The 70,333-nt window shown below is 52.3% G+C and overlaps 4 protein-coding genes across 4 annotated transcripts; 1 reads left to right on the top strand and 3 right to left on the bottom strand.

Annotated features, from left to right (window-relative positions):
* The first annotated feature begins 4,113 nt into the window (after positions 1-4,113).
* On the top strand, positions 4,114-9,143 carry LYPD3 (LY6/PLAUR domain containing 3). Its single transcript, XM_030970081.1, has 5 exons — positions 4,114-4,162; positions 6,572-6,706; positions 7,640-7,813; positions 8,485-8,622; positions 8,706-9,143. The coding sequence occupies exons 1-5, from the start codon at positions 4,114-4,116 to the stop codon at positions 9,014-9,016; spliced, it is 807 nt and encodes a 268-aa protein (XP_030825941.1). The 3' UTR covers positions 9,017-9,143.
* A 2,489-nt stretch (positions 9,144-11,632) lies between these two features.
* On the bottom strand, positions 11,633-19,713 carry PHLDB3 (pleckstrin homology like domain family B member 3). The gene is made up of 11 exons (XM_030970098.1): positions 19,587-19,713; positions 19,185-19,223; positions 18,876-19,031; positions 17,370-17,462; positions 16,342-16,465; positions 15,874-15,910; positions 14,207-14,285; positions 13,458-13,574; positions 12,517-12,694; positions 11,974-12,059; positions 11,633-11,869 (listed from the first exon to the last, which is right to left on the bottom strand). The coding sequence occupies exons 1-11, from the start codon at positions 19,635-19,637 to the stop codon at positions 11,735-11,737; spliced, it is 1,095 nt and encodes a 364-aa protein (XP_030825958.1). The 5' UTR covers positions 19,638-19,713; the 3' UTR covers positions 11,633-11,734.
* Positions 19,714-19,926: 213 nt separating this feature from the next.
* On the bottom strand, positions 19,927-29,363 carry ETHE1 (ETHE1 persulfide dioxygenase). The gene is given in 10 exon segments (XM_030970080.1): positions 19,927-20,132; positions 20,737-20,853; positions 21,517-21,606; positions 22,538-22,667; positions 24,409-24,554; positions 25,743-25,842; positions 25,844-25,888; positions 27,153-27,291; positions 27,655-27,709; positions 29,099-29,363. Coding segments are annotated over 10 exon segments (1,137 nt in total). The 3' UTR covers positions 19,927-20,082.
* A 4,606-nt stretch (positions 29,364-33,969) lies between these two features.
* Positions 33,970-55,534, bottom strand: POU2F2 (POU class 2 homeobox 2). The gene is given in 15 exon segments (XM_030970079.1): positions 33,970-34,031; positions 34,815-34,867; positions 34,977-35,055; positions 35,712-35,754; positions 36,861-37,157; positions 38,846-38,985; positions 39,974-40,072; positions 40,420-40,447; positions 41,510-41,668; positions 44,531-44,622; positions 45,036-45,150; positions 49,242-49,328; positions 52,711-52,761; positions 52,852-52,886; positions 55,507-55,534. Coding segments are annotated over 15 exon segments (1,368 nt in total).
* Positions 55,535-70,333: the final 14,799 nt, after the last annotated feature.

The raw sequence follows: 70,333 nt of genomic DNA, 5'->3' as shown, positions 1-70,333 counted from the left end.
CGAGCTGCGGCGGGAGGAGAGCGGCTGTGACGTCACGGGGCCGCCCGATGTCGTCATCACGTTCCGTTCCCGCGGCGAGCTCGTGACGCTGCGCGAGGAGCGCTGGGGGGCGGGGCCGGACGGGAGCCACGCCCCCGGCCCCGCCCCTACCCCGCCCACCAATGGGAGCGGTGAGCCGGGGGGGAGGGGCGGGGTTGGACTGGTCCGTACTGGTCCATACTGGTTTGTACTGGTTTGTACTGGTTTGTACTGGTTTGTACTGGTTTGTACTGGTTTATTCTGGTTCATTCTGGTCCAGGCCCCGCCCCCCGGCTCTGCCCCACCTGTGACGGTTTCTGCCCCTCCCCCCTCCCGGCCCTGCCCTGCCCCCGCCCCCAGGATCGCTGCATTGACGTCATCAGCAGGGGACCGGATGGAGTGGGGGAGGGGCCGGGGGGGGAAGGGTGGGGGAGGGGCAGGAGAAAGGGCGGGGCTAAGGTGGGGGAGGGGCATTGGATGGGGGCGGGGCTTTGAAGGGGAGGGGCCACAATGGGGGGGAGGGGTCCTGAGTGGGGGAGGTGCTTTGAGGGGGGAGGGGCCTTGGAAGGGAAAATGGTTTCTGGGTTTGGGGGGGAGGGGCAGCAAAAGGAGGCGGGGCCACAGTGGGGGGAGGGGTCCTAAAGCGGGGGGGGTTTTGTGGGGGAGGGGCAGGGAAAATGGGCGGGGCCACAGTGGGGGGGGAGGAGTTTTCAGGATGGGGGCGGGGTTTTTGGGGAAAGGGGCGGGGTTTCCGCCGCGTGGGCGTGACCAGCGTGTTCAACGTGGGCGTGGCCACTCCCCCGCGGACCCCCCCGCAGAGGGGGAGGGGCAGCGGCTCCGGGGGTGTGGCCAGGCCGGGCCCTGCCGGGGCCTCCTCGCGTTCGATTCCGGGCGCGGCCGCCGGGCGGCGCTGCGGTGCTGCGGGAGCGCGCGGTGCGAGCCGGGTGAGGCCGCGGAAGGGTTAACGGGGGCTGGGGGGGCTGGGGGGGCTGGGATGCGGTAAAAAGGGAATTTGGGGTTACTGGGTTATACTGGGAGGGACTGGGAGGGGATTGGGGGGTTTGGGGTTACTGGTTTGTACTGGGATGGACTGGGATGGAACTGGGATAAACTGGGAGGGGTTTGGGGGGGCTGGGATGGGGTAAAAATGGGGATTTTGGGGTTACTGGTTTATACTGGGAGGGACTGGGAGGGGTTTCGGAGTGACAGGGGGCACTGGTTATACTGGTCCGTGCTGGTTTAAACTGGTTTATTCTGGTTTATTCTGGTCCGTACTGGTTTTTACTGGTCCTTACTGGTCCGTACTGGTTTTTACTGGTTTTTACTGCTCCGTACTGGTTTTTACTGGTCTATACTGGTCCATACTGGTTTTTACTGGTTTATTCTGGTCCATACTGGTCCATACTGGTCCTTACTGGTCCGTACTGGTCCGTACTGGTTTTTACTGGTCTATACTGGTCCGTACTGGTCCGTACTGGTTTTTACTGGTTTATTCTGGTCTATACTGGTCCATACTGGTCCTTACTGGTCGTTACTGGTTTTTGCTGGCGCAGAGGCCGGGCCGCCCTCGGGGCTGCATTGCTGGGGCTATGACGGCCCCGCCCCCTCCGGAGACTCCGCCCCCATCGAAGGCCCCGCCCCCCTGCGCTGCGGTGGGGGGAGGGGCCGCTGCTTCACCGCCTGGGGCCGAGGTGGGGGAGGGGCCGAGGTGGGGGAGGGGCCCAGGGGGAGGTGGGGGGATGGGCTCTGTGGGGTGGGGGATGGGCGCTATGGGGTGGGGGATGGGGTCCCTGTGGGGCCAGGGGGTGTCTCTATAGGGTGGGGGTCCCTATGGGGTCTCTATGGGGTGGGGGTCCCTATGGGGTCTCTATGGGGTTTCTATGGGGCAGGGGGGTCCCTGTGGGGTCTCTATGGGGTTTCTATGGGGGGGGGTCTCTATGGGGCACGACCCCCATTTCCCCCCTCATTTTCCCCCCCCAGGTCTCTATGGGGTCTCTATGGGGCTGGGGGTCTCTGTGGGGTCTCTGTGGGGTCTCTATGGGGCTGGGGGGTCCCTGTGGGGTCTCTATGGGGTGGGGGTCTCTCTGGGGTCTCTATGGGGTCTCTATGGGGCACGACCCCCATTTCCCCATTGGGGGCCCCCGGTCTATGGGGTCCTTGGGGTCCCTGTGGGGGCTGGGGCACACCCCCATTTCGCTCACCCGCCAGCCCCGAGTGGTGCCGGAGCCCCGTGGGGCTGGGGGGGCTGTGGGGCGGATCTGTGGGGCGGGGGGATCCTGTGGGGGATCCTGTGGGGGAATCTATGGGGGAATCTATGGGGGATCCTATATGGGGATCTGTGGGGCAGAGAGGCTCTATAGGGGATTCTATGGGGCAGGGGGCTGTGGGGGGATCTGTGGGGCCGGGGGCTCTGTGGGGATTCTATGGGGCAGAAGGATCTATGGGGGATTCTATGGGGCAGGAAGGATCTATGGGGGATTCTATGGGGCCGGGGGCTCTCTGGGGGATTCTATGGGGCAGGAAGGATCTATGGGGGATTCTGTGGGGCCGGGGGGCTCTCTGGTGGATTCTATGGGGCAGGAAGGATCTATGGGGGATTCTATGGGGCAGGAAGGATCTATGGGGGATTCTATGGGGCAGGAAGGATCTATAGGGGATTCTATGGGGCAGGAAGGATCTATGGGGGATTCTATGGGGCTGCGCTGCTGCCGCGGCCATTTCTGCAACGCCCTCCCCGGTGACCCCTCCCCCCCCCCGCCCAGCGCCGCCCCTCCCCCCCTCGGGCCCCTCCCCCCCCTGCTCTTCCTCCCCCTCCCCCTCCTCCCTCGCTGCCCCACAGGTTTAGGGTGGGGCCGGCCCCGCCCCATTGATTGATTGGGGGGGGGGCAGGAAGGGGTTAAACCCCCGGTGTGGGGGAGGGGCGATTGGGGGAGGGGTCTGGGGGGGTTTGGGGTGGGTTATGGGGCAGAGCTGTGGGATATCTATGGGGTTTCTATGGGGCAGAGACCATTTAGGACCCGCTATGGGGCTGAGCTATGGGGCTGAGCTATGAGGTTTTCTATGGGGTTCCCTATGGGGTTTTCTATGGGGTTTTCTATGGGGCAGAGCTATGGGGTTTTTTAGGGGGTTTTCTATGGGGCAGAGACCATTTAGGACCCCGCTTTGGGGTTTTCTATGGGGCAGAGTTTTGGGACTCTGCTATGGGATTTTCTATAGGGTTTTCTATGGGGTAGAGCTTTAGGATCCCGCTATGGGGCAGAGCTTTGGGGTTTCGATGGGGTTTGCTGGGAGACTTTCTATGGGGTTTTCTATGGGGCAGAGCTCTGGGACTCTGCTATAGGGCGGAGCTTTGGGATTTTCTATGGGGTTTCTATGGGTTTTCTATGAGGATTTCCTATGGGATTTTCTATGGGGCAGAGCTATGGGGGCTGTGCTGTGGGGTTCCTATGGGGCAGAGCTCTGGAATTTTCTATGGGATTTTCTATGGGGCAGAGCTTTGAGACCCTGCTATGGGGCAGAACCACGGAGTTTCTATGGGATTTTTTGGTGGGATTTTCTGTGGGATTTTCTGTGGGGTTTTCTGTGGGGTTTCTATGGAATTTCTATGGGGTTTCCTATGGGGTTTCTATGGGGTTTCTATGGGTTTTCTATGTGCTTTTCTATGGGGTTTTCTATGGGGCCGAGCTCTCGGATTTTCTATGTGGTTTCCTATGGGGGTTTCTATGGAATTTCTCTGGGGTTTCCTATGGGGTTTTCTGTGGGATTTTCTTGGGGTTTTCTATGGGTTTTCTATGGAATTTATATGGAATTTCTATGGGTTTCCTATGGGGTTTCCTGTGGGGTTTCCTATGGGGTTTCCTGTGGGATTTTCTCTGGGGTTTCTCCTTTCCCCGCACCCTCCGTGGCCCGTGGGGCCCGTGGGGCTCCCTGAACGCTCTTTGTGGGGCCCGTGGGGCTCCCTTGGCCTCTCCGTGGGGCGGGGAGCCCCGAGGGGACCCCACCCGGCCCCACCCGGCCCCACCCCGGCCCCGCTGCCATAAATGGGGGCGGTTCTGCCCCACGGGCCGGGGCCGGGCCGGGATGTGGGGCCGGGCCATGGGGGGGGCGCGGCCGCTGCTGCTGCTGCTGCTGCTGCTGCTGCCAGGTACGGGGGGATTTGGGGGGCACACGGGGGGATCTGGGGGGATTTGGGGGGATTTGGGGGGCACACGGGGGGATCTGGGGGATTTGGTGTCAAGACTTGTGGGGCGGGTGAATGTCAGGGCTGAGACCTGTGGGGCAGGAGGATGTGGGGCAGAAAAGGGGAGTTTAGGGTCGGATCTGTGTGGTGGGGGGGGGGATGTTTGCGGTCGGATCTGTGGGGCAGGGGGGTTCAGGGCTGAGCTCCATGGGGCAGGGGTTGTTTGGGGTCGGATCTGTGGGGCTGGTGAATGTCAGGGCTGAGATCTATGGGGCAGGGGGGTTGTCAGGATCAGATCTATGGGGCAGGGGGAGTTTAGGGTCAGATCTATGGGGCAGGGGGGTTCAGGGGTCAGGATTTGTGGGGCGGGAGGGGTGTCAGGGCTGAGCTCTGTGGGGCAGGGACTCTTGGTGATCAGAGCTATGGGGCAAGGGGTGTTTGGGGTCAGATTTATGGGGCAGGGGCGTTCAGGGGTCAGGATCTATGGGGCAGGGTCGGATCTGTGGGACAGGGTGGGTGTCAGGATCAGATCTATAGGGCAGGGGTGGTTTCTATGGGGCACGGTCAGGATTTGTGGGTCAGGGAGGTTCACGGCTGAGCTCTATGGGGCAGGGGGTGTCAGGATCAGATCTATGGGGCAGAGGGAGTTTCCTATGGGGCAGGGGAGTTCAGGGCTGATCTCTATGGGGCAGGATCAGATCTCTGGGGCAGGGGAGTTGTCAGGATCAGATCTATGGGATCTATGGGGCAGGGGGGGTGTCAGGATCCGATCTATGGGGCAAGGGAGTTGTCAGGATCAGATCTATGGGATCTATGGGGCAGGGGGGGTGTCAGGATCCGATCTATGGGGCAGGGGAGTTGTCAGGATCAGATCTATGGGATCTATGGGGCAGGGGGGTGTCAGAATCAGATCCATGGGGCAGGAGGATGTCAGGGCTGTGCTCTATGGGGCAGGATCCGATCTATGGGGCAGGGGGAGTATAGGGCTGTGCTCTATGGCGCAGGATCAGATCTATGGGGCAGGGGAGTTGTCAGGATCCAATCTATGGGGCAGGGGGGGTGTCAGGATCCGATCTATGGGGCAGGGGGGGTTCAGGGCGTGCCGTGGGTCGGGCAGGACAGGCCGGGGCACGTCCGGGCCCGCGGGGAGGGCGCGGTGACATTTGGGGCATTCGGGGCCGGTGACGCGCGGGGTGGGGACGGCGGGTGTGGGGTGGGGGGGTGGGGGGTGGGGATCTATGGGGTGGGAATCTGTAGGGCACTGATCTATGGGGCACTGATCTATGGGGCAGTTTATGGGGTCACTGATCTATAGGACAGTGATCTATGGGGTGGATCTATGGGGTCAGGGCTCTGTGGGGCACTGATCTATGGGGCACTGATCTAAGGGGCACAGATCTATGGGGTCAGGGCTCTATGGGGTGGATCTATGGGATGGGATGTATAGGGCACTGATCTATGGGGTAGGATTTGTGGGGTGCCTGATCTATGGGGCAGTTTAGGGGCAGTTTCTGGGGTCAGGGCTCTATGGGGCACTGATCTATAGGGCAGACCTATGGAGTGGATCTATGGGGCAGTTTATGGGGTGAATCTATGGGTCACTGATCTCTGGGACAGGATCTCTGGGTCCCTGATCTATGGGGTGATCTATGGGGCAGTTTAGGGGCAGTTTCTGGGGTCAGGGCTCTATGGGGCACGGATCTATAGGACAGTGATCTATGGAGTGGATCTATGGGGCAGTTTATGGGGTCAGGGATCTATGGGGTGATCTATGGGGCAGGATCTCTGGGTCCCTGATCTATGGGGTCAGGGATCTGTGGGGCAGGGGTCTATAGGACACTGATCCATGGGGCAGTTGATGGGGTCAGGGCTCTATGGGGCAGTTTTTGGGGTGGATCTGTGGGGCAGTTTATGGTGTCCCTGATCTATGGGGTGAATCTATGGGGTGATCTATGGGGCAGTTTATGGTGTCCCTGATCTATGGGGTGAATCTATGGGGTGATCTATGGGGCAGTTTATGGTGTCCCTGATCTCTGGGTCCCTGATCTATGGGGTGATCTATGGGGTAGGATCCATGGGGCAGGGCTCTATAGGGTGAATCTATGGGTCCCTGATCTATGGGGCAGTTTATGGGGTCAGGGCTCTATGGGGTGGATCTGTGGGGCAGTTTATGGGGTCAGGGTTCTATGGGGTGGATCTGTGGGGCAGTTTATGGTGTCCCTGATCTATGGGGCAGTTTATGGGGTCAGGGCTCTATGGGGTGGATCTATGGGGCAGTTTATGGGGTCAGGGCTCTATGGGGCAGTTTTTGGGGTGGATCTGTGGGGCAGTTTTTGCTGTCCCTGATCTCTGGGTCCCTGATCTGTGGGGCAGGATCTCTGGGGCTGCGCTGCCTCGGCTGCCGTGAGGATGATGATGGCGGCGATGGCGGCTCCTGCGGTGACGTCACCGATGTCACCTGTCCCGACAGCGACGTCTGCGGGGAGGCCCTGGCGGCCGTGACCTGGAGTGAGTGCGGGGACCAGTGCAGACCAGTATAGACCAGTATAGACTGGTATAGACCAGTACGGACCAGTATGGACCAGTACGGACCAGTATAGACCAGTATAGACCAGTATGGACCAGTATGGACCAGTATAGACCAGTATGGACCAGTATGGACCAGTATGGACCAGTATGGACCAGTATAGACCAGTATAGACCAGTATGGACTGGTATAGACCAGTATGGACCAGTATAGACCAGTATGGACCAGTATGGACCGGTATGGACCGGTATAGACCAGTATGGACCAGTATGGACTGGTATAGACCAGTACGGACCAGTATGGACCAGTATAGACCAGTATGGACCAGTACGGACCAGTATGGACCAGTACGGACCAGTATAAACCAGTATGGACCAGTACGGACCAGTACGGACCAGTATAGACTGCTATAGACCAGTATGGACCAGTATGGACCAGTACGGACCAGTATGGACCGGTATGGACCAGTATGGACCAGTACGGACCAGTATAGACCAGTATAGACCAGTATGGACCGGTATGGACTGGTATGGACCGGTATGGACCAGTATAGACCAGTATAGACCAGTATAGACCAGTATAGACCACTAACCCCGAATCACCCCCGAAACCCTTTCCCAGGCCCTCCCAGTCCCTCCCAGTACAAACCAGTAACCCCAAATCCCCCTTTAACCCTTTCCCAGCCCCTCCTAGTCCCCCCAATCCCCCCAGTTCCCTCCCAGTATAAACCAGTATAAACCAGTAACCCCAAAACTCCTCCCAGTCCCTCCCAATCCCCTCCCAGTTTATCCCAGCACAAACCAGTAACCCCAGATCCCCCTTTAACCCTTTCCCAGTCTCCTCCCAATGCCCCCCAATGACCACACTGACCCTTCCCTTTGACCCCACTGACCCCATGACCTCTGACCCCCCAGGCCACGGCCAGCTGACCCTGGGCTGGCGTGGGTGTGGCCGGGGTGAGCCGGGCTCGCTGGCCCGGGCGCTGACCCTGCCCGGCCTCGTGGCCTTCGTGCGGCGCCGCAACTGCCGGGGGGAGGCGTGCAACGAGGAACTGCCCCTGGGGGGGCCACAGGAACCGCCCCCGACCGGTAATGGGGCACTGGGGGCACTGGGAGGGACTGGGGAAGGGTTAAAGGGGATTTGGGGTCACTGGGATAAACTGGGATCAAACTGGGATCAACTGGGAGGGCGCTGCAGTTCCCAAAGGCGCCACCAGGGGGAGCTGTGAGTTCATTGAGGGAACTGGGAGGGGCTGGGAAAGGGTTAAAGGGGGATTTGGGGTTACTGGTTTGTACTGGGAGGGACTGGGAGGGGATTGGGAGGAACTGGGATAAACTGGGAGGGACTGGGGGGGGTTTGGGGGGATTTGGGCTTACTGGGAGGGACTTGGAGTGACTGGGAGGGGATTGGGAGGAACTGGGATAAACTGGGAGGGGCTGGGAAAGAATTAAAGGGGGATTTGGGGTTACTGGTTTGTACTGGGAGGGACTGGGAAGGGATTGGGATAAACTGGGATAAACTGGGAGGGGACTGGGATGGTCTGGGAGGGGATTGGGAGGGACTGGGAAAGGGTTAAAGGGGGGTTTGGGGTCACTGGTTTGTACTGGGTTATACTGGGAGGGGCTTGGCGGGCACTGGGACAAACTGGTTTATACTGGGATATGCTGGGAAGGCGCCGGGCGGCCCCTCCCAGTGCGCAGGTTTGGGGGAGGGGTCTGCGGGGTGGCCCCTCCCCCTGACTCCCGGCCCCTCCCCCCAGCCAACAGCTCCGCCCCCTCCCCCAACGGCGTGCGCTGCTACGGGTGCCCGGCGGCCGGGCCCTGCCCCCCCACCGCCATCGTCCATTGCTACGGCGACCTCCGCGCCTGTTTCCATGGCAACGTCACCCTGCGCGCAGGTCAGCCCCCCCGGAACCCCGCCCCGCCCCGAGCCCCGCCCCCACCCCGCGCTAAACCACGCCCCCCTTGCCTGCCTCCCCAGGTAACGTCACCTTGTGGCGGGAGCTGCGCGGCTGCGTCCCCGAGGGCGACTGCGCCCCCGAGCGCCAGCGGCGACGCCGACGCCGCCCTGGCCGGCTCCTGCTGCCGCGGCGACCTCTGCAACGACAAGATGGCCGACAGGAGCTTGTTCTCGCCCGATCTGCCCCGGCTGGAGCTGCTGCCGCACGGCCACGCCCCCACGGCCCCGCCCGACAACGCCACGGCGGACGGGGGCGGGAAAAACGGCACCCGCGGCAAGATGGCCGCCACTGCCGCCGGTGGTGGTGGTGGTGGCAATATGGCCGCCGGTGATCACGTGGGCGCGGGTGATGGGAAAACGGCAGCACCCGAGCGGGACGTGGGCAGCGGGGGCAAGAGGGCCGCTGGGGGCAAGATGGCCGCTGGGGGCAAGATGGCTGACGGGGGCAAGATGGCCGCGGGGGCAAGATGGCTGACGGGGGCAAGATGGCTGACAGGGGCACAATGGCTGCCGGGGGCAAAATGGCTGATGGGGACAGAATGGATGATGGGGACAAAATGGCTGACGGGGACAAGATGGCCGCCGGTGGCAGGATGGTCACCAGGGGCAAGATGGCTGACGGAAACAAGATGGCTGACAGAAACAAGATGGCTGATGGTGACAAAATGGCCGACGGAAACAAGATGGCCGACGGAAACAAGATGGCTGATGGTGACAAAATGGCCGACGGAAACAAGATGGTGGATGGAGACAAGATGGCCGCCGGTCACGTGGCCCCCGGGCGGCCAATGGGGCGCAAGGACGGGATCAAGGGCCCAGTGGGGCGGGGCCAATCGCTGGGCGGGCCCGGGTGGCTCCTCCCCTTCCTGCTGTTGCCCCTCCTCCGCTGAGGGCGGGGCTTGTTCTGCAATAAATGGGTGTGGCTTGAGCGCCGCTGCCGGAGTCGTTTTTTGGGGGAAAATTGGGATTTTTTTGAAGGGAATTTGGTGGTTTAAAAATTGTTAAATTTTGGGTTAATTACATGGTGGTTTTTAATTGGGTTTGAATTATTTTTCACTGTGGTTTTTGTTGTGTTTTTTTTGGGTTTTTTCATTATTTTTCATAATATTTTCCTATTATTATTAGAAATAATAATAATTATTATTAATAATAATATTATTAATAATATTATTCCCTTAAGTCATAATTACCAATATAATTACTTACTATTAATATTATTTTAATAATATTAAATTTTATTCACTCCAATCGGTGATTATAATTAAGAATAATACTATTATTATTATTATCAGTATTAATGTTGCTATTAGTATTCTTTTACCCTCAAGTAATGATTATTATTAAAATTAATTAATTATTATTATTATGACAATTATAATATTATAATTTAATAAGAATCATTATATAATAGTAATTATTATTAGTACTATTATAAGTAATTATAATTTAATACTAATAATTCAATAATAATTATTGTTATAATTATCATTATATTACATTTACATCCTAATTACCAATATAATTACCTGCTAATAATATAATTTTAATAACATTCCATTTTATTCACTGTAATTAATAAACATAATTAGCAAAGCCTCATTAGGGCTCAGCCAGCCCCTCCCCCACAAGCCTTCCTACCCCAAAAATGACCAAAAAAGGAGATTTTGTCCCAAAAAGCCTTTAATAAATACAAAAGGGGGCGGAGCTCCCAGTACGGGAGAGGGGGGTCCCAGTTTGGGGGGATTTTGAGGGGAAAAAGGCGGGAAAATGAGGGGGAAATGGCGGGAAAATAAATGAGTGGAAAATGGGAAATATGAGTGGAAAAAATGAGGGGGAAAAAGGGTGGGAAATATGAAGAGAAAAGGGAAATATGAGGGGAAAAAGGCCAGAAAATGTGAGGGGAAAAAGGGAAACATGGGGGAAAAGAGAAATACGAAGAGAAAAGGGAAATATGAAGAGAAAAGGGAAATATGAGGGGAAAAAAGGCGGGAAAATGTGAGGGGAAAAAAGGCGGGAAAATGTGAGGGGAGAAAATGGAGGGAAACCTGAGGGGAAAACGTGAGGGGAAAGGTGAGGGAACTATGAGGGGAAAAAAAGGCGGGAAAATGTGAGGGAAAAAGAGAAATGCGAAGAGAAAAGAGAAATATGAAGAGAAAAGGGAAATATGAGGGGAAAAAAGGCGGGAAAATGTGTGGGGAGAAAATGGAGGGAAACATGAGGGAAATATGAGGGGAAAAAAGGCGGGAAAATGTGAGGGAAAAAGAGAAATATGAAGAGAAAAGGGAAATATGAAGAGAAAAGAGAAATATGAGGGGAAAAGGGAAATATGAAGAGAAAAGAGAAATATGAGGGGAAAAGGGAAATATGAAGAGAAAAGAGTAATATGAAGAGAAAAGTGAAATATGAGGGGAAAAAAGGCGGGAAAATGTGAGGGGAAAAAGGGAAACATGGGGGAAAAGGGAAATATGAAGAGAAAAGGGAAATATGAAGAGAAAAGTGAAATATGAGGGGAAAAAAGGCGGGAAAATGTGAGGGGAAAAAGGGAAACATGGGGGAAAAGGGAAATATGAAGAGAAAAGGGAAATATGAAGAGAAAAGTGAAATATGAGGGGAAAAAAGGCGGGAAAATGTGAGGGAAAAAAGGCGGGAAAATGTGAGGGGAAAAAGGCGGGAAAATGTGAGGGGGAGAAAATGGAGGGAAACCTGAGGGAAATATGAGGGGAAAAAAGGCGGGAAAATGTGAGGGGGAAAAAGGGAAACATGGGGGAAAAGGGAAATAAGAGAAAAGGGAAATATGAAGAGAAAAGAGAAATATGAGGGGAAAAAAAGGCGGAGGGGAAAAATGAGAAACATGAGGGAAATATGAGGGGAAAAGGGGGAAAAATGGAGGGGAAAAAAAATAAAGAAGGAAATATGAAAAAAAAAAAAAAGTGAAATATGAGGGGAAAAAAGGTGGGAAAATGTGAGGGGAAAAAGGGAAACATGGGGAAAAAGGGAAATATGAAGAGAAGGGAAATATGAAGAGAAAAGGGAAATTTGAGGGGAAAGGGTCAGAAGGCGGCGCTGCCGCGGGTGAGGGTGAGCACGGCGTCCATCCAGATCCTCAGGGCCTCGGCGCTGGGCGCCACCAGCCAGAAGAGGCGCTCGTAGGTCTTGAGGCAGAAGGTGAGGCGAGGGTTGGGGCTCTGCGGAGGCCATTTTGGGGGTCGGCCATGACGGTTCCGCCCTTCGCCGTCCCCCTCAAGACCCAAAAATCCCCAAAGTTCACAGGTTTTTTGGTTTTTTTCACCTTTCCGGCCACGCGGCCCGGGTCGTACCAAACCTCCTCGATGGCTTGGAAGTAGATGACGCCCTTGAGTTTGGTTTGGGCTTGGTCTTGGGGGACGTGAAAAATGGTGAGGGGACCCCAAAAATATTCCCACTTATTTTCCCTTAAAAACCCCCAGAACCCCAAATATTCACCCCAAACCCCCCAAATCCCACCCCCTTTTAGTGACCCCAATTTCCCCCCTCCCCAAAACGCCCCCAGACCCACCCTGGACCCCCATACTGGGCCCTAAAAACCCCCAATTTTTCCCTACAGCCCCCAGACCCCAAATATTCACCCCAAAACCCCTTTAATGACCCCAATTTCCCCCGAAACCTCCCCAAAATGCCCCAAACCCACCCTGGACCCCCATATTGGGCTCCCCCAACCCCAAATATTTCCCCTATAGCCCCCAGACCCCAAATATTCACCCCAAACTCCCCCAAATCCCCACAGCCCACCCCCAATATCCCCCCAAAAACTCCCCAAAATGCCCCAAAACGCCCCAAAATCCTCTCCCAGTACCCCCATAATAGGCCAGGACCCTCCTCTGGGGGTCCAGGTGGAACCAGCGGCGCCTCCAGGTCTTGATTCGTCCCCCCATTTTGGTGAGGGGACCCCTCAGGGACCCCCCCAAAATCCTCAGGCCCCCGACGGCCTCGGGGCGGTGCCCGCGGGCCCGGAGGGCGCAGAGGAGGTCGGGCTGGAAAACCCAAAAAAAAAATTTAAAAAAATTGGAGTTACTGGATGGAAAAATGGGGTAGGAAAACCCAAAATATTCCACGAAATGATTGACATATGAGTGGTCCTAAAATTCCCACAAAATCTCCACAAAATCTCTGAAAAAATCCACCCCGAAATCTGCATAAGGTCCACCCATGAATTCCCCCAAAATCCCCTAAAAATTAAAATTAAAAAAAACTCCTCAAAAATCCTCAAAAAATTCCCTCAAAATCCACCCAAAATCTCCCCAAAATCCAATCAAAATCTGCATAAAATCCAATCAAAATCTGCATAAAATCCAGCCATAAATTCCCCCCAAATCCCCTGAAAATAATTTTTTAAATCTACCCAAAAATCCCTAAAAATTCCTCCAAAATTTCCGCAAAATCTCCCCAAAATCCACCCAAAATTTCCCCTGTGAATCCCCTTAAAATCAAAAAAACATCTCCCCAAAATCCCGCCAAATTCTCCCCCAAAATTCCCCCAAGGGTCTCGACAAAATCCACCCAAAATCTTCATAGAATCCCCCCATAAATCCCCCTAAAAATCCCAAAAACCCCAAAATCCCCCCGAAACCACCCAAAACCCCCAAAAATCCCGAAAAATCCCCAAAAAATCCACCCAAAATCTCCACAAAATCCACCCAAGATCTCGACAAAATCCACTCAAAAATCTTCCCCCAAATTCCCCCCAAAATTCCCCCAAAATCCCCCCAAATCCAATCCGTAAGGGGGCGGAGTCACCTCAGGAGGGGGCGTGGCCTGAGCCGAAGGGGGCGTGGGTTGCACTGGAGTGGGCGTTGTCTCATCAGAAATGGGCGTGTCCGTGGTGGGCGGGGCCTTGGCAGCTTTTCGAGCCTCCTGCAGTTTGGGGGGCAGTGAAGCCACGCCCCCTTTGGCCACACCCACAAAGCCACGCCCACTTCATTGGGACACACCCACGAACCATTTAAACCACACCCCCATAATGAATACATCACCAGAACCTCCCTTTAGGCCACACCCCCAGACCACACCCTCTGGGACCACGCCCACCCAAGCCACGCCCACTACAATCACACCCAAGTAAGCCACGCCCACAAATCACTCAAGTAATGCCCCCCAATGCATGACATAATTAGAAACTCCCTTTTTAGGCCCCGCCCACACCCACCAGGGCCACACCCACCCAAGCCACGCCCACCACAGACCACACCTCATCAAACTACGCCCACAAACCATTAGAACCACATTGCCACGCCCAAAAATTACACCATAACCCCTCCATTTTAAGCCACGCCCACCCAAAGGCCTCACCCACCCAAGCCACGCCCACCGCGGCCAAACCCCACCAAGCCACGCCCCCAAACAAATTAAACCGCGCCCCCAGAAAGCATTACATCATTGAAAACTCCCGTTTTAGGCCACACCCACACAGGCCACGCCCACCGGGGACCACACCCACAGAGGCCACGCCCATCCAAAGCCACGCCCAGCGAGGCCACGCCCCCTACCCTGGCGCGCAGGAGCCGCTCGCGCTCGGCCAAGGCCTCCCGGACCCTCAGCTCCAGTTGGGCCAGCTGGAGACACGCGCTGGGCAAACCGGGACAAACCGGGACAAACCGGGACAAACTGGGACAAACTGGGACAAACTGGGACAAACTGGGCGGGATTTTGGGGCATTTTTGGGGCACTCCTGGGGGCAGTTTTGGGGCCGTTTTTTGGTTCCGTTTTGGAGTAAATTTTGGGTCAGTTTTGGGCCAATTCTGGGGTGGTTTAGGGTCAGTTCTGGGTCAGTTTTGGGCCAGTTTAGGGTCAGTTTAGGGTCAGTTTTGGGGTCAGTTTTGGGGTCCAGTTTAGGGTGAGTTTTGGGGTCAGTTTTGGGCCAATTTGGGGTGGTTTAGGGGCATTTTTGGGTCAGTTTTGGGTAAATTTTGGGTCCGTTTTGGGCCAGTTTTGGGTCAGTTTTGGGCCAGTTCGGGTAGTTTTAGGGTCAGTTTTGGGGTCAGTTTTGGGCCAATTCTGGGGTGGTTTAAGGTCAGTTCTGGGTCAGTTTTCAGGTCAGTTTTGGGGTCAGTTCTGGTTCAGTTTTGGGGTCCAGTTTACGGTCAGTTTTGGGGTCAGTTTTGGGGTCATTTCAGGGTCGGTTTGGGGCATTTTTTGTTCCGTTTTGGAGTAAATTTGGGGTCAGTTTTGGGCCAATTTTGGGGTGGTTTAGGGTCAGTTCTGGGTCAGTTTGGGGTCATTTTTGGGGTCAGTTTAGGGTCACTTTTGGGCCAATTTTAGGATCAGGTTTTGGATGTTTTAGGGTCAGTTTGGGGTCAGCTTTGGTCCAGTTTAGGGTCAGATTTGGGTCAGTTTTCAGGTCAGTTTTGGGGTCAGTTTTGGGGTCAATTTGGGGTTGGTTTGGGGCATTTTTTGTTCCGTTTTGGAGTAAATTTTGGGTCCGTTTTGGGCCAGTTCTGGGGTGGTTTAGGGTCAGTTCTGGGTCAGTTTTCAGGTCAGTTTTAGGGTCAGTTCTGGGTCAGTTTTGGGCCAGTTTAGGGTCAGTTTAGGGTCAGTTTTGGGGTCAGTTTTGGGCCAATTCTGGGGTGTTTTAGGGTCAGTTCTGGGTCAGTTTTCAGGTCAGGTTTTGGTTCAGTTTTGGAGTAAATTTGGGGTCAGTTTTGGGCCAATTTTGGGGTGGTTTGGGGTCAGTTCTGGGTCAGTTTGGGGTCAGTTTTGGGGTCACTTTTAGGGTCACTTTTGGGCCAATTTTAGGATCAGATTTTGGGTGTTTTAGGGTCAGTTTGAGGTCAGTTTTAGGGTAATTTTGGGGTCAGTTTTGGCCCAGTTTAGGGTCAATTTTGGGCTAACTTTTGGGGTGTTTAGGGTAAGTTTTGGCCCAGTTTAAGCCAGTTCTGGGGTCAGTTTTAGGTCAGTTTTGGGATCAAATCTGGGGTCAGTTTTGGGCCAATTTTGGGATCTTTTAGGGTCAGTTTTGGGTCCGTTTAGGCCCAGCTTAGGGTCAGTCTTGGGGTCAGTTTAGGGCCAATTTTAGGGTCACTTTTGGGGTATTTTGGGGTCAGATTTAGGTCAATTCTGGGTCAGTTTGGAACCATGTTGAGTCGGTTTTGGGCCCAGATTAGGGTCAGTTTTGGGGTCAGTTTTGGGGTCAGTTTTGGGGTCACCCCCAGCTCACCTGTACGATTCGGGGTCCAGCGGCAGCGCCAGCGCACCTGGGGGGGGCAAATCAGCACCAAAAAACCCCCAAAATTCCAGCCAAAAACCCAGCCAAAAAACCCCAAAATTCCAGCCAAAAACCCACCCAAAAAACCCCACAATTCCAGCCAAAAATCCCCAAAATTCCACCACCAAAAATCCCCAAAATTCCAGCCAAAAATCTCCCCCCCAAAAAAAACCAAAATCCACCCCCCAAAAAAACCCCAAAATCTCCCCAAAAATCCTGCACATCCCCCACCCCAAACCTCCCGCCCTTCCCCCCACCCAAAACCCCCCCCAAATCCGCCCCTCCCCCACCCCGAATTCCCCCCTCGAATCTCTCCCCTCCCCCCACTACCAAACCCACCAAATCTCCCCCAAATTTCGCCCCTCCCCCACCCCAAATCCTGCCCCTCCCCCACCCCAAAGCCCCCCCCCCCCCCCTCACCGGGGCCGTGCTGGGAGCGGGGGCGGGGCGGGGGCGGGTGGGGGAGGGGCCCCGGTCCCGGCCTCTCCCCTCCCCCACCCCGGCGCCGGGGGAGGCTCTCGGATCTCTGGAGGCCAATGGAGCCCTGGGGGGAGGGGCCAGAGGGGTCACGCAGGGGTCACGCGGGGGTCACGCAGGGGTCACGCGGGGGTCACTCAGTGGTCACCCATTGGTCACTCACTGGTCACTCAATGGTCACTCATTGGTCACTCAGAGGTCACTCATTGGTCACTCATTGGTCACTCAGTGGTCACTCAGTGGTCACTCATTGGTCACTCAGTGGTCACTCAGTGGTCAGTGGTCAATGGTCAGTGGTCACCATTTGTCACTCAGTGGTCAGTGGTCATTTAGTGGTCACTCAGTGGTCAGTGGTCACTCATTGGTCACTCATTGGTCACTCAATGGTCACTCATTGGTCACCCATTGGTCACTCAGTGGTCACTCTGGTGACTCAATGGTCACTCAATGGTCAGTGGTCACTCAGTGGTCACCCACTGGTCACTCAGTGGTCACTCTGGTCACTCATTGGTCACTCAGGGGTCACTCTGGTCACTCAGTGGTCACTCTGGTCACTCATTGGTCACTCATTGGTCACTCAGTGGTCACTCAGTGGTCACTCATTGGTCACCCATTGGTCACTCAGTGGTCACTCATTGGTCACTCAGGGGTCCCTCATTGGTCACTCAGTGGTCAGCGGTCACTCTGGTCACTCAGTGGTCACCCATTGGTCACCCATTGGTCACTCAGTGGTCAGTGGTCACTCAGTGGGCACTGCGGTCACTCATTGGTCAGTCAATGGTCACTCATTGGTCACTCATTGGTCACCCATTGGTCACTCATTGGTCACTCATTGGTCAGTGGTCACTCTGTGGTCACTCAGTGGTCACTCAGTGGTCACTCAGTGGTCAGTGGTCACTCAGTGGTCACTCATTGGTCACTCAGTGGTCAGCGGTCACTCTGGTCACTCAGCGGTCACTCTGGTCACTCACCCGGACCGAGGAGCGCAGCGCCAGCACCCGGGGGGCGTCGCTGGGGGGGCCCAGGAGGATCCAACTGCGATCGGTGCGGTGCGAGAACATGAGCTGGGAACGGGGCAAAACCGGCCGGAATCGGGAAAATTCATCAAAAATCGGGAAAATTCATCAAAAATCGGGAAAATTCCACCCAAAATCGGCCAAAATCGGCCAAAATCCCCCCAAATCACCGATCGGTGCGGTGCGAGAACATGAGCTGGGAACGGGGCAAAACCGGCCGGAATCGGGAAAATTCATCAAAAATCGGGGAAAATCATCAAAAATCGGGAAAATTCCACCCAAAATCGGGAAAATTCCACCCAAAATCGGCCAAAATCGGCCAAAATCTCCCCCCAAATCACCGATCGGTGCGGTGCGAGAACATGAGCTGGGAACGGGGCAAAACCGCCGAAACGGGAAAATTCATCAAAAATCGGGAAAATCATCAAAAATCGGGAAAATTCCACCCAAAATTGGAAATTCACCCCCAAAATGGCCAAAATATCCCCGAAATCACCCGAAAAAACATGAGCGACGGCAAAACGGAACGAAAATTCAGCAAAATGGAAATTATCAAAAATGGGAAAAATTACCAAAAATGGGAAAATTCATCAAAATGGGGAATCCACCAAAATGGGAAATACCAAAAATGGAAAATGACCCAAAATTGGGAAAATTCAACCCAAAAGAGCTGGGAAGGGAAAACAAAATGGGAAAAAAAATTAAAAATACCAAATGTAACCCAAAATTGTGAAAAATTAACCTAAAATCATCAAAATTCACTCGAATTCACCCAAAATCGGTCAAAATTGGGAAAAATCAAGCCAAAATCAGTGAAAATTGGGAAAAATCACCAAAATTGGCGAAATCAACCCAAAATCGGGAAAATTCTCCCCGAAATCAGGCAAAATTGGGAGAATTCACCTCCGAATGGGCCAAAATCGGGAAAAATCAACCCAAATTATTTCAAAATCATTGAAATCATCAAAAATCAACATGAAATCAGGAAAATTGGGAAGTACCAACCCAAAATTGGCCAAAATCAGGAAAATTCAACCCAAATTAACCCAAAATTGGCCACAATCAACCCTGGGGAAAATCAACCCAAACGCGGGAAAATTCACCCCAAATAAGCCAAAATCAGGAAAAATCAATCCAAAATCGGCCAAGTTCAACCCAAAATCAAACCAACCCCAAATCAGCCAAAATTGGACAAATTCACCCCAAAATCCCCCTGAAATCACCCAAAACGATCCCAGAATCAATGAGAACGACGCCAAAAATCATCGAACTTGTCCCAAATCCATCAAATTCACCCCCAAATTGGCCAAAATCAGCCCCAAATTCCCCAAATTTCCCCCCAAATTTTCCCCAACATTTTCCCAAAATCCCCCGAATTCCCCTCCCCCCTCCCCGAATTTCCCCCTAAATTTTCCCGAATTTCCCCCCAAATCCCCCCCAAGGGTGGGGGAGGGGCCGCACCTGCCCCCCCGCCGCCACCGCCGCCTGCGATGACGTCACCGTCTCTGACGTCACCGCCTCTGATGTCGCCGCCGGCCCCGCCCCCGCCGCTGACGTCACCGCCGCCCCTCCCCCCCCTTCTTCTTCTTCTTCTTCTTTTTCGGGGGGGGGCTCGTCCTGGGGAGGGGGACGGTGATGACGTCATAAGGGCGGGGGAGGGGCGAAATGAGGGGGTGGGGGAAGGGCAGGGATGGTGAGGGAGGGGGTGGGTGGGGGAGGGGCACAGGAGGGTGGGGGAGGGGCCATGGAATGGGTGGGGGAGGGGCGCACCTGCAGCCTCAGCCTCTCCAGCTCCGCCGCGGGCCCGTCCTGGATCCCGGTTCGGACCAGTTCGGAGCGGGAACGTCCCAGTTTGTCCCAGTTCATCCCAGTTCGTCCCAGTTCATCCCATTCCCCCCCAGTCCCCTCCCAGTACAAACCAGTAACCCCCAAATCCCCCTTTAACCCTTTCCCAGCCCCTCCCAGTTCCTCTCCCAGTCCCTCCCAGTGCTCCCAGTTTGGTCCCAGTCCGTCCCAGTCCCCCCCAATCCCCTCCCAGTCCATCCCAGTATCCCCCATTGTACCCCCAGCCCCTCCCAGTACAAACCAGTAACCCCCAAATCCCCCATTAACCCTTTCCCAGCCCCTCCCAGTACAAACCAGTTCCCCCCCGTTTCCCCCCCCCAGTCTCACCCGCTCCCGGTTGGGGGAGGGGTCTCTCTCCCCCCCGCCGCGGTGCACCATGGGTAGAGTGACCGGGGGGTCAAAGGTCAGCTGCGGCCTCTCCCCTCCCCCCCCCTCCCCGGGCGCCCCCCGAGCTCCGCGCGCGCCGGGCCCGGCCGGGGGGGGCGGGGCGTGGCCTCGGTGACGTCACCGCGCTCACCTGGACGCGCCGGTTCCGCCGCACCTGGGGGGGCGGGGCCGAACCGTGAGAAGCGGCCACGCCCCCTTTTCCCACGCTGGGCCGCGCCCACTCTTCCCTCCCACGCCCAAATAAAGCCATGCCCACTCCAGCCTCGTTCTGGATCCGCGGTTTTATTGGTGGAACGGTAAAAAGGGGGCGGGGCCACGCGCTGGGCGGTGCCACGCGGGCAAGGGGCGTGGCCTCGACAAAACGGGGCGGGGTTTATCCAAAACCGGTCCGGAGTGACTGTAAAAGGGGCGTGGTTTCGACCGAAAATGGGCGTGGCTACGGCTCGTCCTGGATCCCGCAGCGGAGATTGGCTGGGATGGCGATGTCTGAGAAAAAGGGGGGAGAATTTGGGGACATTTTGGGGATTTTCGGGAATTTTGGGTGGATTTTGGGGAGAATTTGGGAGATTTTCAGGGGGATTTTGGGGATATTGAGGATTTTTGGGGGATTTCGGGGGAATTTTGGGGGTTTCGAGGGGCATTTGAGGTAATTTGGGGTTTTGAGGCGTTTAAGGAGGATTTTGGGGGAATTTCACGGGATTTTGGGGGAGATTCGGGGCATCTGGGGGGATTTGGGGATTTTGGAGGGGATTTTGGGGGATTTGGGAGGGGTTGGGGGAGCTTTGGGGATTTTGGGTGGATTTGGGGATTTTTGAGGGGATTTTGGGGGGATTTTGAGGAGGATTTAGGGGATTCGTGGAGATTTTGGGGCTCAGGGCCATTTTGGGGGGACTTGACGACATGCTGGGGATTTTGGGGGGAATTTTGAGGAGATTTTGGGTGATTTTGGGTTATTTTGGGTCAGGGGGATTTTGGGGGGGAATTTTGAGGAGATTTTGGGTGATTTTGGGTTATTTTGTTCAGGGGGATTTTGGGGGGGGATTTTGGGGGTTTGGGGGCGGGGTCGGGGGTGCTGGGGGCGGGGCCTGACCCATGAGGCGGGGGCGGGGCAGCTCCAGCTTCCCCATCAGCTCCACGAAGGCGTCGGCGCTCAGGGTCAGCCGGGGGTTGTGGCGCCGCTCCTCCCCCACCGTGGACATGGTGTGACCTGGGGGTGGGGGGTGGGGTGACCCCCGAGTGACCTCTGACCCCTGAGTGACCCCCCTTGGTTTGCCCCTTCCCCCTCCGATTGCCCCTCCCCCTTTCATCTCCCCTCCCCTTTTGCCCCTCCCCCTCTGTATAACCCACCCACCCCTCCCCCCACCCTATTGCCCCTCCCCCTTCCTTTAACCCCTTCCCCCATCGTGTTTTACCCCTTCCCCACCCTTAGCCCCTCCCCCACCCCAGTTTGGCCCCGCCCCCACCGTTATAATCGTGCCCCCGGGTACACTGGGACAGATCCATTGCCCCTCCCCCACACCATAGCCCCTCCCCCCAGGTGTGCCCCGCCCCCCCCCCCCCCCTTTATCCCCGCCCCCACCGTTGTACTCGTGCCCTGGGTACACTGGGACAGATCCATTCCCCCTCCCCCACTCATCCCCCATCCGTTGCCCCTCCCCGCCAGGTTTAGCCCCTCCCCCAAGGTTTAGCCCCTAGCCCGCCCCCCGCCCCCCCCCCCCCCCCCCCCCCCCCCCCCCTTTAGCCCCGCCCCCACCATTGTAGTCGTGCCCCGGGTACACGCGGCACTCCTCGGGCAGCCCCATTGCCCCTCCCCAGGTTTGGCCCCGCCCCCAGGTGTAGCCCCGCCCCCCATGTTTGGCCCCGCCCCCACCGTTGTAGTCGTGCCCCGGGTACACGCGGCACTCCTCGGGCAGGGTGAAGATTCGCTCGTGCACCGAGCGGTGCAGGGTGCGCGCGCAGCCTGCGGGGGGGGGCGGGGCACGGGGGTTACCATGGCGACCGAGACGACGTCACCGCGGTAACGCAGCGGCGCGCGGTCACCATGGCGACCGAGGGGGTCAGGGAGCGCCGAGGGAAACCAGTGACTCCCAGTATAAACCAGTACAAACCAGTAACCCAAAATCCCCTTTTTACTCCCTCCCAGTGCCCCTCCAAACCCCTCCCAGTCCCTCCCAGTATAAACCAGTAACCGCAAATCCCCCTTTAACCCTTTCCCAGTCCCTCCAAATCCTCTCCCAGTCCCTCCCAGTACAAACCAGTAACCCCAAATTCCCCTTTAACCCTTTCCCAGTCCATCCCAGTCCCTCCCAGTGCCCCAATAATGACCCCCACCCCCATCCCAGTATAACCCAGTATATCCCAGTACATCCCAGTATAACCAGTCCCTCCCAGTACAAACCAGTACAAACCAGTACCCTGCTGGAAATCTGTCCGCCTGCAGCCCCACACCGGCAGCCCCTCCCAGTATAACCCAGTATAACCATTATATGCCAGTACAAACCATTATAACCCAGTATAACCAGTATATCCCACTATAAGCCAGTATAACCAGTACAAACCAGTATATCCCAGTATAAACCAGTACCCTGCTGGAAGTCGGTGAGGCCGCAGCCCCACACCAGCAGCCCCTCCCAGTATAACCCAGTATAACCCAGTATAACCAGTATATCCCAGTATAACCCAGTATAACCAGTATATCCCAGTATAAACTAGTATAAACCAGTACAAACCAGTACATCCCAGTATAACCAGTCCCTCCCAGTATAAACCAGTATAACCAATATAACCCAGTATATCCCACTATAAACCAGTATATCCCAGCATATCCCAGTACAAACCAGTATAACCAGTCCCTCCCAGTATAAACCAGTATAAACCAGTATAACCAGTACCCTGCTGGAAGTCGGTCCGTCCGCAGCCCCGCACGAGCAGCGCGTCCCCCGTGAAGGCCATGGAGGCGTCGTCGAGCACGAAGGTGACGCAGCCGGGGGTGTGCCCGGGCGTGGGGACGACCCGCAGCGCCTGGCGCCCCAAAAACCCGAAAATAACCCAAAAAATGGGGTCAGGGAACCCAAAAACCCGAAAATAACCCAAAAAATGGGGTCAGGGACACCAAAAACCCGAAAATAACCCAAAAAATGGGGTCAGGGACACCAAAAACCCGAAAATAACCCAAAAAATGGGGTCAGGGACACCAAAAACCCGAAAAACCCCAAAAAACGGGGTCAGGGACACCAAAAACCCAAAAATAACCCAAAAAACGGGGTCAGGGACACCAAAAACCCAAAAAACCCCAAAAAACGGGGTCAGGGACACCAAAAACGCAAAAAACCCCAAAAAAATGGGGTCAGGGACACCAAAAACCCAAAAAAACCCTAAAAAAATGGGGACAGGGACAACAAAAACCCAAAAATAACCCAAAAAATGGGGTCAGGGAACCCAAAAACCCAAAAAACCCAAAAAACGGGGTCAGGGAACCCAAAAACCCAAAAAACCCCAAAAAAATGGGGTCAGGGACACAAAAACCCAAAAATAACCCAAAAAACGGGGTAAGGGACACCAAAAACCCAAAAAACCCAAAAAATGGGGTCAGGGACACCAAAAACCTGGAAAAACCCCAAAAAATGGGGTCAGGGACACCAAAAACCCAAAAATAACCCAAAAAACGGGGTCAGGGACACCAAAAACCCAAAAAACCCAAAAAATGGGGTCAGGGACACCAAAAACCTGGAAAAACCCCAAAAAATGGGGTCAGGGACACCAAAAACCCAAAAAACCCCAAAAACGGGGTCAGGGACACCAAAAACCCAAAAACCCAAAAATGGGGTCAGGGACACCAAAAACCAAAAAACCCCAAAAAATGGGGTCAGGGACACCAAAAACCCAAAAAAACCCAAAAAATGGGGACAGGGACACCAAAAACCCGAAAATAACCCAAAAAACGGGGTTAGGGACACCAAAAACCCAAAAACCCCAAAAAAATGGGGTCAGGGACACCAAAAACCTGGAAAAACCCCAAAAAATGGGGTCAGGGACACAAAACCCAAAACCCAAAAAAAACACCCCAAAAACGGGGTCAGGGACACCAAAAACCCAAAAAACCCAAAAAATGGGGTCAGGGACACCAAAAAAAAAACCGAAAAAACCCCAAAAATGGGGGGTCAATGGGGGACACCAAAAACCGAAAATAACCCAAAAAATGGGGTCAGGGACACCAAAAACCCAAAAACCCCCAAAAAAATGGGGTCAGGGACACCAAAAACCAAAAATAACCCAAAAATTGGGTTCAGGGACCCCCAAAAAAACCCAAAACCTCCCCCAGGGACCTCATAGGCCCCTCCCGCTTCCCTGTAGCCCCTCCCCCTTTTGAAAGCCCCCCCCCCTTTTAAAAGCCCCTCCCCCTTTTTAAAAGCCCCTCCCCGTTCCCCAGAATCTCCTCCCCCTTTCACCCAGTTTCACCCCCTCAGGTGACCCAAAGTCGCCCCTCCCCCCACCCCAAAACCGCCCCTCCCCCACCGTTACCGGGGTGAGGGGGATGGGCAGGCGTGGGGGAGGGGAAGGGGTGGGACAGGGTGGGGGATGGGTCAGTGCGGGGGGGGAGGGGCTGTCACAAAGGCCCCTCCCCCATGCACAGATCTATGTGGGGGATGGGCCAGCGATGATGAGGGCAGGGGTGGGGGATGGGTTAATGTGGGGGGATGGGCGGGTGGGGGATGGGTCGGTGAGGGTGGGGGGAGGGGCAGGGCGGGGGAGGGGCGCTCACGAAGCTCCCGAAGCGCAGCTCGTCCCCCTCGGCCAGGCGCAGGTCGGCGCGGGCGCCGCTCTCGCGGGCGATGGCGCTGCGGCAGCCCAGGGCGCGGCGCAGGGCGCCCGAGCCCGTCACGTGATCCGCGTGGCAGTGCGTATTGGCTGCCGGGGGAGGGTGACGTCATCGGGGCGGGTGACGTCATCATTGTGACGTCACCGGGGACCCAGCGCCCTCCCAGTAACCCCTACCCGGTCACGTAACTCCGGGATTTCTTTCAGCTGATTTTGGTGATTTTTCTTTTTTTTTTTGGACGGATTTTTTGGATGATTTTTGACTGATTGTTTGATATTGGGGGGTGAACGCCGCAATGCTTTTTGGATGATTTTTGGATGATTTTTTCGATGATTTTGGGATGATTTTGGTATTTTTTTTGGACGGATTTTTTGGATGATTTTTGACTGATTGTTTGATGATTTTTGGGTGATTTTTCGATGATTTTTGGATGATTTTTGGATGATTTTTGGGTGATTTTTGATTTTTGGGATGATTTTTGGATGATTTTTTGGATGATTTTTCGATGATTTTTGGATGACTTTTTCAATGATTTTTGGGATGATTTTTGGGATGATTTTTGACTGATTTTTTGATGATTTTTGGGTGATTTTTCGATGATTTTTCGATGATTTTTGGATTATTTTTTCGATGATTTTGATGATTTTTGGGATGATTTTTGGGATGATTTTTGGACGATTTTTGGATGATTTTTGATGATTTTTCGATGATTTTTCGATGATTTTTCGATGATTTTTTGGGATGATTTTTCGATGATTTTTGGGATTATTTTTTTTTTCTGGAGCGAATTTTTAATGATTTCAGGTGATTTTTGGACCATTTCGGTGCTTTTTGAATGTTTTTCTTTTTATGATTTTTGGGATGATTGGTTTTTGGGATTATTTTTTTTTGGGCATTTTATTTAGTATTTTTGGATTTGGTCTTTTTTGTTATGATTTTGGATGGGCGATTTTTTTAGTTCGGGTGGGCTTAAAGCAAAATGTGGGCGGGGCTTCAAGGGCCACGGTGCTGTGGGCGGGGCTTTAGGTAACACATAAGAAGGTCTTAAAGGGGCGTGGCACTGTGGGCGTGGCTTTGTAGATGGACAGGCAAGGTTTAAACCATCAGATGGGCGGGGTTTAAGAGGGCGTGGCCGTGTGGGCAGGGCCTAAGGCAACGCATCAGGAGGGCTTAAAGGGGCGTGGCACTGTGGGCGTGGCTTTGTAGATGAACGGGCGGGGCTTAAACCACCATGTGGGCGGGGTTTAAGGGGGCGTGGCCGGGGGGGGGGGCCTGACCTGCATAGCGCAGGGTGAGGCCGAGCTCCCGGAGCAGCCGCAGGTCCCGCGGCACCGTCTCCAGCACGGGGTCGATGATGACGGCCGTCGCCCGTGGCCGCGTCCGCCAGCAGGTAGGTGTAGGTGCAGGAGGAGGCCTCGAACAGCTGGGAAAACACCCCAAAAAAACAGCCCAGAATCGCCTCAAAATACAGCCGAAAATATCCTGAAAATGTCCTCAAAAAATTCTGAAAAGATCCGGCCAAAGAAACCCTAAAAAATTACCTGGAAATAGCCCAGAATAGCCTCAAAAAATGACTGAAAATATCCTGAAAATGTCCTCAAAAAATCTGAAAATATCAGCAAAAAAACCCTTAAAAATTACCTGGAAATAGCCCAGAATAGCCTCAAAAAATGACTGAAAATATCCTGAAAATGTCCTCAAAAAATCTGAAAATATCAGCAAAAAAACCCTAAAAAATTACCTGGAAATAGCCCAAAATAGCCTCAAAAAATGACTGAAAATATCCTGAAAATGTCCTCAAAACATCCTGAAAATATCCTAAAAAAACCCCCAAAATTCCCTGAAAATATCCTCAAAAAATGACTGAAAATATCCTGAATATAATCTCAAAACATTCTAATTCTGAAAAGATCCGCAAAAAAACCCTAAAAAATTACCTGAAAATATCCTCACAAAATAGCCCAAAATAGCCTCAAAAAATAACTGAAATAATCCTGAAAATGTCCTCAAAAACACCCAAAAATAGCCTCAAAAATAACTCAAATTCTCCTCAAAATGCCCTGAAAAATACCCCAAAATCTCCTCAAAATCTCCACAAAAATACCTTCAAAAATACCCCAAAATAGTCTCAAAAATTAACTTAAATCCTCCTGAAAATATCCTAAGAAAAAGCCAAAAATATCCTTTAAAAATAAGTAAAAAATCTCCTGAAAACATCCTCAAAACATCCGCTAAAAACCTCGAAAAATAACCCAAAACCTCATCAAAAAACCTCATCAAAAACCCCCCAAAATCCCCTCAAAAACCTCCTGAAAAACCTCCTCAATAAAACCCCAAACCCCTCGAAATCTCTCGAAAATCTCCTCAAAAAATCGCCGGGAAAATCAAAATTTCCTCGAAATCTTCACCAAAAAAAAAAAAAACCCCAAAACTTCAAAATTTCTTCAAAATCCTCACCAAAAAAACACCCTTAAAAACTCAAAACCCTCAAAAAACCCCCAAAATCTTAAAATTCCCTCAACATTTTCTAAATAAAACCCCAAAAAAAACCCCAAAATCTCCTCACTCCCCCCACCCCCCCATTTCCGCTCTTTCCGCCCCTCCCCCGCCCCCCTCACGAACCCTCCCTCCCCCCCCCCGGCGACCTTTGACCCCTCCCTGACCCCTCGATCCCTCCCCTCCCCCACCTGCCGCATCAGCAGCCGCCGCCCCTCCCCCCGCGGCGCTGTCGCGAGGCCTCGCGCTGTCGCGACAGAGGCGGCGACAGAGGCGGCGACAGCGCGGAGCAACATGGCGGCGGTGGGGCCCACCGGGAAGGCGCGGCCGCTTTAAGAGGAAAAGGGGCGGGGCTTGGAGGCCTTAAAAGGGAAATGGGTGCGAAAGGGGGCGGGGCCGCGCTTAAAGCGGCGATGCGGCTTTAAAGGGCAATGGGAGTTGAATGGAATGGGGGGAGGTGGGGACCGCGTTAAAGGGGCAACGCTTGGGCGGGGCTCTGGGTCATCCCAAAAGGGATTTTGGGGGGGTGTGGACGATTCTAAATGGATTTTGGGGACCCTGGACCATTCCAAAGGGATTTTAGGGGGGTCTGGGCTATTCCACAAGGGGATCTGGGGGGCTTTGGACCATTCTAAAGAGATTTTGGGGGGTGTGGGCGATTCCAAAAATGATCTGGGGCTGCTTGGGTCGTACCAAAGGGATCTGGGGGGGCCCGGACTGTACCAAGACGAATCTGGGGGGCCCTGGACTATTCCAAAAGGGGATTTGGGGGGGTTTGAACCGTTCCAGATGGATTTTGGGGGAGGTCAGGGCCAAGAGGGGTTCTGGGGGTGCCTGGACGGTTCCATCGATCATTGCAAAGGGGGGTGGGAGGGACTTTGAACAAACAAATTAAAATTTTGTTTTGTTTTGTTTCTTTTTTTTTTTTAATTATTTTTCCCGCGTCCGACGCCGGAAAAGGCGGAAAAACGGGAAAAAAAAAAAAAAACAACGGAAAAAAACCCCGAAATGAAAACAACGACGAAAAACCAAAAAACCCCCAAAAAATCCCCAAAAAAATCCCCCAAAAATGGCAACGAAATCCCCCAAAAATCAAAACCCCACAACGACCAATGAGGAGAGGGGGCGGGGCTTAAAAGGGGCGGGGCTTAGATGAAAGAGGCGTGGTCACAAGGGGCTGTTTGAGGTAAAAGGGGCGTGGCCATGAATTCAAATGGGCGGGGCTGAGAGTGACCATTTAAGGGCAAAAGGGGCGGGGCCACATTGATGGGCAGGGGTTAAATGAAAGGGGGCGTGGTTTAAAAGGGGCGTGGCCAGACGTGACAAAAATAGACCCTGTGGGGCGGGGCGGGGCTTCCATAGAAATTCCCTTTTTTTTTGGTTTTTTTTGCTTTTTTTTTTGGCCTTTTCCAGCTTTTTTTTTTTTTTTTTTTCTTTGTTTTTCTTTGGTTTTTGAAAATCTTTATTTTTGTTTCTTTATTTTTATTTTTTGGTCATTCATTTTTAATTTTTTGGTTTTTTTGTCATTTTTTCCCTCCCCGGATTTCTGGGGTGGGATTTGAGGTTTTTGTCGTTTTTGCTCCTTGTTTTTTCTTTTTTGGTCTTTTCGTGGCTTTTTTTTTTTTTTTTTTTTTTTTTTTTTTTTTTTTTTTGGTTTTTTTTGCTTTTTTGGGGTTTTTTTTTTGAGGTTTTTTTGGTTTTCTGAACCGATTTTGGGTCGGTTCCCGTACAAAACGGGGGTGGGGGGAGGGGCGTCTTTGGCTTCTCCCCTCCCCCAACAGCAGAGGGGGGGGGGGGGGCGGAGCCCAAAGTGGGGGGGGGGGCCTCAAATCCCTCCCCTCCCCCACCCCCAAAAAACGGAGAAAACCCCAAAAAATGGGGGAGGGGCGGCTCCAAAATCGGGGAAAATGCCCCCAAAATTGGGGCCCCTCCCCCCCCTCTTTAAAGGGACCCCTCCCCCCAAATCGGGGGTGGGGGAGGGGCGGGGATCCCCCCCAGGGTGGGGGAGGGGTCTTTGGTTGTCTCTGAGGTATTTTCTGTCCGGGGGGGGAGGGGCAAAGGGGGAGCCCCGCCCCCACCCCGGGGCCTCTTTGGCTGCAGGAATCGGAAAGGATTTGGGGGGGGGTGGTGACGTCACTGGGCGTGGCGGTGACGTCACGGGGCCGGGGTGGTGACGTCAGAGGGGGCGGGGACAAGGCGGGCGCCGTGGTGAGGATGATGGTGGTGGTGGTGGCCGCCATGATGGTGATGAAGGCCACCAAGAGCGTTGGAAATGTCACCATGGCCACCTTGAGGATGATGATGGCCACCATGACCAAGACCAGGACCATGACCATGGCCATGGTCATCATGGTCGCCATGACCACCATGGCCACCACGATCATCGTGGTGACGGCCACCATGGGAAGTGTCCACTGTGGCCAGCCTGACCACAACCATGACCACGGCCACCGTGGTCACCGCGGTCACCACGACCGTGACCATGAGCGGGACCACCACGGCCGCCTTCATGGCCGCCAGTGGTGGTGGTCACCACGACAAGGAGCGTGGCCGTGACAATGGTCACCATGACAACCATCACAATGGCCAAACGGACCGTCGTGATGGTGGCCACCATGACCACCACAATGACCACCATGGCCCCATGGCCACAATGGTGATGGTCACCATGACTATGACAATGGCCACCAAGGCCATGACCGTGACCACCATGACCACTATGGTCACCACGATGATGGCCACCATGACAATGACCACCGTGGTCACTGTGGCCACCGTGAGCACCATGATGATGGCCATCATCACCACCATGGTGGCCACCGTGACCATGACCATGATCACCATTATCACCATGGTCACCATGACCACCACGATGATGGCCACCATGAAGATGACCACCATGGCCATGGCCATGACCATGACCATCATCCCATCATGTCAGTGACCACCATGGTCACCATGATGATGACCACCATGGCCACCGTGATGATGACCACCATGGTCACATGGTCACCACGATGATGATGACCATGATGGCCACCATGAAGATGACCACCATGACCATGACCATGATATCTTTTTTTTACCAAAATGACCATCACCACCATCATGGTACCATACCACCATGACCACCATTATCACCATGGTACCATACCACATATGGCCACCATCAAGATGACCACCACCATGGCCATGACCATGACCATCATCCCATCACGTCAATGACCACCATGATGATGACCACCATGACCATGGCAATGGTCACCATGGCCACCATGACCATGGCCATGACCATGACCATGACCATCATCCCATCACGTCAATGACCACCATGACCACCATGATGATGACCATCATGGTCACCATCGTCACCGTGATGATGACCACCATGGTCACATGGTCACCACGATGACGATGACCATGATGGCCACCATGAAGATGACCACCATGGCCAAGACCATGACCATGACCATCATCCCATCATGTCAATGACCACCATGAAGATGACCACCATGACCACGACCATGGCAATGGTCACCATGGCCACGAAGGCCAAAATGGCCACCATCACCACCATCATGGTGGCCACCGTGACCATGACCATGACCACCATGGTCACCATGGTCACCACGATGACGATGACCATGATGGCCACCATCACGATGACCACCATGAACATGACCACCATGACCATGACCACCATGACCATGACCATGACCAAAGGACCACACGATGACCACCATGACCATGACCACCATGACCATGACCATGACCAGGACCACCACGACCACCATGACCTCCACGGCCACCACCCCCCCCCCACCCCGAGGTTCCCCCCGAATTTTTGGTTTCAGTTCTGAGGTATTTGGGGCCCCTCCCCCCCCTTTGGGGCCCTTTTTGGTTCATTCCAGCTGCGGGCGGGGGGGAGGGGCGGGGGAGGCGCCGCCCCTCCCCCCATTTTTGGTCTAAAAACGCCGATTTGGGGCCTTTTTGGTGCTGCCTGGCTGAGGTTTGGCTTCTTTTGGCCTTTTCCGCCTCTTTTGTGTCAGTTTTTGGCATTTTGGGGGCGTTTTCCGCCCTTTTTTGGCATTTTTGGCCTTTTTGGGGCATTTCCTGCCCCTTTTTGCCACTTTTTGGCATTTTCTGGCATTTTTTGTCCTTTTCTGGCCGTTCTTGACCAGGTTTCGTCCATTTTTTGTCCATTTTTCTCCTTTTCTGGCCATTTTTTGCCACTTTTTGTCTTTTCTGACCATTTCTGGCCAGATTTTTGTCCTTTTCTGGCCACTTTTGACCATTTTTGTCCATTTTTTATCCACTTTGGCCGTTTTGGTCCATTCTTTCTCCATTTTTCTCATTTTTGCACCATTTCTGTCCATTTTTGTCCATTTTTCTCCTTTTCTGACCACTCTTGACGGGGTTTTATCCATTTTTGTCCTTTCCTGACAATTTTTGTCCATTTTTCTCCTTTTCTTGCCATTTTTTATCCATTTTTCTCCTTTTTTGTCAGTTTTGGTGCATTTTTCAACTTTTCTTGTCAATTTTTCTCCTTTTCTGACCATTTTAATCCATTTTTCTCCTTTTCTGATCATTCTTGACCAGTTTTTGTCCATTTTTCTCCTTTTTTGTCCATTTTTGTCCTCATTTTCCTCTTTCCATCTCCATTTTCCCATTTTTCACCATTTCCATTCTCTTTTCTCACTTTTTCCTCCTTTTCCCCCATTTTCCATCCGTTCCATTTCCATCTCCATTTTTGGCTTTATTTCACTTTTTTTTTTTTTGGCTTTTTTAACCTTTTTTGGCTCCTTTTTTTTTGGCTTTTTTCAGCTTTTTTAATCATTTTTTTGACATTTTCCTTCTTTTTCCCTTTTTTTGGCTTTTTCCTCCTCATTTTTTTTTTTTGCTTTTCTCCCATTTTTGCTCATTTTTCCCATTTTTCCTCTCCACCATCACCGGGGGTCTCCTCCAAACCCCTCCAATTCGTGGAATTTCCCCATTTTTTCCCATTTTCCCTCCTTTCCTCCTCATTTCCACACTCAAAAATAAAAACCCCACCAAAAACCCCAAAACCCCCCAAAAATCGGGCTCTCCCCTCCCCCCTCCAACCCCAAAATTTCCATTTTTTCCCCCATTTTTTCTCCTTTTTTTTCCCATTTTTTTCCTCTCTCTCCGCCCCAAACCCCCCAAAAAACCCCAAAAATCCCCCGTGGGGGAGGGGCTACATTCCAGGCCCGGGAATTTCCCATTTTTTCACAGTTTTGGGGCAAATTCCGGGCATTTTGGGGCTCCTCCCGTGAGGTATCTGCGGCTGTGGGGGAGGGGCGGCTCAGGCACTGCGGGGGGAGGGGCCGGCGGCGCTTTTGGTCTTTTTTTCCCTTTTTTCTGCTTTTTTTTGGTTTTTTTCCTTTTTTTAATTTTTATTTTTCACTCGGGATTTTTTTCTGACGTTTTTTCCCCGATTTCTCCTTTTTTTCTTCTTTTTTTTGCCTTTTTTCCCCCATTTTTCCTCATTTTTCTTCTTTTTCTCTCTCAAAATTCCACTTTTCTCTCTTTTTTTCCTTTTTTCCTTTTTCCTCCTTTTTCTCTTTCTTCTTTCCCAATTTTCTTCCCTTTTTTTCCCGTAATTTTTCCTCCTTTTCTCCCCCAATTTTTCTTCTTTTTTTCCTTTTCTTCCTCCTTTTCTTCCTTTTTCCTTTTTTCCTTTTTTCCTCCTTTTTCTCTTTTTTCTTTCCCAATTTCTCTTCTTTTTTTTTCCTCTTTTTTCTCCTTTTTCCCCCTTTTAATTTTCTCTCCCAATTTTCTTCTTTTTTCCCCATTTTTCATTTTTCCTCTTTTTCCCGACTTTCCTTTTCCACGTTTTCCCATTTTCCCTTTTTCTTCTTTTTTCTCCTCATTTTCTCCTTCCAGCTCCGTTTTTCTCCTTTTTTTCTCTTTCCCTTCATTTTTTCCTCCTTTTCCTTCCCATTCAACTTTTCCTTTAATTTCATTTTTTTCCTTTTTTTCTTCCTCATTTTCTCTCTTCCATTTTTCCCTTTTTCCCCAATTTTTTCCCCTTTTCTCCAACTTTTCCCCATTTCCTTTGGGTTTTTTTCCCATTTTCCCCCATTTTTCCATTTTCTTTAATATTTCCCCATTCCTTTCAATCTTTTTCCCATTTCCCTCCATTTTTCCCCTTTTTCTCCATTTTTCCCATTTTTCTCCATTTTTCCCATTTTCCCTCAATTTTTTTCCTTCATTTTTTCCAATTTCCACCAAAATTCCCCCATTTTTTTCCCATTTTCCTCAATTCTCCCGCACTTTCCTCATTTTTTCCCATTATTTTCCCATTTCCATCAAGTTTTACCTCATTTTTTCCCGTTTTTCATCATTTTTTCCCCATTTTCCTCCATTTTCCCCCCTCCCCTCCCCCCCTCAGCCACGCCCCTCCCCCCAAACAGGACAATAAATAACGGGGTGGGGGGAGGGGTGAGGGGGCGTGGCCAAAGGTGGGCGGGGCTTCGCCGGCCCCTCCCCCACCCCAATTTTCCCAAACCCGCCCCAATTCCCCCCAAAATCCCCTCCCCGCCCCTGCCCCCCCCGCGAGGTCAGACGTTGCGAACTTTGGGCTGAGCTGGGGGTGGGGGAAGGGCGGGACCGGGGAGGGGGGGGCGGGGCCTGGCCCCTCCCCCACCGCAATAATTAAAATAAATTAACATAAATTAACTCCGGGCGGGGGCGGGGCCGGTTTTTGGTTCGTAGCTGTGGGTGGGGGGAGGGGCGGGGAAAGGGGGGCGGGGTTTGGGCCCCTCCCCCCCCGTTCAGACCCCGCCCCCCAGGTGGGGGTGGGGGAGGGGCGGGGAGGGGGAGGGGGAGGGGCTGCAGGAGGAGCAGGAGGGGGAGGGGCAGGAGGAGGAGGTGGGGGAGGGGCAGGGCGGGGGAGGGGCGGGGCCCAGCAGGGGGAAGAGGGCGGGGCTCGGGCTGGCCCCTCCCCCTCCCGTCCCCGCCCCTCCCCCACCCAGCAGAGCCCCGCCCTCAATGGAGGGGCGGGGCCGCGAGGGGAGGGGCCGGGGGGGCGGGGCCAGCGCCGGCCAAGGCTGCGGAGAGAGGGGGGAGGGGCGTCAGAAGCCACGCCCACAAATGCCCGAAATCCCCACCGAGACCCCGCCCCGATCCCACCCGGCCCCGCCCCCGATCCCACCCGGCCCCGCCCCCGATCCCACCAGGCCCCGCCCCCGATCCCACCAGGCCCCGCCCCCGATCCCACCAGGCCCCGCCCCCCTCCCCTTTGGGGCCCCTCCCCCAATTTTGGGGATTTTTTTTTGTTTTTCCTGGGGAGGGGGAGGGGCGGCAAAAGCGTGAGCGGGGGGAGGGGCTGACAGCTGTCAATCATCCATCACACTGCTGTCAATCACACCTGTCAATCCCAGCTGTCAATCAATCGCGACTGTCAGTCAATCAATCTCACCTGTCAATCATTCCGAGCGCTCAATGCCACACCTGTCAATCAATTCCACCCATCAATCAATCAATCAATCAATCAAAAACCCACATGTCAATCAGTCTCACGGCTGTCAGTCGCTCACACCTGTCAATCAATCCCACAGCCGTCAATCAATCAATTAAAGCTGTCACTCACACCTGTCAATCACTCCCAGCTGTCAATCATGCTCTGCTGACAATCCCACCTATCAATCAATCAATCCCTGTCAATCACACCTGTCAATCACAGCTGTCAATCAATCCCTGGCAATCACACCTGTCAATCACAGCTGTCAATCAATCCCTGGCAATCACCCCTGTCAATCAATCCCTGTCAATCACACCTGTCAATCACAGCTGTCAATCACACCTGTCAATCACACCTGTCAATCACCCACCTTGGATCGCCGCCATGGGGGCGGGGCCCAGCAGCCCCCCCAGCACCGCCCCCCTGCAAAGCAAAGGGGGCGGGGTCACCGCGGGGTCACTGCGGGGTCACCGCGGGGTCACGTGGGGTCACGCGCCCCTCCCCCCCCCCCGGCCCCTCCCCCCGCACTCACCCGGAGCCGAGGCCGAGGGGGGAGGGGGCGGAGCCGGGCGGGGCCTCCGGGGGGGCGGGGCGGGCGGTCAGTGACGTCACTGGGGGGGGGCGGGGACACGGGGTCAGGGGTCAGCCCCCAAATCCCCTCAAAATTCCCAAAATCCCCTCAAAATTCCCGCAATTTCCTTAAATTTCCTGAAATCTGCTTCAAATCCCCCAAATTTGGTCAAAATCCCCCCGAAAATTCCCCTTAAAATTTACGAGATTTGCTTAAAAATCCCAAAATTTGGTTCAAACGCCCCTGCATTCCCCTTAAGATTCCCGAATCCCTTTAAAAGTCCCCAAATCTTCTCAAGATACCCCGGATTTGGTTAAAATACCCCTAAATTCCCCTGAAAATTCCATAAATCCCGTCAAAATTCCTGAAATTCCCTTAAAATTCCCCAGATTTGGTTTAAATTCTCCAAATTTGGTTAAAATTCCCCAAATCCTCTTAAAATTCTTCGCATTCTCTTTTAAATGCCCCAAATTCCATTAAGACACCCCAACATTCCCCTAAAAAATCAAAAATTCCCCTTAAAATTCCCCCAATCCCGTTAAAATACCCCAAAATCCCCCCCCCCCAAAGTCCCAAAATCTCCTTAAAATTTACAGAATTCCTCTAAAATTCCCCAAATTCCATTAAAATTTCCCCAATCCCCCCCTCCCCCTCCATTTTTTGGGGTTTTTTGGGGGTTTTGGGTCCCGGACCCACCTGTGGTGCCGAGGCTGCCGAGGGCGGGGCCGGGCGGGGTCACCTGGGGACATTTTGGGGCATTTTGGGGCATTTTGGGGCATTTTGGGGCATTTTGGGACATTTGGGAGAAATGAGAAATCCCAAACAACGAGCGATCCCAAAAACCCCAAACCCTAAAAAACGCCCCCCAAAAAAACCCTCCCAAAATAAACCGAACACCCAAAAAACCCCAAACCTCCCAAAAAAACCCCAAACCTCCCAAAAAACCCCAAACCTCCCAAAAAACCCCAAACCCTTCAAGCCCCATAAACCCGAATCCCACAAAAACCCCACAAAAATCCCACCAAAACCCCCCAAAAATCCCAAAACCCCAAATCACCACAACCCCCCAAAAAAACCCCAAACCCCACAAAAACCCCAAAACCCCCCAAATCCTAAATTCCATAAAAACCCCATAAAACCCCAAAAAATTAGCCCCCATTGAAAAAACCCCACAAATTCCAAAAATCCCCAAAAACGCCCCGAACCTCCAATAACACCCAAAACCCCATAAAAACCCCAAACTGCCCCAAATCCTGAACCCCAACCCCCCCCCAAAAAACCCCAAATCCCCCAAAGCCAAAACACTCAAAAATTCCCAAAACCCCAAATCTTAAACCCCAAAAATTCCCCCCAAACCCCCCAAAAAAACCCCACAAAATCCCATTTACCCCCAAACCCCCAAACCCCCAAACCCCTAAAACCCCATGAAAACCCCAAATCCACCCCAAAACCCCAAAAATTCCCCCAAAAAACCCCAAAGCCAAAAACCCTCAAAACCCCAAATCCCCCAAAACTTAAACCCCAAAAATTCCCCAAAACCCCCAAAAAAACCCCACAAAATCCCATTGAGCCCCAAACCCCCAAACCCCATAAAACCCCAAAACCCCAAAAAATTCCCAAAAAAACCCCCCTAAAACCCCCCAAAAACCCCAAATCCCTCAAACCCAAAAAAGCCCAAAACCCCCAAATCTTAAACCCCAAAAATCCCCCAAAACCCCCCAAAAAAACCCCACAAAATCCCATTTACCCCCAAACCCCCAAACCCCATAAAACCCCAAAACCCCAAAAATTCCCAAAAAAAAAACCCCCAAAACCCCAAATTTCGCCCCAAATTTCCCCTCTCACCCCCTGCGCTCCGTAGCTCGCGCCCTTCCCGCTGACGGCGCCGACGCTCGGGGGCCGATTTGGGGCATTTTGGGGCAGATTTGGGGCATTTTGGGGCAGGTTTGGGGCATTTTGGGGCAGATTCGGGAGATTTTGGGGCAGGTTTGGGGTGAAATTGGGCGGATTCGGGGCCGCCCCGCTGGGGTTGATCCGTTTCTCCTTCTGGCGGCGGTTGCAGAACCAGACCCGGATCACCTCCTTCTCCATGTGCAGCTGCTCCGCCATGCCCAGGATCTCCTCCGACGTCGGCTTCTGGTTCTGGAGCGAAAAACCCGAAAATTGGGAAAATTCGGGTGAAAAATGTGAAAATTTGGGAAAAAAACGGTGAAAAAACGGGAAATTTATAGGGGAAAAATGGGGAAATTATGGGGGAAAATCAGTGGGGTTTGGGGATCTCCTCTGACATCGGCTTCTGGTTCTGGTTGGGGCGAAAAACCCAAAAATTGGGAAAATTCGGGTGAAAAATGTGAAAATCTGGGAAAAAAACCAAGAAAACATGGGAAAAGATGGAGGAATTATGGGGGAAATTGGGGAAGTTTCAGGGGAAATGAGAGGGGAAAATGCCCCAGGATCTCCTCCGACGTCGGCTTCTGGTTCTGCTTGGGGCGAAAAACCCAAAAATTGGGAAAATTCGGGTGAAAAATGTGAAAATTTGGGGAAAAAACCCGTGAAAAAACGGGGGAAATAAATGGGGGAAATGGGGAAATTATGGGGGAAAATCAGTGGGGTTTGGGGATCTCCTCCGACATCGGGTTCTGGTTCTGCTTGGGGCGAAAAAACCCAAAAATTGGGAAAATTCGGGTGAAAAATGTGAAAATTTGGGAAAAAAAACCAAGAAAAAACGGTGAAAAATGAGAAATTATAGGGGAAATTATGGGGGAAAATGCCCCAGTGACCCCCGGTTTGGGGAACTCTCAAAAATTGGGAAACTTCTTGGTAAATCTGATTTGGGGGCAAAAAAAACCGAAAATTTATGGGGAAAGGGAAATTATGGGGAAAATTCGGGTGAAAAATGTGAAAATTTGGGAAAAAACCCAAGAAAAAATGGTGAAAAATGGGAAATTTATAGGGGAAATTATGGGGGAAAATCAGTGAGGTTTGGGGATCTCCTCTGACATTGGCTTCTGGTTCTGGTTGGGGTGAAAAAAGGGGAATTTGGGAAAATTTGGGTGAAAAATGTGAAAATTTGGGAAAAACCAAGAAAACATGGGAAAAGATGGAGGAATTATGGGGGAAATTGGGGAAGTTTCAGGGGAAATGAGAGGGGAAAATGCCCCAGGATCTCCTCCGACGTCGGCTTCTGGTTCTGGGGTGAAAAACCCGAAAATTGGGAAAATTTGGGTGAAAAATGTGAAAATTTGGGGAAAAAACGGTGAAAAAACGGGAAATTTATAGGGGGAAATGGGGAAATTATGGGGGAAAATCAGTGGGGTTTGGGGATCTCATTTGACATCAGGTTCTGGTTCTGCTTGGGATGAAAAACCCAAAAATCGGGAAAATTTGGGTGAAAAACCAGGAAAAAAGTGAAAAAATTGGGAAAATTGGGGGAAAAATTGGGAAAAAATGTTGGGTTTTGGGGCCGTTTTCAGTGGGATTTTTTGGGGGATTTTTGGAGGATTTTTTTGGTTTTTTGATAATTTCGTATTTTTGAGGGATATTTTGGGATATTTTTGGGTTAAATTCAGGACATTTTGGTTCATTTCTCACCGCCAGGAATGACTTTTCCAGTGAACCGGACATTGGTCTCCTTGCTGATTTGGGTTGGTTTGGGGCCATTTTGGGGCCATTTTGGGGCCACCCGTAATTAACTTTTGGTTCGCAGGAGATTTTTCAGCGGGAGGGAGGGGGGTTTTGGGGATTTTCGGGATTTTTTCGGGGTTTTTGGAGGATTTTGATAATCACACATATTTTGGGTTAAATTCAGCACATTTTGGTTCATTTCTCACCGCCAGGAAGGATTTCTCCAGGGCGAACCTCACGTTGGTCTCGATGCTGGTTGGCCTTCTTGTGGGCCGCCCGGGAACCCCGACCCAGAGGGAGGGGCCCAGCTGGGGGGGGCTGGGCAGGGCCGAGTCCGACATCGTCTCTGTATTGATCGGTATTGATCAGTATCGATTATTATTGATCAGTATTGGTTGTATTGATTGTATTGATCTCTATTGATCAGTATTGATTGTATTGATCCCCATTGACCCCATGGACACTGACATCATCTCTGGGGGGGACTGGGCAGGGCCGAGTCCGACATCGTCTCTGTATTGATCGGTATTGATCAGTATTGATCAGTATTGATCCTATTGATCACTATTGATCCCTATTGATTGTATTGATCCTATAGAGCCCATGGATCCCATTGACCCCATTGATACGATGGATACTGACATCGTCTCTGCATCGATCGGTATTGATCAGTATTGGTTGTATTGATCGGTATTGATCAGTATTGATCCCTATTGATTGTATTCATCCCATTGATCCCCATTGATCCTTATTGATCCCATGGGCACCGACATTGTCTCTGGGGGGGCTGGGCAGGGCCGAGTCCGACATCGTCTCTGCATTGATCGGTATTGATCGGTATTGATCAGTATTGGTTGTATTGATTGTATTGATCCCTATTGATCACTAGTGATTGCATTGATCCTACTGATCCCCATTGATCCCATTGATCCCATGGACACCGACATCGTCTCTGCATTGATCGGTATTGATTATTATTGATCGGTATTGATCAGTATTGGTTGTATTGGTTGTATTGATTGTATTGATCACTATTGATTGTATTGATCCCTATTGACCCCATTGATCCCATAGACACCAACATCATCTCTGTATTGATCAGTATTGATCAGTATTGATTGTATTGATCCCTATTGATCACTACTGATTGCATTGATCCCATAGAGCCCATTGACCCCATTGACCCCACTGATCCCTATTGATCCCATTGATCCCATTGATCCCAATGGGGTCAATGGGGTCAATGTGGAATCAATGGGATCAATAGGTGATCAATAACCGATCAATGGATCAATAACCGATCAATGGATCAATAACCGATCAATAACCCCCACCTGCGTCCCTCAGCCAGGTCTCCAGCAGCGGTTTCAGCTTGCACATGTTTTTGAAGCTGAGTTATGGGGATTTATTGATCCGTCTGGTGTATCTGTAGACTTCCCCATGGCCAGGCCAAGGTGCCCTGAAATAACCAAAATAACCCAAAATTAACCCAAAATTAACCCCAAATGCGCCCACAGCAGCTGCCCATGGCCAGGCCAACATCGCCCTGAAAATAACCAAAAATGACCCAAAATTAATCCAAAATTAACCCAAAAATAGCCCACAGAAACGCTTCCCCAAGGCCAGGCCAACGTCGCCCTGAAATGACCCAAAAAACCAAAATTAACCCAAAATTAACCCAAAAATAATTAACCCACAGAGCTGCCCATGGCCAGACCAACATTGCCCTGAAAATGACCGAAAATAACCCAAAATTAACCCAAAATTAGCCCACAGAAACGCTTCCCCATGGCCAGGCCAACGTCGCCCTGAAATAACCAAAATAACCAAAAATTAACCCAAAATTAACCCAAATTTAACCCAAAATAACCCAAAATTAACCGAAAATTAACCCAAAAATGACCCACAGAAACGCTTCCCCATGGCCAGGCCAACGTCACCTTGAAATTATAAAAAAATAACCCAAAAATTAACCCAAAATTAAAATTAACCCAAAATTAACCCACAGAAACGCTTCCCCATGGCCAGGCCAACATTGCCCTAAAAATACCAAAAATAACCCAAAATTAACCCAAAAATTAACCCACAGAAACCTTCCCCATGGCCAGGCCACGTCGCCCTGAAAATATAAAAAAATACCAAAAATAACCCAAAATTAACCCAAAATTAACCCAAAAATGACCCACAGAAACGCTTCCCCATGGTCAGGCCAACGTCACCTTGAAAATAACAAAAAATACAAAATACAACCCAAAAATAACCCAAAATTAACCCAAAAATAACCCAAAATCCTGAACCAATAAACCCTCCAAAAAACCCTAAAAACCCCCCCAAAAAACTCTCAAAAATTAAAACAAAACCAAAACAAAACCCTCAAAAAAAAATCCCAAATCCCCCAAAACCCCCCCTTAAAAAACTCAAATAAAACCCCCAAAAACCTTTAAAAAACCTCAAAAAATCCCCCAAAAATGCAAAAAAAAAATCCTATAAAAAACCCTTAAAGCCCCCTCAAAAAATCCCTAAAAAAAACCAAACAAAAAAACCCAAACCCCCCAAAACAAACAAAAAAAAAACCTTAAAAAAAAAAAAATATCCCTTTAAAAACCCCCCAAAAATCCCCCAAAAATCCCCACAAAACCCCCAAAAAATCCCCCCTAAAATCTAAAAAAAAACCACCCAAAAAACCTTTAAAAATCTCAAAAAAAAAAACCAAAAACCCTAAAAATACCCCAAAAAATCAAAATAAAACCCCCAAAAAACCTTCAAAAATTCCCCAAAAATCTCAAAAAAATCCCAAAAATCCAGGAGCCCCAAACCCCCTCCAAACCCCCCAAAAAACCCCAAAAATCCCCCAAAACGCCGATTTTTACCTGTGTGAAGCCCAGCTTGATGCGGCGCTGTTTGAAGGTGCGGGCGAACTGCTCGAGCTCCTCGAGGTCGCTCGGCTCCTCGGGGGGGGGGCCCGGGGGGGCCTCGGGGCCTTTGGGGGGCGCCCCCGGCGACTCGGGGACCCCCGGCCGGGCCAGGGGCTGCGGGGGAGAGAGCCCCAAAAACCCCATTGGGATAGCCCCAAATAACCCCAAATAACACCCAAAATAATCCCCAAATAACCCCAAAATAGCCCCCAAAAATCCCATTGGGATAGCCCCAAATAGCCCCAAATAACACCCAAAATAATCCCCAAATAACCCCAAAATAGCCTCCAAAAATCCCATTGGGATAGCCCCAAGCCCCAAATAACCCCAAAATAGTCCCAAATAACCCCCAAAATAGCCCCCAAAAATCCCATTGGGATAGCCCAATAGCCCCAAATAACACCCAAAATAATCCCCAAAACAACCCCAAAAATCCCATTGGAATAGCCCCAAATAACCCCAAATAACACCCAAAATAATCCCCAAAACAACCCCCAAAATATCCCCCAAAAATCCCATTGGAATAGAACCGAAATAGCCCAAATAACACCCAAAATAATCCCCAAAATAACCCCAAAAAACCCCCAAAAATCCCATTGGGACCCCAAAATACCAAATAACACCCAAAATAAAATAACCCCAAAATAGCCTCCAAAAATCCCATTGGGATAACCCCAAAATAGTTCTGAAATATCCCCCAAAAATCCCATTGGGATAGCCCCAAATAACCCCAAATAACACCCAAAATAATCCCCAAATAACCCCAAAATATCCCCCAAAAATCCCATTGGGATAGCCCCAAAGCCCCAAATAACACCCAAAATAACCCCAAAACCCCCAAAAACCCATTGTAGCCCCAATAGCCCAAACCCCAAAATCCCAATAAATCCCTTTAAAGACCCCCCCAGGGGCCGGGGAGAGAGCCCCAAAAATCCCATTGGGATAGCCCCAAATAGCCCCAAATAACACCCAAAATAATCCCCAAATAACCCCAAAATAGCCCCAAAAATCCCATTGGGATAGCCCCAAATAGCCCCAAAATATCCCCAAAAATCCCATTGGGATAGCCCCAAAATAGTCCCGAAATAGCCCCAAAATATCCCCCAAAACCCCCCAAAAATCCCACTGGAAAAGCCCCAAATAACCCCAAATAACACCCAAAATAATCCCCAAATAACCCCCCAAAAATCCCATTGGGATAGCCCCCAAATAGCCCCGAAATAGCCCTGAAATAACCCCAAAATAGCCCCCCAAAAATCCCATTGGAATAGCCCCAAATAGCCCCAAATAGCCCCCAAAATAATCCCCAAATAACCCCAAAACCCCCAAAAATCCCACTGGAATAGCCTGAAATAGTCCCGAAATAGCCCCCAAATAACACCCAAAATAACCCTGAAATAACTCCAAAATATCCCCAAAAAATCCCCCAAAATATCCCCCCAAAATAGCCCCAAAACAACCCCCCAAACCCCCCAAAAATCCCATTGGGATAGCCCCAAAATAGCCCCGAAAAAATCCTGAAAATAGACCCAAAATATCCCCAAAATATCCCCCAAAATAACCCCAAAACAACCCCCCAAACCCCCCAAAAATCCCATTGGAATAGCCCCAAAATAACCCCAAATAACCCCTAAAATAGCCCCAAAATATCCCCAAAATATCCCCCAAAATAACCCCAAAAATCCCATTGGGATAACACCCAAAATAGCCCAAATAACACCCAAAATAGCCCCAAAATAGCCCCCAAAATAACCCCAAATAACCCCTAAAATAGCCCCAAAATATCCCCTAAAATAGCCCCGAAATAACTCCAAAATATCCCAAAAATATCCCCAAAAATATCCCCAAAATAACCACCCAAACCCCCCAAAAATCCCATTGAAACAACACAAAATATCCCCAAAATAAACCCAAAATATTGGGGATTTTTGGGTTGTTTTGGGTTTCTGGGGTATTTGGGATTTTTGGGGTATTTGGGGTATTTTGGGGGGATTTTTGGGGTATTTTTGGTGGATTTTTGGGGTATTTTGGGGGTATTTTGGGGTATTTTCGATGGATTGTTGGGGTATTTTGGGGTTTCTGGGGTATTTGGGATTTTTGGGGTATTTTGGGGATTTTTGGGGTATTTTGGGGTTTCTGGGGTATTTGGGATTTTTGGGGTATTTTGGGGGGATTTTTGGGGTATTTGGGGGGTATTTTTTGTGTATTTTTGTGTATTTTTGGGGTGTTTTTGATGGATTTTGGGGTATTTTGGGGCTATTTTGGGGGGATTTTTGGGGGATTTTGGGGGAATTTTGCGGGTATTTTTGAGGGTATTTTGGGGTATTTTTGGGGTATTTCTGATGGATTTTTTGGGGTATTTTTGGGGTAATTTTGGGGTGTTTTGGGGTATTTTAGGGGTATTTTCGGGTGGATTTTTGGGGTAATTTTGGGGTAATTTTGGGGTGTTTTTGGTGGATTTTTGGGGGTATTTTTGGGGGGCGGGGTATTTTGGGGGTATTTGGGGGTATTTTGGGGGTATTTTTGGGATATTTTTGGGGTATTTTGGGGGTATTTTTGGGATATTTTTGGGATATTTTTGGGGGTATTTTTGGGGATTTTTGGGGTATTTTTGGGATATTTTTGGGGTATTTTTTGGGGTATTTTTGGGGTATTTTTGGGATATTTTTGGGGTATTTTTGGGTATTTTGGGGTATTTTGGGGGTATTTTGGGGGTATTTTTGGGGTATTTTGGGGGTATTTTTGGGGTATTTTGGGGGTATTTTTTGGGATATTTTGGGGTATTTTTGGGGGTATTTTTGGGATATTTTGGGGGTATTTTGGGGGTATTTTTGGGGGTATTTTTGGGGTATTTTTTGGGTATTTTTTGGGGTATTTTTGGGGTATTTTTGGGGGTATTTTTGGGGTATTTTGGGGAGATTTTTGGGGTATTTTTGGGGTATTTTGGGGTATTTTTGGGGTATTTTCAGCCGGTACCTGTGCGTGCAGCCCCCCGCGGGGGGGGTTGGGCAGGAGCCCCCCCGGGCTGTGCTGAGGTAGCTGAAAGAGATTGGGGGGGGGCAACAGCCCTGGGGGGGGGAGGGTCAGGGGGTCCCAAAACCCCACAGGGACCCCCAGACCCCAAAATCCCCCAAAATCCCCCCCAAACCTCCCCAAATGCCCAAATCCCCCCAGACCCCCCCCAACTCCCCAAATCCCCCCAAAATTGCCCCAAAATCCCCCCTGTGACCCCCCCCCAAATCGCCCAATGCCCCCCCCAAATCCCCCAAAAATTGCCCCAAATCCCCCCCAAAATCTCCTGTGACCCCCCCAAATTGCCCAATGCCCCCCCAGATCCCCCAAACTCCCCCAAAATTGCCCCAAATCCCCCCAAATCCCCCCCAAAATCCTCCCCAAATTCCCTCCCCAAACTCCCCCCAGATCCCCTCCAATCCCCCCCAAAACCCCCCAGCCCCTCCCCCCCCAGCCCCTCCCCCCTCACCGGGGTGCGGCCCCCCCTGGCCCGGGGGGGGCAGCAGGAATTGGGGCGGGGGCTGCAGGGGCGGCGCCCCCGGCACCAGCAGCAGCTGCGGCAGCTGCACCAACTGCTGCACGTCCTGCGGGACCGACGGACACACGGACACGGGACGGACGGACACAGGGACGGACGGACGGACAGGGGAGAGACGGACACACGGACACACGGACACACGGACACGCGGACACACGGACAGACATGGACACACGGACAGAGGACGGAAACGGGACACAGGGACGGATGGACGGACACAGGGACACACGGACAGACAGGGGACACACGGACACACGGACACGCGGACACGCGGACAGGGGACACACGGACAGACGGACGGACACAGGGACGGACGGACGGACACAGGGACACACGGACACGGACAGGGGAGAGACGGACACACGGACACACGGACAGACAGGGGACACGGACACACGACGGAACGACACGGACACACAGACAGGGACACACGACACGGACACGGACGCAGGGACGGACGGACAGGGGACAGACAGACACAGGGACGGACGGACACGGACAGGGGAGAGACGGACACGCGGACACACGGACACGCGGACACACGGACAGACAGGGGACACACGGACACACGGACACACGGACAGACATGGACACACGGACAGACGGACGGACACAGGGACGGATGGACACGGACAGGGGGGAGACGGACACACGGACACACGGACACAGGGACACGGACAGACAGGGGACACGGACACGCGGACACACGGACACGCGGACAGGGACACACGGACAGACGGACGGACACAGGGACGGATGGACACGGACAGGGGGGAGACGGACACACGGACAGACGGACACAGGGACACGGACAGACAGGGGACACGGACACACGGACACGCGGACAGGGGACACACGGACAGACGGACGGACACAGGGACGGATGGACAGGGGACAGACGGACACAGGGGACACACGGACACAGGGGACAGATGGACACACAGATGGACGGGCGGGCACACGGACACACGGACGGACAGGGGACACATGGACAGAGGGACGGACACAGGGACGGACACACGGACACACAGACACGGGGACACACGGACACACGGACGGACAGGGGACACATGGACAGAGGGACGGACACAGGGACGACACACGGACACACAGACACGGGGACACACGGACACACGGACAGACAGGGGACAGACGGACGGACGGACAGACAGGGGACAGACGGACAGACAGGGGACAGACGGACACGGACGGGCACACGGACAGACAGAGGGACGGACGGACACACGGACAGGGGGGGCACAGGGGCACGGAGGGACAGACGGATGGACAGACACACGGACACACAGACAGGGGACAGACGGGACACAGGGACGGACAGAGGGACAGACGGACACGGACACACGGACACGGGGATGGACGGAGGGACGGACAGGGGGACACAGGGACGGACGGACAGACAGACGGCACAGAAGGACAGGGGGACGGACGGACGACGGACGGACGGACAGATGGATGGACAGACAGACGGACGGACGGGGGGACATGGGGGGGGCGGTCACGTGAGCTGTGGGAGCCCCCGGGAAGGGGGGATTGGGGGGGGGGGTTTGGGGTGAATTTTGGGGATTTTTGGGATTTTGGGGTAAATTTTGGGGGTGATTTTGGGGGTGATTTGGGGGTGATTTCAGGGTAAATTTGGGGTGATTTTGGGGTAAATTCAGGATTATTTTGGGGTGATTTAGAGGCTATTTTAGGGTGAGTTTTGGGGGGCGATTTTGGGGTAAATTCGGGTTATTTTGGGGTGATTTTGGGGGTGATTTGGGGCTATTTTAGGGTGATTTTGGGGTGACTTTGGGGTACATTTGGGGTGATTTTGGGGTAAATTTGGGGTAAATTTTGGGAGATTTTGGGGGTGACTTTGGGGTACATTCAGGATTATTTTGGGGTTATTTTGGGGTGACTTTGGGGGTGATTTGGGGGTTATTTTGGGGTGACTTTGGGGTGATTTTGGGGTTATTTTGGGGTAAATTTCAGGATTATTTTGGGGTTATTTTGGGGGTGACATTCAGGATTATTTTGGGGCTATTTTTGGGGTGACTTTGGGGTTATTTGGGGGTGACTTTGGGGTCCATTCCCGCCCCCCCCCCCCCCCCCCCACACCCCCCTCGCGCCCCCGTTATTTGGGGTGACTTTGGCGGCGGGGCGGGGGCCAAGTGCGTCGCGGGGGCTGTGCCCTCGGGGGCCGGGGCGGCGGCGGGCGCTGGGGCCGACAGCTGGATGGCGGCCGCGGCCGCCAAGAGCTGAGCCTGGGCAGGAGCTGCTGCGGGGGCGTGGGCGGCGCTGCGCCGCGGCGGGGGGCGGGGCGGGCGGGACGGGGCTGGGGGGGACAGACGGACAGCGGTTGGGAGGCGGCAGCGATAGGGGGCCGCGGCGGCCAAGAGCGGACCGGACAGCGGCCAGGATGCGCTGCCAGGGGCCGGACAGGGGACAGACAGGGGGACGGACCGACGGACAGACGGACAGCGATGGACGGACGGACAGACAGCGATGGGGATGGACAGACGGACAGCGGTGGGGATGACGGGACGGACAGACGGACAGCTGTGGGGACAGATGGACAGAATGGGGACAGGGGCGGACAGACGGACAGGCGGGCGGACGGCAGACGACGGACAGCATGGGGGGACAGAGGACAGCAGTGGGGATGGACAGACAGGGGATGGACAGACGGACAGCGATGGGGACAGGGGATGGACAGACAGCGACGGGGATGGACAGACGGACAGGGATGGGGACGGACAGACAGACAGGACGGAGGCGGACAGGGGCGCGATAGGGGCAGGCAGCAATGGGGGAGGAAGACGGACCGATGGACAGGGGATAGACGGACAGGGGGACAGACGGACAGGGACAGACAGACAGCAGGGGGCAGCAGAGGGACACACGGACAGGGGCACAGCAGGGACAGGGTCAGCACGAGGTCACGGGGTCAGCACGAGGTCACGGGGGTCACACGAGGTCACGGGGGTCACACGAGGTCAGTCCGGGGTCACACACGAGGGGGGCGGGGCAGCGGGTCAGTACCAGCCCCAAGCCCCGCCCCCCGCAGCGGCAGCAGCAGCGAAGCCCCGCCCACAAATCCCAAACCCCGCCCACAAATCCCAAACCCCGCCCACAAACCTCCCCCAAATGTCCCCAGATGACCCCAGATGACCCCAACTGTCCCCAAAACGACCCAAAATGTCCCCAAATGTCCCAGATGCCCCGAAAATGACCCAAAATGTCCCAAAAATGCCCCCAGATGTCCCCAAGTGTCCTCGAATGTCCCCAAATGCCCCAAAACGCCCCAAATGACCCCAAATGACCCCAAATGCCCCTGAAATGCCCCCAATGACCCAAATGTCCCAAAAATGCCCCAAATGTCCTCAAATGTCCCCAAAGTCCCCAAATGCCCCCAAACGCTCCTAAACGTCCCCGAAATGCCCCCAAAATCTCCCCCAAAATGTCCCCAAATGTCCCCAAAGTCCCAAAAATGCCCCAAATTGCCCTGAAATGCTCCAAATGCTCCAAAATGTCCCCAAAATGTCCCCAAAAATGTCCCAAATGTCCCCAAATGCCCCAAAATCTCCCCAAATGCCCCGAAAATGTCCCCAAAATGTCCTTGAATGCCCCAAAATGACCCCAGATGTCCCCGAATGTCCCCAAATGCCCCGAAATGTGCAAAATGCCCCAGATGTCCCCAAAATGCCCCAAAACGACTCAAAATGTCCCCAAATGTCCTTCAAATTGCCCCAAAATGTCCCCGAAATGTCCCCAGATGTCCCCAAGTGTCCTCGAATGCCCCAAAACGACCCAAAATGTCCCCAAATGCCCCGAAAATGTCCCCAAAATGTCCTTGAATGCCCCCAATGCCCTGAAATGTCCCCAAATTGCCCCAAAACGCCCCCAAATCTCCCCAGATGTCCCCAATGACCCAAATGCCCCAATTGTCCCCAAACGCCCCAAAAATGCCCCAAAACGTCCCCAAATTGCCCCAAATTGCCCCAAAACGACCCCAAATGTCCCCAAACGCCCCAAATTGCCCGAAAATGTCCCCAAAATGTCCTTGAATGCCCCAAAATGACCCCAGATGTCCCCGAATGCCCCCGAATTGGGGCCGCGCGCCTCCCCCGCACTCACCCCCGCCAGCTGGGTTCCCGCCAGCAGCAGCTGAGCCGGGGGGGGGAGGGGCGCGGCCTGGGGGGGGGGAGGGGCCGCGTCCGTCACCTGCGGGGGGAGGGGCGGAAATTCAGGAAAATTCCGGGAGAATTCCGGGAAAATTCGGGGAAAATTTGGGGAAATTCTGGGGGGGTTTGGGAGAATTTGAGAGAATTTTGGGACATTTCAGGCAAATTATGAGGAAAATTTGGGGAAATTCTGGGAAAATTTGGGGGAAATTTGGCGAAATTTGGGGGAAATCCCAGGAAGTTTGGGGAAATTTGGGGGAAATTCTGGGGATTCAGGGCGGGTTTGGGAGAATTTGGGAGAATTTTGGGAAATTTCAGGCAGATTTTTGAGGAAAATTTGGGGGAAATTCTGGGAAATTTCAGGCAATTTTGGGGAAAATTTGGGGAAGTTTGGGGAAATTTGGGAAAATTTGGGGAAATTCAGGAATTTTGGGGAAATTTGGGGAAAAATCTGTGGAATTTGGGGGAAATTTGGGGAAAAAAAAAATCTGTGAAATTCCAGGAAATTTTGGGGAAAATTGTGGGGAAATTACAGGAAATTTGGGGGAATTCTGGGAAAATCTGGGGAAAATTACAGGAAATTTGGGGAAATTTCTGGGAAATTTCTGGGAAAATTCTGGGTAAATTTCAGGCAAATTCGGGCAAATCTGGGGTAAATTTCGGGCAAATTCAGGGGAAAATTTTGGGGAAATTCTGGGAAATTCAGGAAAAATTGGGGAAATTTGGGTAAATTCTGGGAAATTACGGGAAAATTCCAGGGAAATTTGGGGGAAATTCTGGGGATTTTGTGGGGGTTGGGAGAATTTGGGAGAATTTTGGGACATTTCAGGCAGATTTTTGAGGAAAATTTGGGGGAAATTCTGGGAAATTTGGTGAAATTTGGGGGAAATTCCAGGAAGTTTGGGGAAATTTGGGAAAAATCTGTGGAATTTGGGGGAAATTTGGGAAAAAAAAAATCTGTGAAATTCCAGGAAATTTTGGGGAAAATTTCAGGGAAATTTCTGGGAAAATTCGGGAAATTGTGGGGAAATTCTGGGAAAATTTGGGGAAATTCTGGGGAAATTACTGGGAAAATTTTGGGGAAATTTCTGGGAAATTTCTGGGAAAAATCTGGGGTAAATTTCCGGCAAATTCGGGGAAAATTCTTGGAAAATTTGGGGAAATTCAGGAAAAATTGGGGAAATTTGGGAAAATTCCGGGAAATTTGGGGGGAAATTCTGGGGATTTTGGGGGGTTGGGAGAATTTGGGAGAATTTTGGGACATTTCAGGCGGATTTTGAGGAAAATTTGAGGAAATTCTGGGAAATTTGGGGAAATTTGGGAAAAATTTCTGGGGAATTTGGGGGAAATTTCTGGGAAAATTCTGGGAAAGTTCTGGGTAAATTTCGGGCAAATTCAGGGAAAATTTTGAGGAAATTTTGGGGGAAATTCTGGGAAATTTGGGAAAATTTGGGAAAAAAATTTGGGGAAATTTTAAGGGAAATTCTGGGAAATTGCAGGAAATTTCAAGCAAATTTGGGCAACTCTGGGGTAAATTTTGGGCAAATTCAGGGAAAATGTCAGGGAAATTTGGGGAAATTCTGGGAAAATTTCTGGGAAAAATCTGTGAAATTCGGGGAAATTTCTGGGAAAATTTTGGGGAAATTTCTGGGCAAATTCTGGAAATTCAGGGAAAATTCCGGGCAAATTTGGGGAAATTTGGAGCAAATTCTGGGGTGAATTTCGGGCAAATTCAGGGAAAAATTCAGGGAAATTTGGGGAAATTCTGGAAAATTCTGGGAACTTCTGGGGAATTCGGGCAGTTCTGGGGCTTTGGGGAGGATTTGGGGGATTTGGAGCTGATTTTGGGGTGTTTGGGGTGGAATTTTGGGTATTTTGGGGCTTTTTTGTATTTTGGGGCTGATTTTGGCAGAATTTTGGGGTTTTAGGGGCAAATTTTGGGGGTTTTGTCTCATTTTGGGGCGGTTTGAGCCAATTTTGGGATATTTTGGGTGTTTTTCCGCGTTTTTGGGGGTTTTTTGGTGATTTTGGGGTGGATTTTGGGGTATTTTGGGTGGTTTTTTTGGTATTTTGAGGGTGTTTTGGCCAATTTTGGGGCTGATTTTGGGGCAGCTTTTGGAGCATTTGGGGCTGGTTTGGGGGGAATTTTGGGGTTTATGGGGCAAATTTTGGGGCTTTTGGCTCATTTTGGGGCATTTTGGGTGGTTTTTGGTATCTTTGGGGTGTTCGGGGCTGATTTTGGGGTATTTTGGGTGGATTTTGGGGTGATTTGGGTGTTTCTTCGGTGGTTTTTGGGTTTTTTGGTGATTTTGGGGCTGGTTTTGGGGGAATTTTGGGGTTTATGGGGCAAATTTTGGGGCTTTTGGCTCGTTTTGGGGTGGTTTGAGCCAATTTGGGGGCATTTTGGGGGTTTTTTGGTGTTTTTGGGGGTTTTGGGGCACATTTGGGGCAGATTTTGGGGTGTTTGGGTGGATTTGGGGGTATTTTGGGTGAATTTTGGGGTATTTTGGGTGTTTTTTCAGTGATTTTTGGGTTTTTTGGGTGATTTTTGGGGCGGATTTTGGGCCCCCCCCATTTCCTGTTTTGCCGCCGCCGCCCCCGCCCGGGATTTCCCCCCCCCCCGCCCCTCCCCCACCCCGGGGCACCAAAACAGGAACCGGGGAGGGGGGGAGGGGCAGAATTTGGGGGAAAATTTGGGGGATTTTGGGGCAAAAAATTTGGGACAGGATTTGGGGGATTTTGGGGAAAAATTGGGGGAATTTGGGGCAGAATTTGGGGGGATTTTAGGGGAATTTTTGGGGTGGATTTGGGGAATTTTGGGGCAGAATTTGAGGCAAATTTTGGGGGACGATTTGGGGGATTTTGGGGTGCGAAATTTGGGGATATAGGGGTAGATTTTGGGGCAGGATTTGAGGGATTTTGGGGTAAAATCTGGGGGATTTGGGGGGAAAATTGGGGGAAATTTGGAGAAGAATTTGGGGGATTTGGGGCAGAATTTAGGGGGGATTTTGGGGAAAATTTTGGGAGATTTGGGGGGAAATTTTAGGGAAGAATTTGCAGGATTGGGGGCCCAATTTGAGGGGATTTGGGGGAGGATTTTGGGGTCGATTTTCAGGATTTTTGGGGAGGATTTTGAGGTGATTTTTGGGGTATTTTGGGAGGATTTTGGGGAGGATTTTTGGGGAGGATTTTGAGGTGATTTTGGGGAGGATTTGGGGAGAATTTTGGGGGTATTTTGGGAGGATTTTGGGGAGGATTTTCAGGATTTTTGGGGAGGATTTTGGGGGTATTTTCGGGAGGATTTTGGGGTAAAGTTTCAGGATTTTTGGGGAGGATTTTCAGGATTTTGGGGAGGATTTTTGGGGCAGATTTTCAGGATTTTTGGGGAGGATTTTCAGGATTTTGGGGTTTCTCTCTCTTACCTTGGCGCCGGGGGGGGCGGGGCCCAAGGGGGGGGGTTTGTTCTGCTGGGCCTGGGGGGGGGAGGAGCCGTTTTTGGGGGGGATCCCCCAAAAAAAACACAAAAAAAAAAAAACCAAAACCCCAAAATGCCCAAATCTCACCTGGTGGTTCGTGTCGGGTCCATTGGCTTCTGTGTCTGGGGGAGAGGGGACACTCAGGGGGGTCCCCAAATCCCCTCGGGGACCCCCCAATGTCCCAAAATTGTCCCAAAATTGTCCCCAAAATTGTCCCCAAAATTGTCCCAAAATTGTCCCAAAATTGTCCCCAAATTGTCCCCAAAATTGTCCCCAAAATTGTCCCAAAATTGTCCCCAAAATTGTCCCCAAAATTGTCCCAAAATTGTCCCAAAATTGTCCCCAAATTGTCCCCAAAATTGTCCCCAAAATTGTCCCCAAATTGTCCCCAAAATTGTCCCCAAAATTGTCCCAAAAGCCCCAAAATTCTCCAGCCCCAGGGGTTTAGACATCCCCAAATTGTCGCGGAAAGACCCCAAATTACCCCAAAATCACCCCAAAAATCAGCTCAAACTCACCCAAAATTCAGCCCCAAAATCACCCAAAAAATCAGCCCTAAACCACCCCAAAATTACCAAAAATTCAGCTCAAAATAACCCAAAATTCAGCCCAAAATCACCCCAAAATGACCCAAAAATCAGCCTGAAATCACCCCAAAAATCAGCTCAAAATCACCCAAAATTCAGCCCAAAAATCACCCTAAAAATCAACCAAAAACCACCCCAAAATGACCCAAAAATCAGCCTGAAGTCACCCCAAAAATCAGCCCAAAATCACCCAAAAATCACCCCAAAAATCAGCCTAAATTCACCCAAAAATCACCCCAAAAATCACCCAAAAATCAGCCTGAAGTCACCCCAAAATCAGCTCAAAATAACCCAAAATTCAGCCCAAAACTCATCCTGAAATCACCTCAAAAATCACCCAAAAATCACCCAAAAATCAGCCTGAAATTGCTTCATCCCAAAACTCCCCCAGGTCACCCCAAAATCAGCAGAAATCACCCCAAAATGACCCCAAATGGCTCTGGAATTGCCCCAAAATGACCCCAAATGGCTCTGGAATTGCCCCAAAATGACCCAAAACCGCCCCAAAATGACCCTGAAATCACTTCACCCCAAAATCCCTCGGATGACCCCGAAGTGACCCAAAATCAGCCAAAATCGGCCCAAAATTCGCTCAGAATTCCAGAACATCGCTCCCAAATCACCTCAGACCACCCCAAAATCACCCAGAAAATCCAAATAAATCCAGATAATTCAAAATCACCCCAAAATGAACCGAAACCACCCCAAAATTGCCCCCAAATCACCCCAAAATTCCAAATCATTCAAAATCACTCAAAACCACCCCGAAATGAACCAAACCCCCCCCAAAATCGGCCCGAAATTTCCAATTTACTCCAAATAACTCCAAATCACCCCAAAGTCACCCAAAATCGGCCAAACCCCCCCAAAATTATCCCCAAAATGATTGAAACCGCCCCCAACAGCCCCAAAAAACCCCAAATCCTCCCCAAAATTCACCCGAATCGCCCCAAAATCCCTCCCAAGGATCTTAAATTGCCCCCAAATTTCTCAAATTTGCCCCAAAACCACCCCAAAAATCCCCAAATTTCCCAAATTCTCCCCAAATCGCCCCAAAGTCGCTCCCAAAAATCCCAAAATTTCTCAAATTCTCCCCCAAATCGCCCCAAAATTTCCCAAAATTCACCCGAATCGCCCCAAAATCTCTCCCGAAAATCCCCAAATTTCCCCAAATTTCCCAAAATTTCCCGAATTCTCCCCAGACCCACCCGGTACCTGCGGGGGGAAGGGGCTCGGCCCCTCCCGGGGGGGTTTTTTGGGGATTTTGGGTTTTGGGGATTTTTGGGTTTTTTGGGGGCTCCGAGCGGCTCCGGGCGGGCGCGGGGGGGGGAGGGGCAGCCCGGGGGTGTCGCCCCCCCCCCCATCCCCCCCCTCATTTGCATGAGGCAGCCCCGGGGGGGGGAGGGGCAGCCCCGGGACCCGCCCCTCCCCCCACTTTCACTTCTGCTTTCGCCAATTTTGGGGGATTTTAATTAAAAAAAAATAAAATTTAAATTTTACAAAAGGAGAGAATTGAGTGAAAATGGCCCAAATTTGGGGGGGAGGGGGTGGGGGGGAGGAGAGGGGGGAGCCTGACCCCAAAATCCCCTGAAATTATCTCAAAATAATAAAAAAAAAAATCCCACAAAATTCACCCAAAATTCCCTCAAATTATCCCAAAATAATAAAAAAAAAAATCCCACAAAATTCCCACAAAATCTTAAAAAAAGTCCACATCAAACCCAACCCAAATCCACCCGAAATTACCCCAAATGCCCCAAAATCCTCACAAAATTCACCCCAAATCCTCCCAAATTCCCCCAGAATTCACCCCGAATTCCCCAAAATAAAAAAACCTCCCCCAAATCCACCCAGAATCCACCAAAAAAAAACACCCCAAAATGCCCTAAAATCCACCAAAATCCTCCAAATTCACCAAAATCCACCCAAAATACCCAAAAGTCCTCCAAAATTCACCCAAATTACGCCAATATCATCCAAAATTTCCTCAAATCCCCCCCCAAAATTCACCAAATCCACCCAAAACCATTCCAAAATTCACCCCAAAATTCCAAAATTCACCCTAAATCCCCCAAATTCACCCCAAATCCTCCAAAATTTACCCAAAATTGCCCCAAATTACCCCAAAATCCCCAAATCCCCCCCCCTCCAGTACCTGAGGCCCAGACATTGGGGTTCACCATGGTGGGTCCGGATTTGGGGGAATTTTGGGGAATTTGGGGATTTGGGGAGGGTTTAGGGAGGGTTGAAGGGGAATTTTGGGCAATTTTGGGGAGATTTTGGGACGGTTTGGGAGGGGACTGTGGGGTGGGATTGGGGGAATTTTGGGAGGGATTTTGGGGCGGATTTGGGGAGGATTTGGGGGATTTTGGGAGGGTTTAGGGGAGGGTTTAAGGAGGAATTTTGGGGGATTTGGGGAGGATTTGGGGGAGGATTTTGGGGGGATTTTGGGGGAATTTGGGGGATTTTGCGGGCCCGGCCCCGCCGCTCCAGGAAGCTCCGGAGGAAGCGGCGGCGGAACCGCGGGGCGGGGGGGACGCGGTCACATGGAGCGGCACCCCGAAAACAGCCCCAAAACGGACTGAAAACAACCCAAAACCAGCCCCAAAAACAGCCCCGAAAACGGACAGAAAACAACCCAAAAATCACCCGAAAACCCAAAACAGCCCCGAAACAGCCCGAAAACGGACCGAAAATCACCCCAAAAATTGACCGAAACCAGCCCCGAAATACCCCGAAAACTGACCGAAAACAGCCTGAAATCAGCCCAAAAAACAGCCCCAAAACACCCCAAAAACAGACCTAAAAATCACCCCAAAATCAGCCCAAAATTCACCCCGAAAACAGCCCCAAAACGGACCCAAACCAGCCCAAAAAACAGCCCCAAAAATCAGCCCAAAAGCAGACCGAAAATCACCCCCAAAACAGTCCCAAAACACCCCGAAAACGGAGCGAAACCAGCCCGAAAACAGCCTGAAATCAGCCTGAAAACACCCTAAAAATCACCCCAAAAATCACCCCAAAAGCAGCCCCAAACACCCCAAAAACAGACCTAAAAATCACCCCAAAATCAGCCCAAAATTCACCCCGAAAACAGCCAAAAACCAGCCTGAAACCAGCCCGAAATCAGCCTAAAATTCACTCAGAAAACAGCCCCAAACACCTGAAAACGGCCCGAAAACGGCCCGAAAATACCCTAAAAATCAGCCCAAAAATCACCCTGAAAACAGCCCCAACATCCCAAAAACGAACCGAAACCAGCCCAAAAAACAGCCCCAAAAATCAGCCCAAAACCAGACCGAAAATCACCCTGAGAACAGCCCCAAAACCCCAAAACAGCCCAAAACCAACCTGAAAATACCCTAAAAATCATCCCAAAATTCACCCCCAAAACAGCCCCAAACGAGCCCGAAATCAGCCCAAAAACAGCCCCAAAAATCACCCCAAAACCAGCCCGAAAACAGACAAAAAACCAGCCCAAAATTCACCCTGAAAACAGCCCCAAACAGCCCGAAAAACAGCCCAAAAAATCACCTGAAACCTTTCTGAAATCAGCCCAAAAACAGCCCAAAAATTCACCCCAAAACCAGCCCGAAAATCCCCCTAAAACCGGTCAAAATTCCCCCAAAATTCACCTGAAAATACCCGAAAATGTCCAAAATTTACCCGAAACCACCTAAATTCACCCGAAAATACCTGAAATTTACCTAAAAATACCTGAAATTAACCCAAAAAGCCCGAAATTCACCTGAAAACACCCGAAATTCACCCAAAATTCACCCGAAATTGCCCAAAATTGCCCAAAAATGCCCAAAATTCACCCGAAAATACCCAAACCACCTGAAAACACCCGACAGTGTCTGAAATTCACCTGAAATTCACCCAAAATACCCAAAGTACCCGAAATTCACCCCAAATTTGCCCCAAACTGTGAAATGAACCCAAAACCGCCTGAAATTCACCCGAAATTGACCCAAAGTAACGGAAATTCACCCAAAATTCACCCAAAATTCACCCAAAATGCTCAAAATTCACCCAAAAATACCTGAAATTCACCCAAAATTCCGCCAAAAATAACTGAGACACCCGAAATTCACCCCAAAATGCCCAAAATTCACCCAAATTCACTTGAAAATACCTGAAAATACCCAAAATTCACCCCAAAATACCCAAAATTCACCCCAAATTCACCTGAAAATGCCCCAAATTCACCCCAAAACGCCCAAAATTCACCCAAACCCGCCTAAAATTCACCCAAATTTACCCAAAAATACGCGAAATTCACCCCAGATTCACCCCGAGGCGCCCGAAAAGACTCGAAATTCACCCCAAATGCCCCAAATTCAGCCCAAATTTACCCAAATCCGCCCGAATTCACCTGAAATTCACCTGGAAATGCCGAAAATGCCCCAAATTCAGCCCAAATTCAGCCCAAATTCACCCCAAAGCCCCCTGAGCTCCTGACCCAAATCAGGGACAAAGTGACACCGGGATTGTCCCCAAGGTGACACGGGAATGTCCCCAGGGTCAGGACACGGTGACATTGAGAATGTCCCCAAGGTGGGGACACCGAGACACCGGGAATGTCCCCAAGGTGACACCGGGATTGTCCCCAACAAAGGGACACTGAGACATCAGGATTGTCCCCAACATGGGGACATTGTGACACCGGGAATGTCCCCAAGGTGGCACCGGGAATGTCCCCAAGGTGGCACCAGGATTGTCCCCAAGGTGGCACCAGGAATGTCCCCAAGACAGGAACAGCACCGGGACGGGCAGGGGGACACCGGGATTGTCCCCAGGGTCGGGACAATGTCACCGGGAATGTCCCCAAGACAGGGACACAGTGACACCACCAATGTCCCCAACGAGGTGACACCAGGAGAGCACAAATGTCCCCAACACGGGGACACCGAGACACCAGGATTGTCCCCAAGGTGACACCGGGAACGTCCCCAAAGTGAGGATGAGGTGACACTGGGATTGTCCCCAGGACAGGGACAATGTGACATTGGGATTGTCCCCAACGAGGTGACACCAGGAGAGCACAAATGTCCCCAAAGCAGGGACACGGTGACACCGAGATTGTCCCCAAGGTGGGGACACCGAGACACCGGGAATGTCCCCAACAAAGGGACACCGAGACATCAGGATTGTCCCCAAGACAGGGACAATGTGACACCGGGATTGTCCCCAAAGCAGGGACACGGTGACACCAGGAATGTCCCCAAGGTGAGGACGAGGTGACACCAGGATTGTCCCCAGCACGGGGACACTGCCACCCTCAATGGTCCCAAGGTGACACCGGCATTGTCCCCAAGGTGGCACCGAGGCCACCGATGTCCCCGACATCCCCGATGTCCCCAAAGTGTCCCCAAAACCCCCCAGGTGTCCCAAAGTGTCCCCAAATTCCCCCAAATGTCCCCAAATGTCCCCAAAACGTCCCCAAATGTCCCCAAATGTCCCCAAATGTCCCCAAAACGTCCCCAAATGTCCCCAAATGTCCCCAAAACGTCCCCAAATGTCCCCAAAACGTCCCCAAATGTCCCCAAATGTCCCCAAATCCCCCCCAAAATGTCCCAAAAGTGTCCCAAGGATGTCCCCAAATCCCCTTGAAATGTCCCTGAATCCCCCCCAAGTGTCCCCAGATGTCCCCAGGGATGTCCCCAAATGTCCCCAAATCCCCCCAGATGTCCCCAAATCCCCCCAAAATGTCCCGAAAGTGTCCCAAGGATGTCCCCAAATCCCCCCAAAATGTCCCCAAATCCCCCCAAATGTGCCCAAACCCCTCTGAAATCCCCCCAAATGTCCCCAAACGTCCCCAAATGTCCCCAAATGTCCCCAAACCCCCCCAAATGTCCCCAAATGTCCCCACCCCCCCCGGTACCTCCGGGGCCGCCCTCGGTCGCTCCCTCGGCTCCAGGCCGGGACCTGGGGGGGTCGGGGGGGGTCAGGGGGGCTCTGCCCCTTCCCCACCCCATCCCCCACCCCCCCCCCGAGCCCCCCAGGGCGGGACCCCCCAAAAAAGGGGGGGAGGGGGGAGGGGCTGGGGGGGATTTTTGGGGAATTTTGGGGGGGAATTGGGGGTCCCGGGGCTCCTGGGAGGAATTTGGGGGTCCCAAGAAGTTTTTGGGGTGTCTGGGGGGGGGTCAGGGAGGTTTTGGGGGGTCCTGGGCGGGTTTGGGGACATTTGGGGGGGTCCTGGAGGGATTTTGGGGGTCCCGGGGGGGATTTGGGGAGGTTTGGGGGTTCCCCCATGGCCGGGATTGATGGGAACTCCCCAAAATCGATGGGAAAACCCCAAAATCGATGGAAATTCCCCAAAATCGATGGAGATTCCCCAAAATCGATGGGAAAACCCCAAAATCGATGGAAATTCCCCAAAATCGATGGGAAAACCCCAAAATCGATGGGAAAACCCCAAAATCGATGGGAACTCCCCAAAATCGATGGAAATTCCCCAAAATCGATGGAAATTCCCCAAAATCGATGGGAAAACCCCAAAATCGATGGAAATTCCCCAAAATCGATGGAAATTCCCCAAAATCGATGGGAAAACCCCAAAATCGATGGAAATTCCCCAAAATCGATTCCTCCGGCCGCGCGCGATCGATGCCGTTAATGGGGAGGGGGGAGGGGCGGGAGCGAGGCCGCAATTAAAGGGGGAGGGGCGGGGGGGGGGGGATGGGGAGACCCGGAATGGGGGGAGGGGCGGGGGAGGGGAATTGGGGGGGCTGGGGGATTTTGGGGGGAATTGGGGCGAATTTGGGGTTTTTGGGGGGGAATTTTCAGGATTTGGGGTTTTTGGGGGGGATTTGAGGGGATTTGGGGGGAAATTGGGGAATTTGGGGGGAGGATTTGGGGTTTTGGGGAGATTTAGAGGGGATTTTGGGGGGGTCTGGGGAGGTTTTGGGGGATCTGAAAGGTTTTGGGGGTTTTTGGGGGGGTTTTGGGGATTTGGGGGGGAATTGGGGGGGTCTCACGGGGTATTTGGGGAATTCTGGGGGTTTGGGGGGCGATTTGGGGGGTTTGGGGTTTTTTGGGGGGATTGGAGAGGAATTGGGGATTTTTGGGGGGGGAATTTTCAGGATTTGGGGTTTTTGGGGGGAGATTTTTGGGGGGATTTGGGGGGAAATTTTGGGGGGATTTAGGGAGGGTTTGGGGTTTTTTGGGGAGGATTTGAGGGAATTTGGGGGGGATTTTGGGGGGTTCGAGAGCATCGGGGGCTCCGGGGGGGTTTGGGGGGGTCCGGGGGGTCCCGGGGGGGTCCCGGGGGGTTCCCCCTCCCTTCCCCCCCGGCGGGATCGATGGAGCCGCTCGGGAAAGGCCCAGAATCGATGAGAATCGCCCCAAAAAAATCGATGAGAATTCCCAACCCCCGCCCCAAAACCATCGATCCCCTCCCCCTCCCCCTCCCCCGCCCCCCCCCCACCCCCGCCCGACCCCGCGCGACCCCCGCGGATCCCATTGGGGGGAGGGGAAGCCCCGAATCCGGGGGGATTCACCCCAAAAAGCAGCGGGGGGAGGGGGGAGCCCTAAAACCCCAAAATTGCCCCCAAAATTCTCCTCTCCCCCCCCCCCAACCCCCCAAAAATGGGGAAAATCCCCCCCCCAAAAAAAAATCGGCAAAACCCCCGCGGGGAAAATGTCCCACCCCCCCCACAAGAAAAGAAAACTAAAAAAGGCGAAACCCCCCCAAAAATCCCCCCAAAATCCCCCCAAAAACGGCCCCAAAATCCCCGAAATTCACCCCAAAGTCTCGGGGACCCCCAGAATGAACCCCGAGCCCCCCCCTCACCAAATCGCCCCCAAATCGCCCCAAAATTCCCCGCCCCCCCCCGAACCCCCCCGGCCCCTCCCCCACCCGGGACCCCCCACTTCCCTCCCCCCAATTTCGCTTTTTTCCCCGGCACAAAGAACGCGGGGGAGGGGGAGGGGCGGGGGGCGCCCCCCAAATTCTCCCCCAATTTCCCCCCACCTCAAAGCGGGGGGCGCCTCCCCTCCCCCACCCCCCAGGACAAAGGGGGGCCCCGGGGGGGGCCCCGCGCGGATTTTGGGGGGGTTCGGCTGAATCCGGGCGGTGGGGGAGGGGCGGAGCGGGGGGGGGGGGAATGGTTCGGCCCCGCCCCCCGCGGCCAATCAATATGCAAATTTATGCAAAGTTGCAAAGCGGCTCCCGCGATTTTTTTGGTGGGAATGGGGGGGGGGGGGAGGGGGGGATGGGGGGGGTGGGGGGAGGGGACGGGGGGTGGGGAGGGGGGGGGGAGGGGACGCGCGGCGCTCACCCACCTCCGCCTCCATCGGCGGCGCGCGGAGACTCCTCCATGCGCGGGGGGAGGGGGGCTGGGGGGTGGGGGGAGGGGTGGGGGGTGGGGAGGGGTGGGATCGATACCGAGGCGGGGGAGGGGGGGAGGGGGGGGGGGAAAGAAAATATTAAAAATAAATTTAATTTTTAAAAAAAAAAAATAATAAAAAAAATAGAAAATGAAATGGGATAAAAAAGGGACGGGGATAAAAACAGAGCGGGGGGGGGCGGGGCGGCCCCCCCCCCCACATCGCCCCTCCCCCACCTCCCAGCCCCTCCCCCTCCCCCCCTCCCCCCCCCAGAGCCGGGCGTTGCCATGGGAACGGGGATGCGCCGGGGGAAGGGGAGGGGCGGGAGCGGCGGGGGTGGGGGAGGGGAGGGGGGGGAGGGGCGGGGGCACCTGCGGCCGGGGCCGCCCCTCCCCCCCCGCGGGGCTTGGGGCGTTTCCCCCCAAAATTTGGGGCCTTTTGGGGTTTGGGGGTTTTTTGGGGGGTTTTTGGGGGTTTTGGGGTTTTTGATGTTTGAATTTTGGAGGTTTTTTTTTGGGGGGGGATTTTTGGATTTTGGGATTTGGGATTTTGCGGTTTGGGGATTTTGGGATTTTTGGGGGATTTTGGGAGATTTTGGGGCCTTTCCCTCCCCACCCCAAATCAAAGGTGGGAAAAAAATCTCAGATTTGGGTTGGGAGTGGGAGGGGCCCCGTGGATCCCCCGTGGGTGTTCCCAATTGATCCCCATTGATCCCCCATTGATCCCCTGTAAATCCCCAATCAATCCCCTATCGATCGCCCTCACTGATCCTCCCATTGATCCCCAATAATCCCCCAATAATCTCAAATGGATTGATCCCCGATTGATCCCCAATTGGTCCCCCAATAATCCCCCAGTAATCCCCCATTGATCCCCTATAGATCCCAAATCAATCCCCTATAGATCCCCCATTGATCCGCCAATAATCCCCTATAGATCCCCTATAGATCCCACATTGATCCCCCATAGATCCCCCATTGATCCGCCAATAATCCCCTATAGATCCCCTATAGATCCCCCATTGATCCCCCATTGATCCCCCAATAATCCCCCATTGATCCCCTATAGATCCCAAATCAATCCCCCATTGATCCCCCAATAATCCCCCATTGATCCCCTATAGATCCCCTATAGATCCCCCATTAATCCCCTATAGATCCCCCATTGATCCCCCAATAATCCACTATCGGTCCCCTATAGATCCCCCAATAATCCCCTAATAATGCCCCCATTGATCCCCTGTAAATCCCCCCATTGATCTCCCATTGATCCCCCATTGATCCCCCAATAATCCCCCATTGATCCCCTATAGATCCCCCATTGATCTCCCACTGATTCCCTATAGATCCCAAATCAATCCCCCATTGATCCCCTATAGATCCCCTATAGATCTGCCAATAATCTCCCATTGATCCCCACATTAATCCCCCATTGATCCCCCATTGATCTCCCACTGATTCCCTATAGATCCCCCATTGATCCCCTATAGATCCCCATTGATCCCCCATTGATCCCCTATAGATCCCCCATTGATCCCCCATTGATCCCCCAATAATCCCCCATTGATCCCCCATTGATCCCCCAATAATCCCCTAATAATCCCCCCATTGATCCCCTATTGATCCCCCCATTGATCCCCCAATAATTCTCCATTGATCCCCCATTGATCCCCCATTGATCCCCCATTGATCTCCCACTGATTCCCTATAGATCCCAAATCAATCCCCCATTGATCCCCTATAGATCCCCTATAGATCTGCCAATAATCCCCTATTGATCCCCACATTAATCCCCCTTGATCCCCCAATAATCCCCCATTGATCCCCCATTGATCCCCCAATAATTCTCCATTGATCCCCTATAGATCCCCCATTGATCCCCCATTGATCCCCCATTGATCCCCTATGGATTCTCACTTTTATCCTACAGATTTTTCATTCATTCCACGCATTTCTCATTTATTTCATGGATTTTTCACTTTCCCCCTAGAGATTTTCACTCACACAAATGATTTCCCCGATCGATTTCTCATTTATTTTATGGATTTTCATTTTTCCAATTGATTTTTTCACTTTTCCCCCACGGATTTTTCGCTTTCCCAACGGATTTCTCATTTATTCTCCGGATTTTTCACTTTTCCCCTATAGATTTTCACTTATACAAATGACTTCCCCGATGGAATTTTTCATTTATTTTATGGATTTTTCATTTCCCCCATGGATTTTTCACTCATCCAATCGATTTTTCACTCTCCCTGTGGAATATTTCACGTCCCCCGTGGATTTTCATTTATTCCAAAGGATTTTAATTTCCCTTTACGGATTTCTCATTTATTTCATGGATTTTTCACTTTTTCCCCGATGGATTTGCACTCACCTGATGGATTTATCCAACTCATTTCTCAATTCAACCCTGCAGACCCCAAATTTCCCCCCCAAACTCCCCCTTTTTCCCCAAAATTCCACATTTCCCCCTCAAATTCCGATTTCCCCCTCAAACTCCCCATTTCCCCCCCATAAACCCCAAATTTCTCCCCAAGTTCCCAATCCCAGAAATTTCCATTTTTTTCCCCCCAAAAAATCCCTTTTTTTCCCCTCATAAATTCCCTTTTTTTCCCCCCATAAAAGGAGGGAAAATTAATTTTACAATTGAATAAAATTGAATGAAAATGAAATTCAAAATGAAAATTGAATCAAAAATGAAAATTAAAATTAAATTGAAATAAAAATTAATTAAAATTTAAATTTTAGCGCCATCTAACAGATTTTAACCCTTTCATTTCCACTCCCACCCCTTTAAAATTCAATTTTTTCCCCCCAAATTTTAAATTTTTTCCCCAAATTCTCCCGATTCCTCCCCAAAAACCACTCGGGCTCCTTTTTTTCTCCTTTTTCCAAACTTTTTATTCCAGAAAATTCCAAAAATCTCCCCCAAAATCGGGGGAAAAAACCGCGGGAAAACCGCGGCCCCGCCCCTATTTACAAACCCCGCCCCTCGGGGTAATTTACATATTTAGCCCCGCCCAATCCCCTTTAGGCACTTCGGGGTGCGACCCCCGCCCCGCCCCCCCCAGTGACGTCACCGCCCAACACCAGCCAAGCATAGGCCCCGCCCCCTCATTTGAATGCCTCATTTACATATTTACAGCCCCACCCCCAGGGGGAGGGGTCACCTGCAGAAACGGGGGGGGGAAGGGTCCCCTCCTTTTTTGGGGTCCCAAATTCTCTTTTTGGGGTCCCCCCTCCCCATTTTTGGGGTCTCCCCCTTTTCCTGGGGGGGTCTCCCCCTAATTTTGGGACCCTCCCCCTTTTTTTGGCTCCTCCCCCATTTTTGGGACCCCGCCCTTTTCAAAGCCCCCCATTTTTATGGCCCCCCCAATTCTTCACCACCCCAAATTTTACAATTTTACATTTCCCCCCATTTCTTTTTGCCCCCTTTACCACCCCAAATTTTTTACAATTTTAAATCCCCCCCCCCATTCTTTTACCCCCCCAAATTTTTTACAATTTCACACCCCCCCCAGTATCTCACACCCCAAATTTGTACAATTTTAAATCCCCCCCCCATTTCTTCACCACCCCAAATTTTTACAATTTCACATTTCCCCCCCCATTTCTTTTCCCCCCATATCTCACTCCCCAAATTTTTTACAATTTCTCACCCCCCCCAATATCTCACTCCCCAAATTTTTACAATTTTAAATCCCCCCCCATTTCTTCACCACCCCAAATTTTTACAATTTCACATTTCCCCCCCATTTCTTTTCCCCCCCCATATCTCACACCCCAAATTTTTACAATTTTACATTTCCCCCCCATTTCTTTTCCCCCCCCATATCCCACACCCCAAATTTTTTACAATTTCTCACCCCCCATTTCTCCACCCCCGAATTTTTACAACCCCCCCCCCCCCACGAGCTCAGACCCCCCCTCCCCCGCCCGCGCCCCCTCCCCCGCCCCGCCCCGCCCCCATCAGCAGCCTCCTGCCCGCCTCGTAGTCGTCCTGGTCCACGCTGACCAGCAGGCGCACGTCCTCGCGCCCCACGGCGTGGCGCAGCCCCTCGGTCAGGAACACGCCCTTGAGCGCCTCGAGCAGCGCCCCGCTCAGGTAATCGCCCCAGAACGCCTCCAGGTAGGACAGCTCCGAGAACTTGATGTCGCACAGGATGGAGCCCAAATCCCGCGCCTTGAGCACGCCGCTGGCCTGGCCGAACACGTCCAGAGCCCGGCCCCGGGGCCCCCGCTGGGCGGCTCGAGGCCACGCCGCAGGCGCAGCGCTCGTGCTCGCAGTACTCGGCGCGGACGCGCAGGCGGATGTCTGCAACCGGTACAGACCAGTTAGAACCAGTACGGACCAGTATGGACCAGTATGGACCAGTATGGGTCACTATAACCCCACAGAACCCCATATAACCCAGTATAACACAGAGCACTCGTGCTCGCAGTACTCGGCGCGGACGCGCAGGCGGATGTCTGCAACCGGTACAGACCAGTATGGACCAGTTAGAACCAGTACAGACCAGTATGGACCAGTTAGAACCAGCACGAAGCAGTATGGACCAGTTAGAACCAGTACAGACCAGTATGGGTCACTATAACCCCACAGAACCCCATAGAACCCCATAGAACCCCACAGAACCCCATAGAAACCCACAGAACCCCACAGAACCCCATAGAACCCAGAGCGCTCGTGCTCGCAGTACTCGGCGCGGACGCGGAGACGGATGTCTGCAACCGGTACAGACCAGTATGGACCAGTTAGAACCAGCACGGACCAGTTAGAACCAGTACAGACCAGTATGGGTCACTATAACCCCATAGAACCCCATAGAACCCCATAGAACCCCATAGAACCCAGAGCACTCGTGCTCGCAGTACTCGGCGCGGACGTGCAGGCGGATGTCTGCAACCAGTACAGACCAGTTAGAACCAGTACAGACCAGTATGGACCAGTATGGGTCACTATAGAACACTATAACCCCATAGAACCCCATAGAACCCAGAGCGCTCGTGCTCGCAGTACTCGGCGCGGACGCGGAGACGGATGTCTGGAACCGGTACAGACCAGTATGGACCAGTTAGAGTCAGTATAGACCAGTATGGACCAGTACGGACCAGTATGGGTCACTATGGACCAGTTAGAACCAGTACAGACCAGTATGGGTCACTATAACCCCACAGAACCCCATAGAACCCCATAGAACCCCATAGAACCCAGAGCGCTCGTGCTCGCAGTACTCAGCGGACGTGCAGGCGGATGTCTGCAACCGGTACAGACCAGTATGGACCAGTTAGAACCAGTATGGGTCACTATGGACCACTTAGAACCAGTATAAACCAGTATGGGTCACTATAACCCCATAGAACCCCATAGAACCCCACAGAACCCCATAGAACCTCATAGAAACCCATAGAACCCCACAGAACCCCATAGAACCCAGAGCGCTCGTGCTCGCAGTACTCAGCGCGGACGTGCAGGCGGATGTCTGCAACCGGTATAGACCAGTATGGACCAGTTAGAACCAGTTAGAACCAGTACAGACCAGTTAGAACCAGTACAGACCAGTATGGGTCACTATAACCCCATAGAACCCCATAGAACCCCATAGAACCCCATAGAACCCAGAGCGCTCGTGCTCGCAGTACTCGGCGCGGACGCGGAGACGGATGTCTGCAACCAGTACAGACCAGTTAGAACCAGTTAGAACCAGTATGGACCAGTATGGGTCACTATAACCCCATAGAACCCCATAGAACCCCATAGAACCCCATAGAACCCCATAGAACCCCATAGAAACCCACAGAACCCCATAGAACCCCATAGAACCCAGAGCACTCGTGCTCGCAGTACTCGGCGCGGACGCGCAGGCGGATGTCTGCAACCGGTACAGACCAGTATGGACCAGTACGGACCAGTATGGGTCACTATGGACCAGTTAGAACCAGTACAGACCAGTATGGGTCACTATAACCCCATAGAACCCCACAGAACCCCATAGAACCTCATAGAAACCCATAGAACCCCATAGAACCCCATAGAACCCAGAGCGCTCGTGCTCGCGGTACTCGGCGCGGACGCGGAGACGGATGTCTGCAACCGGTACAGACCAGTATGGACCAGTTAGAACCAGTATGGAACAGTTAGAGTCAGTACAGACCAGTTAGAACCAGTATAAACTACTTAGAACCAGTACGGACCAGTATGGAACAGTATAACCTAGTCAGAACCACTATAACCCAGTATGACCCAGTCTAACCCAGAGCGCTCGCAGTGCTCGGCTCAGACACAGACATGGATGTGAGAAAACCAGTATAGACCAGTTAGAACCAGTATAGACCAGTATAAACCAGTATAAACAACCAGTACGGACCAGTATGGAACAGTATAACCTAGTCAGAACCAGCATAACCCAGTATAGCCCAGTCTAACCCAGAGCGCTCGCAGTGCTTGACTCAGACACAGACGCGAATGTCTATAAACCAGTATAGACCAGTATAGACCAGTATAAACCAGTATAAACCAGTATAAACCAGTATAAACAACTGGCTAGAACCAGTATAGACCAGTTAGAACCAGTATAAACCAGTTAGAACCAGTACAGACCACTATACCCCAGTCTAACCCAGAGCACTCGCAGTGCTTGGCTCCGACACAGACACGGATGTCTATAAACCAGTATAAACCAATATAAACCAGTATAAACCAGTATAAACCAGTATAAACCAGTATAAACCAGTATAAACCAGTATAAACCAGTAAGGGCCGGCTCAAGGCCATGCCTGCTGCTGCTCGGACACACAGTCAGATGTCTGGAAACCAGTATAAACCAGTATAAACCAGTCGGGACCACTGCAAACCAGTCAGGACCTTTGAAAACCAATACGGATGAGCAGGCACCAGTAAGGACCAGTAAGGACCAGTAAGGTGGGCAGGAGGAAAGGCCAGGTCCAGTTCCCCCAGTATGCCCAGTATCCATATTGGGACATGGCCCCAGTATAACCCAGTTCAGCACTCCCAGTGCTCCAGTACAACCCAGTTCAACACTCCCAGTGCTCCCAGTATAACCCAGTTCAGCACCCAGTATAACCCAGTTCAGCATTCCCAGTGCTCCCAGTATAACCCAGTTCAGCACTCCCAGTGCTCCCAGTATAACCCAGTTCAGCACTCCCAGTGCTCCCAGTATAACCCAGTTCAGCACTCCCAGTGCTCCCAGTATAACCCAGTCCAGCACTCCCAGTGCTCCCAGTACAACCCAGTTCAGCACTCCCAGAGCTCCCAGTACAACCCAGTTTGCCCAGTGACTCACCGCCCCACAAGCCCTGGAATGGCCTCGGCGGGTCCAGTTCTCCCAGTTTGCCCAGTTTGTCCCTCCCAGTTCTCCCAGTTCTCCCAGTTTGCCCAGTTCTCCCAGTTCCTGGGCTGGCCCTCCCACTTCCTGTTTACGTCCCAGTGCTCCCAGTCCCATACTGGTTTCCATCCCAGTTTGTCCCTCCCAGTGCTCCCAGTTCCGTACTGGGACATTCCCAGTCTGTCCCTCCCAGTCCCATACCGGTTTCTGTCCCAGTTTATCCCAGTCCCTCCCAGTTTATCCCAGTCTGTCCCAGTTTGTCCCTCCCAGCGCTCCCAGTCCCAGACTGGTTTCTGTACCAGTCCCTCCCAGTCCATCCCAGTTCCATCCCAGTATATCCCAGTCCCTCCCAGTCCCATCCCAGTCCCTCCCAATCCATCCCAGTCCATCCCAGTCCATCCCAGTATACCCCAGTTCACCCCAGTCCCTCCCAATCCATTCCCAGTTCACCCCAGTCCCATCCCAGTCCCTCCCAATCCATCCCAGTCCATCCCAGTCCCTCCCAGTATATCCCAGTTTATCCCAGTCCCTCCCAGTCCCTCCCAGTCCCCCCCAGTCCCATCCCAGTCCCATCCCAGTATATCCCAGTCCCATCCCAGTCCATCCCAGTCCCTCCCAATCCATCCCAGTCCATCCCAGTCCCTCCCAGTATATCCCAGTTTATCCCAGTCCCTCCCAGTCCCTCCCAATCCATCCCAGTCCCTCCCAGTCCCATCCCAGTATATCCCAGTCCCATCCCAGTCCATCCCAGTCCCTCCCAGTCCATCCCAGTCCATCCCAGTCCATCCCAATCCATCCCAGCCCATCCCAGTCCCTCCCAGTCCATCCCAGTATATCCCAGTTCACCCCAGTCCCATCCCAGTATATCCCAGTCCCATCCCAGTCCATCCCAGTCCCTCCCAGTCCATCCCAGTCCATCCCAATCCATCCCAGTCCCTCCCAGTCCATCCCAGTCCATCCCAGTCCCTCCCAGTCCATCCCAGTCCTCCCAGTCCACCCAGTCCACCCAGTCCCTCCCAGTCCACCCAGTCCATCCCAGTCCACGAGTATACCCCAGTTCACCCCAGTCCACCAGTATATCACAGTCCCATCCCAATCCATCCCAATCCATCCCAGTCCCTCCCAGTCCCATCCCAGTCCCATCCCAGTCCATCCCAGTCCATCCCAGTCCATCCCAGTCCCTCCCAGTCCCATCCCAGTATATCCCAGTCCCATCCCAGTCCATCCCAGTCCATCCCAGTTCACCCCAGTCCGTACCACAGGTGACCTTGGCCGGTGACCATGGGGGGTCCTGGGGGAC

The sequence above is a fragment of the Camarhynchus parvulus genome, unplaced genomic scaffold (assembly GCF_901933205.1).
Source record: "Camarhynchus parvulus unplaced genomic scaffold, STF_HiC, whole genome shotgun sequence".
Classification (NCBI taxonomy): domain Eukaryota; kingdom Metazoa; phylum Chordata; class Aves; order Passeriformes; family Thraupidae; genus Camarhynchus; species Camarhynchus parvulus.
This window is presented reverse-complemented; position numbering and strand designations above follow the sequence as displayed.

Coding starts and splice junctions, on each gene's coding strand:
- PHLDB3 (XM_030970098.1), bottom strand. CDS start 19,637: ATGGTGCACCGCGGCGGGGGGGAGAGAGACCCCTCCCCCAACCGGGAG. Junction 19,224..19,586: donor CCTCCCCCAACCGGGAGCGG/GTGAGACTGGGG, acceptor ACCGGGATCCAG/GACGGGCCCGCGGCGGAGCT. Junction 11,870..11,973: donor CGGGCCGCGTGGCCGGAAAG/GTGAAAAAAACC, acceptor TGGCCTCCGCAG/AGCCCCAACCCTCGCCTCAC.
- LYPD3 (XM_030970081.1), top strand. CDS start 4,114: ATGGGGGGGGCGCGGCCGCTGCTGCTGCTGCTGCTGCTGCTGCTGCCA. Junction 7,814..8,484: donor ACAGGAACCGCCCCCGACCG/GTAATGGGGCAC, acceptor CCCTCCCCCCAG/CCAACAGCTCCGCCCCCTCC. Junction 8,623..8,705: donor CAACGTCACCCTGCGCGCAG/GTCAGCCCCCCC, acceptor CTGCCTCCCCAG/GTAACGTCACCTTGTGGCGG.